The following is a 71680-nucleotide window of genomic DNA, read 5'->3' as shown; positions in this document are numbered from 1 at the left end:
AGTCACTACACAATAAGATTTTCCTAAGATAATGATTTATATTCTTCGGATGACAGAATCATCATTGATGACCGACTATATCAACAAACTAAATACTTTATTTGTCCATCTTAATCTATGGGGTATAAAATCGAGGAAAATGAACATGAGAGTTTCTACTTCAAACTCTATCATATTCATATGATCAACTTATCATCAACTTAACCAACAATAATCTTATGAGTTCTCTATTTTATGATGTCTTAATTGTGGTTCTCGGAGAAGAAAGCTGACACAAGAATAAGAAAGATAGTTTGGTAACTTTGAAGCAGACAGTGGCTTTACCGATAATAAGAGGATAATATATGGATTGTGACTCCAGTGGGAGCCAAATGCGAGGTAGATCAAAGTCGAAAATTAAGAAGAAAAATATCTATTCCTTTAAATGTAGCGGTAAATGGCACTTCAACAAAGATTGTACGAGTATCAAGAAGGGTTCTCAAGAAAATGTGGTTAGTGCTTCAGGCAGTGATGAAATATTATTCAGCGATAGTTGCAAAATGCAGACACAAATTTTGTTACACATGAATTGTGGATTTAGGACAGATGTAGCACATAACGCCTCAGACAGAATTGTTTGATCAATATGAATCAGTTTCGGGAGGAACTGATTCATGAGAATGATCATACCTTGTAATTTTTTGGGATCGGTACTATCAAAATAAAAATGTTTAAAGGTATCATTCGTACCATAGAATAGGTATGAAATGTGACGAGGCTGATGGATAATCTTTAGTTCTTGGGTAAATTGGATGATATTGGGTGCAAAACCCGTATCAAGAACAATATCACAAAATTGCGAAGGGCACACTTGTGGTTATGAAGGCAGAGAATCTTGTTATAAATATGTATGAACTTTTGGGATAAACAACCAAAGGGGCAGAACCAACAATTGCGTCGATTGGTTCAGAAGAATAATTAATAGTGTTGTGGCATAGGAAGCTCGGGCATATGTAATAACGAGGGTTTAAAATTATCTCAGAACGTGAACTGCCGATGGAGATTAAAAGAATGACTACATCCTTTTGTTAGTAATGTGTTATCAGTAAACAACACAAATTAAAATTTGACACTTCCACTATCAATTCAAAAGCATATTGGAGCATATTCATTATGATGTTTGGCAAGCATCGGTTGTATCCCTAGAAGAAGTAAGATACTTATTCTCGTTCATTAATGATTTCTCTAGGAGATATTGAATATATCCTATCAAGAAGAAATCAGATGTTTTTCCAGTCATTAAAGATTTCAAAGCACTGGTTGAACTTGATTCTGAAAAGAAAATCATGTGTTTGAGGACTGACAGTGAAAGAGAATATACCAGTGACAAATTGAATGCATTTTATCAACATGAAGGCATCAAAAGACACTTCATGATGGCTTACACACCTCAAAAAAATGGATTTGCGGAGCAGATGAACACAACTTTTTTTGACATAACAAGAGTCATGTTGAGGATTGTGGGTCTAGCCAAGTCATTTTGGGTAGAAGCAGTCAAATCGCTAGTTATATCATCAATCGTTCTCTTTCAATGGTGATTGATATGAAGACTCCGATGGAGATATAGACTGGGAATCCGGCTGATTATTCTCATTTGTTTACATTTGGAAGTAATGTGTGCGTTCTGTATAATGATCAACGAATATCGAAGTTAGATTCAAAATCCAGAAAGTGCATATTCTTGTTGATGGAATAGAGGGGTTTCGCTTGTGGGATCCTACTGTCTACAAACTTGTCATCAGGATAGATGTTATCTTCTAAGAAGATAAAGTAAATGGAGACAAAAGCATATTGAATTCAGGAACCACTATAATTCAGATGGAAATAAGACAGACGAAGATAAAATTTCTTGTGAAGAACTGAAGCAGTATCAGAGCATGAAGAACAATAATGTAATAGCCAAGCCTGGTGAACGGTATGGTTTAAGATTTCGTATGATTATTGGCTATATGGTTAAGTTTAAGTATAGTTTTGATGTTAAGGATGGCGATTTATGATTTATAGTATTATTGATGATAGATGTTGTGTAGTTTGATTGTAGCGTCATTACGATTAAATTCATGATAATTCGTATGTTGAGCCAATTGGTATGAGGCCAATTGGAGTGGTTAGATAAGACATAGAGGTGTAACTTTATTATTTTGAGTTTTGTTCAAATCATTGTGGAAGGTAAGCCAAAAGTGCCCCGAAGTGTGTCGTGTGTTCCGACGTTCCTCCAGTGACACATGTTGGGAGATTTATCATAACTTTTTACTCATACCTCCAAATGATCTGAAATTTTGGGAGGTTCAAGAAAAGAAATAGAGCTACAACTTTGTAGTTTACCATTTTTCCAAATTATGACGGGAAGAGGCGTTTCAGAGACGATATTTGAAGAAGCTGTGCGCAGAGTGGAGAGCGCACCCGCGCTCTAAAAGATGACCGCACCCGCGGTCTACTGTTTCAAATTTTTGGATGAGTTGCCGAAGGCATAGCGCACCCGCGGTGCATGGGCTAGCGCACCCGCGGTCTGTGAACAGTAAAGTCGTGTTTTTGGTGTTTTAAGGTATAAAATATGTGGAGACTTCACTTTTCTCTCATTTCTTTCCCATTCTCTCGATTTCTTCAGAGCAAGGAAGCTAGGGTTCCTTTTTCTTTCATTTCCTTCCTTTGATTCAAGCATTTTGTTGGATTATTGAAGTGAGATCAAGATAGTTTTGGGTTCAAGGAAGCTAAGGTAAGCTTTTGGTCTAGTTTATTCTTAGTTTTTGGTGTTGGAGATGATATGGGTTTGTTGATGGTGTTGGTTTATGGATTAATTGATATGGGTTTTTGATTATTGAGATATTGATGGTATTATATATGGTTTATTGTTGTAGGAATTCAACCAAGGGTTTCGATTGAAGGTATTCTTGTTGGTTGTAAGTGGAATTTCATTCTTGTGCTCACATGATAATATATGTATGGTATTTCAATGGTTTTAATGTGCTATTCCCTTCATTTGATTCATGATTATGTATTGATACACTTGTTATATATATTGGAGGCATTTTATGTCTCAATTGTGAAAAAGAGAATACAAGAGAAAGAGTATGCAAAGTGTTTGATAAAATGCCCAAGAGAGAGTTCAAATGTTTTATGGATTGATAGATACATAGTCAGAGATTGCATCCAATTAGTTGATCAATGACTATAGGCTTATATCCCTCAGAGTTGTCGATTTATATCGATGGGATATAGGTACAGATATAGAGATACTATATAGATATCAATCCAACAGAGAAAAGAGAAATACCATCTTATTGTTATGTTATTGCTATGTTATTCATGTTTCTAGAGTTGATGGTATTTATTGATTTCAAAGTCATGTTTTTCAGAGTATGCTATGTATCATTGCTATGTAAGAGCTCCACTTGCTGAGTTTTATACTCATTTCAGTTATTTCATGTGATGCAGATAAGAGCGACGGGCCGGGACGTTGATTGTGGGCCGGAGTCATATGCATACCAAAGATGGAAGGAAGAAGATATTTTGATGGCATTTTGGACATGATCATAAAAATGATATTTTGGATTTTGGTTTTATCATTTCATTGATCATGTATTTACTTTGTTTGTAAAGATTTTTATGTCAAGAACTTTTACCCTTCCTTCTTCAAGAAAATTTTAAATTCCGCTGTTATTTTATTAAAACCGGTCAGAGGTGTCACATTTAGTGGTATCAGAGCACCGTTCTTCGGACCAATGCATATGACTTCGTCTACTTTCAACGGTCCGGGTATGTCTTCTTGTTCATCTATTCATTGTTATTGGTTGATATTTATTATGTGAGCACATTGTAGAGTATGCTTCCTAAGAGGAAAGCCATAGAGGGTGAGGATAGTTCTTCTTCTAGAGTTGTCGATGAGTTCGGCAAGTTGTTGAAAGAGCAAGCCAAGGTCCATAGTGAGCAAATCCAGCAGTTGCTACGTATGCAAGGTACAGGCCAAGGTAGAGGACAGGGTATAGGCCAAGTGGCTCAGGCAGTGGGAACTGATGGCATCTTTACTGCTTTCAAGAGGATGGATCCGCCAGAATTTGCAGGAAGCACTGATCCGTTAGTGGCCGTAGAGTGGATCAAGGCACTTGAGGCTATTTTCGATCATCTCAACTACGAAGACAAGGACAGAATCAGTTGTGCAGTGTTCATGTTAGTCAAAGCTGCACGTATTTAGTGGAATGCTACCAAGGTTAGTGTGGATGTTTCGACGTTGAAGTGGCAAGAGTTCACTGATCTCTTCTATGACAAGTACTTCCCAGATGCACTTCGAGCTAGGAAGGTGACTGAGTTCTTGGAGCTTCGACAGGGAGGTATGAATGTTGATGAGTATATTCTGAAGTTTGAGGAGGGCTGTCTGTTTGCCCCGTATATTGCTTCCAATGACAAAGATAAGGGTGCTCATTTCATTCGAGGCCTTCGAGCAGAAATCAGAAGGGATATCAACATGTCGAAAGCCGTGACATTCAAGGAGATTGTGGCTAAGGCCTTGTTGGCCGAGCAAGATGAGAAAGACATTGCAAGAGAGAGACAGGAGAGACAGCAGGCCATTGCTCAGAGAGGCCAGGGTTCGAATCAAAGAGGAAAGGATCGATTCAAGGGGAAGGATAAGTTAGAGCCGAGTCCTAAACCACCGGCAGTCCCATTTGATCCCGAGAAGCCACTGTGTCCCAAGTGCGGGAGACATCATCGGGGAGAGTGCAGATTTGGTACTAATACTTGTTACCGATGTGGCACTGCAGGCCATATTGCCAAGGATTGTCCGAGAGGATCGGGTAAAGAGAAAGTGCAGGGTCGCATCTTCACCATGACGAAGGAATGTATAAATCTTGATTCTTCTGTGATCTTTAGTACTATTTTAATTTCAGGCAGAGTAGCTACGACATTGATAGATACAGGTGCTACTCATTCTTTTATGTCTGAATTATTTTTGAGATATTTGGGTATAGTTCCTTCTGTTATTCCCCTCCATTTTAATGTTGTATTGCCTTCGGGAGATGTGCTGTGCCCGACGTCTATTGTGTATTCATGTTCTGTTCAAATCGATGAGCGGGTGGTTTATGCTGATTTGATTGTTATTCCGATGGTTGCGTTTGATATTGTACTTGGCATGGATTGGCTATCAACTTATCGTGCAGTGATTGATTGCGTTGCCAAGACGGTAAAATTTGCAGATGATGGTAATAAGGAAGGTATGCTTGCCAGTTCAGGTACTTCACTGGTTCTTCCTTTTATTTCGTGTCTTAAGGCTAAGAAGTTGTTGTTTAGAGATTGTGATGGGTTTTTGGCTTCGATTGTTGATATGGATGAAATTGTGAAATTGAATATTGATGATATTGATGTGGTGAGAGAGTTCTCTGATGTATTTGAGGATGATGTGCCGGGTTTGCCGCCGGACAGAGATGTGGAGTTTGTGATTGATCTAGTTCCAGGTACGGTTCCTATTTCTAAGGCTCCGTATAGAATGGCCCCTACAGAAATGAAAGAGTTGAAGACGCAGTTGCAAGATCTTTTGGATAAAGGTTTTATTCGGCCGAGTTCTTCGCCTTGGGGAGCTCCAGTTCTTTTTGTCAAGAAGAAAGATGGGTCTTTGCGGTTGTGCATTGACTACAGAGAAATCAACAAAGTGACGATTAAGAATAAGTATCTGTTGCCACGGATAGATGATCTTTTTGACCAATTGCAGGGGGCTACAGTGTTTTCAAAGATTGATCTACGATCTGGTTATTATCAGTTGAAAGTTAGGGAATCTGATATCCCTAAGACGGCATTTCGGACCAGGTATGGTCATTACGAATTTCTGGTTATGTCGTTTGGTCTGACTAATGCTCCTTCAGTCTTCATGGATCTTATGAACCGGGTGTTCAAGCTGTATTTGGATAGTTTTGTCATTGTTTTTATTGATGACATATTGATCTATTCCAAGACCAGAGAGTTTCACTCAGAACACCTCAAAGTTGTTCTTCAGTTGTTGAGAGAGAAGATGTTGTATGCTAAGTTGAAGAAGTGTGAGTTCTGGTTGGAGCAGATTTCTTTCTTAGGCCATGTTGTTTCGAAAGATGGTATAGCGGTTGATCCAGTAAAGATTGAGGCGATACAGAAGTGGCCTATTCCTACCACTGTATCAGAGGTACGCAGTTTTCTTGGTTTGGCGGGTTATTATCGTCGTTTTATTTCAGATTTTTCCAAGATTGCCCTGCCGTTAACCAATCTGACGAGGAAGACTGTGAAGTTTGAGTGGTCCAATGAATGTCAGAGTGGATTTCAAGAGTTAAAAGATAAGTTGACGACAGCTCCTGTTCTTGCATTGCCCAGTGGTTCAGAGGATTTTGTTGTTTTTGCTGATGCGTCGAAGAAAGGTCTTGGTGCAGTGCTGATGTAGCGTGGAAAGATTATAGCTTATGCTTCTCGCCAGTTGAAGGACTACGAGAAGAATTATGCTACGCATGATTTGGAGCTGGCAGCTGTGGTTTTCGCCCTGAAGATTTGGAGACATTATTTGTATGGCGAAAAGTGTGAAATCTTCACGGACCATAAGAGTTTGAAGTATTTGTTTTCTCAGAAAGAACTCAATATGCGACAGAGACGGTGGTTAGAGCTTGTCAAAGACTATGATGTGACTATTAGTTACCACCCAGGGAAAGCGAATGTTGTAGCGGATGCTTTGAGCCGTAAGTCGAGTTCTTCTTTGAGTTCTATGATTCAGCAGCCGTTGTTGTTAGACTTGCAGAGAGAGGAGATAGCTTTGGTGGTTCCGGGGACCATTGCTAGTTTTTCAGCATTGGTTATTCGGGCTACATTGATGGACAGGATCCGTAGAGAGCAGGCCAGTGATTTACAGTTGACAGAGATGAGAGCCAGAGCAGAGGAGAGAGATAATTCAGAGTTTGGATTGAATGGAGATGGTTTGGTGACTTTCAGAGGCCGTATTTGCATTCCTGTTGGTGATGATATTCGGCGAGACGTCTTGACAGAGGCACATACCGCGCCATACTCGATACATCCAGGTGGTACCAAGATGTATCAGGATCTTCGTAGACTCTATTGGTGGTCAGGTATGAAGAAAGATATTGCCATGTTTATTTCTCAGTGCCTAACTTGTCAGCAGGTGAAGATCGAGCACCAGAGACCTGCTGGGACATTGTTGTCATTGCCGATTTCTCAATGGAAATGGGAGCATATACGATGGACTTTGTGACTGGTCTTCCAAGGACGCAGAAAGGTTATAACTCTATTTGGGTTATCGTTGATCGGTTGACCAAGTCAGCGCATTTTCTTCCAGTTAAGACAACGTATTCCATGAACCAGTATTCCGAAGAGTATATAGCAGAGATTGTTAGACTTCATGGTGTTCCTGTGTCGATTGTGTCTGATCGTGACCCTAAATTTACTTCAGAGTTTTGGAAGAGTTTACACAGAGCATTGGGTACACGGTTAGCATTTAGTACAGCATATCATCCCCAGAGCGACGGTCAATCAGAGAGAGTTATTCAGATTTTAGAGGATATGCTCAGAGCTTGTACTATAGACTATCCAGGTAGTTGGGATTCCAAATTGTCTTTAGTTGAGTTCACGTACAATAACAGTTACCAAGCGACGATCGGCATGGCACCATATGAAGCGCTTTATGGCCGAAAATGTAGACCTCCCTTGTATTGGGATGAGATTGGTGAGAGGAAGATGTTGGGTCCAGAGTTGGTCCAACAGACAGCTGATGTTGTTGCTGTTATTCGGGAGAGGATGAAGACAGCGCAGTCGAGACAGAAGAGTTATGCTGATGTGCGTCGTAGGCCGTTGCAGTTTGAGGTTGGCGACCATGTGTTCTTGAAGATTGCACCTCTCAAGGGTGTGATGCGGTTTGGCAAGAAGGGAAAGTTGAGTCCGAGATTTATTGGCCCATTTGAGATCTTGGATAGAGTTGGTGATCGAGCTTACAGGTTAGCCCTACCGCCAGATCTTGACAGAGTTCACAATGTTTTTCATGTATCTATGCCCAGGAAATATATTGCGAATCCTTCCCATGTTCTTCACCACGAGCCATTGGATTTGACGTCGAATTTGACTTACCAAGAGATTCCGGTCCAGATTCTAGATCGCAAAGTTAAAGTATTGAGAAACAAAGCAATCGGCATTGTTAAAGTCCTTTGGAGGAATCATTTGATTGAAGAGGCCACGTGGAAACCAGTGGACGAGATGAAAGAGAAGTACCCTGAGTTGTTTGCGCAGTGACGTCAATTTCGAGGACGAAATTCCTCTAAGGAGGGGAGATTGTAATAGCCAAGCCTGGTGAACGGTATGGTTTAAGATTTCGTATGATTATTGGCTATATGGTTAAGTTTAAGTATAGTTTTGATGTTAAGGATGGCGATTTATGATTTATAGTATTGTTGATGATAGATGTTGTGTAGTTTGATTGTAGCGTCATTACGATTAAATTCATGATAATTCGTATGTTGAGCCAATTGGTATGAGGCCAATTGGAGTGGTTAGATAAGACATAGAGGTGTAACTTTATTATTTTGAGTTTTGTTCAAATCATTGTGGAAGGTAAGCCAAAAGTGCCCCGAAGTGTGTCGTGTGTTCCGACGTTCCTCCAGTGACACATGTTGGGAGATTTATCATAACTTTTTACTCATACCTCCAAATGATCTGAAATTTTGGGAGGTTCAAGAAAAGACATAGAGCTACAACTTTGTAGTTTACCATTTTTCCAAATTATGAGGGAAGAGGCATTTCGGAGACGATCTTTGGAGAAGCTGTGCGCAGAGTGGAGAGCGCACCCGCGCTCTAAAAGATGACCGCACCCGCGGTCTACTGTTTCAAATTTTTGGATGAGTTGCCGAAGGCATAGCGCACCCGCGGTGCATGGGCTAGCGCACCCGCGGTCTGTGAACAGTAAAGTCGTGTTTTTGGTGTTTTAAGGTATAAAATATGTGGAGACTTCACTTTTCTCTCATTTCTTTCCCATTCTCTCGGTTTCTTCAGAGCAAGGAAGATAGGGTTCATTTTCCTTTCATTTCCTTCTTTGATTCAAGCATTTTGTTGGATTATTGAAGTAAGATCAAGATAGTTTTGGGTTCAAGGAAGCTAAGGTAAGCTTTTAGTCTAGTTTATTCTTAGTTTTTGGTGTTGGAGATGATATGGGTTTGTTGATGGTGTTGGTTTATGGATTAATTGATATGTGTTTTTGATTATTGAGATATTGATGGTATTATATATGGTTTATTGTTGTAGGAATTCAACCAAGGGTTTAGATTGAAGGTATTCTTGTTGGTTGTAAGTGGAATTTCATTCTTGTGCTCACATGATAATATATGTATGGTATTTCAATGGTTTTAATGTGCTATTCCCTTCATTTGATTCATGATTATGTATTGATACACTTGTTATATATATTGGAGGCATTTTATGTCTCAATTGTGAAAAAGAGAATACAAGAGAAAGAGTATGCAAATTGTTTGATAAAATGCCCAAGAGAGAGTTCAAATGTTTTATGGATTGATAGATACATAGTCAGAGGTTGCATGCAATTAGTTGATCAACGACCATAGGCTTATATCCCTCAGAGTTGTCGATTTATATCGATGGGATATAGGTACAGATATAGAGATGCTATATAGATATCAATCCAACAGAGAAAAGAGAAATACCATCTTATTGTTATGTTATTGCTATTTTATTCATGTTTCTAGAGTTGATGGTATTTATTGATTTCAAAGTCATGTTTTTCAGAGTATGCTATGTATCATTGCTATGTAAGAGTTCCACTTGCTGAGTTTTATACTCATTTCAGTTATTTCATGTGATGCAGATAAGAGCGACGGGCCGGGACGTTGATTGTGGGCCGGAGTCATATGCATACCAAAGATGGAAGGAAGAAGATATTTTGATGGCATTTTGGACATGATCATAAAAATGATATTTTGGATTTTGGTTTTATCATTTCATTGATCATGTATTTACTTTGTTTGTAAAGATTTTTATGTCAAGAACTTTTACCCTTCCTTCTTCAAGAAAATTTTAAATTCCGCTGTTATTTTATTAAAACCGGTCAGAGGTGTCACAAATAACATGTTGAGTCTGAGATTTTCAAAGTGAAGCAGTCAAATAGAGAGAGAATACCATCAGGTTGACCTTCAAATTAGTAATTAAAATCAATATTGCTTATTTTCTGTTGATAGAGTGTGTCCATACGGATGACAGCAATATAGAAAGAATTGGAGGCATTAGACATGAATAAAACTTGAGATTTTGTTACACTACTACGAGGGTGGAAATTCATTGGTAACATATAGGTCTGTAAGATCAAATGTGCTGACAATAACCAAGTTGAGTGGTGTCATGCTGGATTGGTGATAAAATGGAATGCTCAGAAAGAAGTCATTGAGTTCAATGAGATATTTTTCCATGTGGTTTGGCTTACAACAGTTAGAGTAGTGCTGAAAATTGTGTGTGGTATTTGACCTACATCTAGAACAACTAAATGTAAAACAACATTTTTTCATGGAGATCTTGAAGAATAAATCTATATGATCTGACTAAAAGGTTTTGCGGAAAAATGAAAAGAAAACTTGGTTTTCGGGTTGAACTATCTGTAGGGTTTCAAACAGGATCCGATGTGTTGGTACAAGAGATTTGATCCTATTTAATGAGCCTTGGATACAACAGACACCCGTGTACATATTTCAAGAGGTTTGATCATGATTATATCATTTTGTTGTTATATGTGAATGACATGTTGGTAGCACACCCCAACAAAGATCAGGTCCCATGGAGAATCCTAAATGAGAGCATTGGACAAGATCAAACATTACACAAGCATGAGAACAGTTAGTCGGTACATAGAGAATCCTAAATGATAGCATTCGATTACAGTTAAGAAGATCCTTAGATACATTATGGCTATCTCAGATGTTGCATTATATTTTGGAGAATCGGATTTTACACTTAGGAGCTATGTAGATTCAGATTATGTAGACGATCATAATAAGAGAAAATGTACTACTGTTATGCGTATACTCTTGCAGGGAAAAGAGAAAGCTGAGTTTCAAAACTGCAAATAGTTGTGGTGTTATCCACAACAAAAGTGGATATAAAGTAGCTACACAAGCTTGCAAGGAAGGCAATATGAATTAAAATGTTATTGGAGGAGATCAAACACAAAAAAGATAATGTTCTTTTCTCCGGTGACAGTCAAAGTATCTTGTACATTGCAAGGAATCCAGCATTTCATTTTAGGACGAAACACATTAGAGTCCAGTTTCTTTTTTATGCGAAATAGTAGAAGAAGAAAGTGTAGATACGTATAAGATCCATACAAAGGATAATATAGATGATGTTTCCAACCAAATCATGGAAACTAACAAGTTTGACTGATCTAGATCTTCTAGCAGAGAATGACAATATTGAAAGGATGTGTATAGATGTATTTGTCTCTCAATCAAATCTCCAAGTGGGAGAATGTGAATGATTGATGGCCGTGGGTAAAGAGCACATGCATTTTTTCTGCATCATTTATAAGGGCAGGTGGCATGTTTTATTTTTCAGAATTGGGCAGCCAAGAAGTCGAAAATTTGACAATATGTTGTGAAGAAAATTCGCATGCAACTTCAATGTTCACACCAGAAAATACATTTATAAATAGATGTATCATTCAATATTACAAGAATATCGTTTTCAATTCTTCTCCATCTCATAACATTCTTATTTGATGGTCTTACTCAATAATATTTGTGATGTATTTGTTATCATGTATTACGAGTGTATGTTTTATTTGGAAATACAGTGAAATATTGTATCCTAAAAAATATTATAGTGAAATTCTTTTCATTTTGCCCATAATTTTAACAATAATAATTTTTAAAAGTTTTTTTTTTTACATAAATCTTTTTATCCAATTTTATTCTTTATTTTTATTTTTATATCTCAATATGTCGAACTTGAGTCCAACAATTATATAAGCTTGAATGGGTTCCACGCTGATTGGTTTGAAGTCCAATAAGCTCAGTCTGGTTTAGTTTAATTGGGTCAACTCATTTGCTTTGTCCAAATCAGTTAGATAGATTTTGTTATCAACAAAATCTGAAGCCCAAAATTTATCTTTTAACACTCTTTTCATTGAAACCATTTCCCACTTTCCTTTGAGTGGGTATCATGTGAGCCCGTCTCACGGATCATAATCTGTGAGACGGGTTAACCATACTCATATTCACAATAAAAAGTAATACTCTAAGCATAAAAAGTAATATTTTTTCATAGGTGACCCAAATAAGAGATCCGTCTCACAAATACGACCCGTAAGACCGTCTCACACAAGTTTTTGCCCTTTCCTTTTGCTGATCCCACCAATTTTAGCTATGTTTTTTTTTCTTCAAAACAAAAATTCAAAAACTAATTAATTATTTTTGTTTGTCATTTTAACAGTTTAATTAAATATTTAACATATAAATTATGGTTATATTTATATTATAAAATTCATTTCACAAAATTATAAAAAAACCAAACACAAAATTAATTTTACTTTTATAAATCGAAAATGAAATGAAAACACAAAAGAGCCCCTTTCCTTATCTCCCATCATCATCATCATCCTCCTCCTCCTCGCGGCGATGCTGACCGCAACAGCCACCGTTTCTCCCTCCGCCATTGTACCTTTCTCGTATTCCTCTACAAGGAGTCTGAGCTTTCCCTTCGTGCCGAGATTCAATATCAGGCCCAGATTTAGCTCGCTGCAACTCTGCGCTTCATCTTCATCCTCCCCGATGATCGAGAAGGAAACCATGGAAGCCGAAAGGCCCCACACTTTCCTCCGAGAGGCGGACGAGAATAGCTTCAACTCTTCCAATTCGGTTCGGCTCAGGTTCGAGAGGATGATAAGGGAGGCTCAAGACAGCGTCTGTTCAGCCATTGAGGCCTTGGATGGAGATGGCAAGTTCAAGGAAGATGTCTGGTCCAGGCCAGGCGGCGGCGGCGGAATCAGCCGGGTCTTGCAGGATGGCGCTGTATGGGAGAAGGCAGGAGTCAATGTTTCCGTTGTTTATGGTGTCATGCCTCCCGAGGCTTATAGAGCAGCCAAGCCCTCCGATAATGGCGACGTCAAGCCAGGCCCCGTTCCATTTTTTGCTGCCGGCATCAGCTCCGTAAATTCCCCATTTCCTTTATAAAATCCGCTTCTTTACTATTTTCCTTTCGATTTTCTCAGTTTTGGTGATGCTTTATAAATATGGGCTGCAAACTACATACTACCCTACGTCCCTTCCATGGACGTACTTTTTAACTCACCAAAAATGTTAGTATGATTAAATTAGTGCTCTTGTAAAAGATCATCAAGAGGCTGCAGCAGAGGTGTATGTTCTGTTTTGCTTCTTCCTCTGTGCTGCTACTGTTTGCAAGTAAAACGTTTTCTTGCCTCGCTGCTCTGTTTGCTTGACTTCATGCCGGGGTAAAGTAAAGTGCTTAATGAGGCCTTTTGGTTTCTTGTTCTTCAGGTTCTTCATCCAAAGAATCCTTTTGCGCCAACCTTGCATTTTAATTATCGGTATTTTGAGACAGATTCTCCAAAAGGTATCTCATCATTTTACATTCTCCTATTTTGTGAATTGATTTCTGACATGGAATTATTAACTTCATTGGAGTTGCACAACATTTTGAGAAATGCGTGGTATCATAATATATCAATAACTTTGAATCAAATGTTATTGTTTGCAATTGACCTTGAATGAACGGATAAATTTGAAATAAGAGTGATGGTGGGCCATTTATATTTTTGTTGTTAAGAAAAGGAGAATGTCACAATCGTGGCTTTGACGATGATTTTATTGAAAGCGCATAGGTTTTGAAGGAAATTTGGAGCTATCATTTTCTTCATCAAGAGTTCTTATTGTAATGATGATGCTTGAAAATGCTTCATGGTGTATACTGATACACTATTGTACTTATTAGAAAATGTATATCATATCGATGAGCATAGTATGATTTAGGAGTTGGCCGACCATCTTTTAGCTTGAGATATGCATACAGTGTCATGCTTATAACATTCTATGAAATAGTAGTATTGTTGTCGTTTTTGAGGATCGAGCTTGAGAGAAAACAAACATTTTCCATTGTATTCCTCAAAGCTGTTCTGTACATGTTATTTAAAGAAGAAGTAATCATAAGCTATCCTAATCTAGAAGAATTCAAAACGTCCTAATCTAAAAGAGTTTAAAATACAAACAAAGATAAATCACCATCTTATCTACTTAGTAAATAATAATTCAATATATTATTCAACACTCCCCCTCAAGTTGGATCATTTAAATTGATCATGCCAAGCTTGAAACTCAAATCTTCATAAACGGGCCTGTGAAGTGCTTTCGCAAGTATATCTGCAACCTGCAACTGGGTAGGAGTGTATCATCCCCTTTTTTATCTTCTCACTAATGAAATGTTCATCAACCTCAACGTGTTTTGTTCTGTCATGATGGACTTAATTTTTTGAGATGCTAATGGCAGCTTGATTATCCCATAGTAATTTTATAGGATGACCATCTTCCACCTTTAATTCATCAAGTAGTCTCTTGAGCCACATTCCTTCACAAATTCCGTTAGACAATGCACGGAACTGTGTTTCAGCACTACTACGAGCTATCACGGGTTGCTTATTGCTCCGCCATGTCACCAAGTTCCCCCGTACAAATGCACAATATCTTGACGTGGAACGTCTCTCTGCAGGAGAACCAGTCCAATCAACATCACCATACACTTTGATTTTTCGGACAGATGATTTCCTAAATAGTAGTCCTTTGCCAGGTGTCCCTCTTTTAGATATCCCAACACCCGATATACAACATCCAAGCGTTCTTTTATAACAGTATTCATGAATTGACTGATAACACTAACCCCAAATGGTCATGTATATGCTATGTATATAAGTTTGCCTATTAATCTATGATATCTCCCCTTACCAACAGGAGGACTGTCCTTTTTAATTCCTTTCTTGATGTTTGGATCCATCGGAATACCCACAGGTTTTCACCCTAACATACCAGTTTCTTTCAGTAAGTCAAGAACATTTTTTTGTTGTGAAATTGAGATACCTAGAGATTATCTTGCCACTTCCATTCCCAAAAAATACTTTAGAGGGCCAAGGTCTTCCATTTCAAATTCTTTCGAGAGAATCAGTTTCACGCGGGCCATTTCGTCTATATGATTTCCTTAAGTACAACGTCATCCACATACACTATTATGGTAGCAATCTTACCTTCTTTAGAGTGTTTCACAAATAACGTGTGATCAGATTGACATTGAGTGTAGCCATATTTCTTCAACACATTGGTAAATCGATGGAACTAGGCTCTAGGTGATTGTTTAAGCCTATATAGTGATTTTCTCAATCTGCACACCTTATTTTTCGTATCTGTTGATTCAAATCCTCAGAAGAATGTTCATGTGCACTTCTTCTTCAAGGTCATCATTGAGAAATGCATTCTTAACATCAGGCTGATACAAAGGCCAGTCTAGTTTGGTTGCAATGGACAATTGAACTCGAACACTGTTGAGCCGGGAAACAGGAGCGAAAGTTTCTTGGTAGTCAGTACCATAAGTTTGTGTATACCCTTTAACCACAAGTCTTGCTTTGAACCGCTCTATACTTCTATCGGACTTATATTTGATTGTGAAGATCCATTTTTATCCAACAGGTTTCTTTCCAGCTGGGAGATCAGTGATGTGCCATGTATTATTCTTGTCCAGTGCTCTACTTTCATCATAAACAACAGTCTTCCAGTTCGGATGTCCGAGAGCTTCATCAATGTCCCTTGGAACCTGAATCTGATCTATAGTGGAAAGTAAAGCACGATATACAGGAGAAAGACGTTTAAGTGATACAAAATCACCTGTAGGATGCATTGTACATGTTCGGACGCCCTTCCCCATAGCAATTGGTCTATCATCAGGTTCAATGTACTCAGTCACCGGGGTATCGGGATTAGATGTATCTTGTGTGGTTTTTTCTGAATTTGACATGGGAGAGTAGTCATGGACAAGTTGATTTTGTACAGGCTGTACATTCTTTTGATGAGGTATCCTTCGGGAATAGACATGAGGTAGTGGGCTGATTATATTTTTTTCAGCTTGCTCATTGATGGAGGGATAAGATGGCTCGGGGATCGGTTCAATGAATGGTGTTGGTGTAATGGGTTCCCAATGTAGTGGTTCATTGTTTGACGACTCCCCTTGAACCGATGTATTGGGATAGAATGATGTAGACTCAAAAAAGGTAACATCCATGGAAGAGTAATTTTTTTTTGGCGACGGGAGGATAGCACTTGTACCCTTTCTAGTTAGGAGAATAACCAAGAAATATGCATTTGACAGCACATGGTTCGAGTTTGTTGCGATTATGGGAGTGGATGTGTAGAAAGCATGAGCAACCAAAAACCTTTAGGGGAATCTCGTGAAGAAGGTGTGAGTTGGGGAAAATTTTCTGGAAGCATCGGATTGGGGTTTGAATTTTAGGACTCGAAAGGGCATCTGATTAATGAGGTAAGTGGCTGAGAGGATGGCATTACCCTAGTGGGACTTTGGGACATTCATAATGAAAAGAAGTGATCGAGCAACTTAAAGGAGGTGACATTTTTTTCACTTATTTCAGTCGTCATGGAGTTGATCAACCAAGACATTACCATATAATTTTCGGAATTCCAGGCCCTAAACTTGGAGTCCGATTTTTCAGGGACATTCGACGTACCCGTGATGAATTCATATTTTCCTCTTCCACAGATGAACATCATTATAGATTGTGACCATTGTAGGTAGTTTTGACCATTTAATTTGTGGCAAGTGATCGGGATGGAGGAAGTATCGTCGACTGCCAGAGTGATGGGCACTAATCGAGCTTGAGAGAAAACAAACGTTTTCCATTGTATTCCTCAACGTTGTTTTGTACATGATATTTAAAGAAGAAGTAATCATAAGCTATCCTAATCTAGAAGAATTCAAAATATCCTAATCTAAAAGAGTTTAAAATACAAAGATAAATCACTATCTTATCTACTTAGTAGATAATAATCCATTATCTACTTATTAGATAATAATTCAATATATTATTCAACAATTAGTATGGACTTGTAGATTATAATGATGAAGGAGATGTATGCCCGGTCCTGGATTTGTCTTTTAACAAGATATATGTTAGAATATTTTGGGTTAATGATGTTTTGTGCATATTAATTTTTTTAGGGGTATGTTGTGTCTTTTAAAATTTTGAAATATTATTTATTGGTAGAATAAAATATAACAGTAAAGTATGATGGAAGTGTTGGAAGGTGAAATGATGCTAATGGTTGTGTTGAGGATATGAAATAAGCTAGAAAATATTTTTTTAAAAAAATGAAATGAAAATGAGATGGTAATGTTTGGTTTTGTTTCCGGAGCTGTTTTGAATTGAAACATAGCCAATATTTCTTGTAGCAAATGCATTTTCATAATGTCAGTGGGAAACGAATGAAGCGATCATAGAGGTGTTCAAGATCCTCCTTTGTATGGTATGTGGGATCGAAGAGTCTCTTTTGTCCTATTTTGACATTGTTTCCTATTACTCAAGTTTCTTGTAACTATAGAGTATTAGTTTTTATTTTTTGGGACCACTCTTCTTTGCGATGTCAGATATGCTATTTGTACCCAATATTTTACCTGGATTAAAGACCAATACAGACTTTGTTCTTTCATCTTGCTGTTTATTTTTTTTTCTGGGTTCTGCATAAATCTATAAAATGTTTTGACAAAATGTTATTTATTTAACCTATGCAGATGCCCCAGGAGCACCAAGACAGTGGTGGTTTGGTGGGGGTACAGATCTGACTCCTGCTTACATTTTTGAAGAGGACGTCAAGCATTTCCATTCGGTATTAACACACTGACCAACAATATCTGCACTACATCATTGTTATCATATTTAAGCTTTACTAATTAAATATGTGTGCATGTTATGTTATAGGTCCAAAAGAGTGCTTGTGACAAGTTCAATAGCGATTTCTATCCAAAATTCAAGAAATGGTGTGATGATTATTTCTATATCAAGGTACAACATAAAACCATAATTTGTGCTGTACAATATTTAAGCAAATTTGGTTTGTTTCTTCTATTCTACTTCTAATTTACGTATTTAGGCGAACATTCACAACTGACACTATCCTGGAGCATTGACCTTGAGGTCAAGTCTGTCCTATGAAATTTGTATGATTCTTCTCTGTACTCTCACACAATCAATAGAGGTCTTAATACAATAACTTATCTCTTGTTCTTACCATCTGAAACAAGTCATAATCAAAATGAAATTATTTCTATAATATGTTGGGGATTTGTGATAGTGCTGAACCTCTGGTCACCCCTGATTGTTCGCTAATTCCGAGTGGCATTATTGCCCTTTCACTAGAGCGATGTTAACTAACAACCTTTAGATGTGGAATCGTTCGGTGAAAAATTGTTGAGTTAAAGCTCATCCGACTTCATATCACCAAATGTGATGGATTCAGGTGCTCTTTCACTCTATTAAGGGCTAAGATCTACATATTTTGTTGCTACTTACAGCATTTAAACATAGGAAAGTCTTTTTGTCCTTTCGCGTTGTTTGTTTTCTCATTTTATTTGCCTGGACCCCTACTTCCTATCATGTGCTTGTTACCGCCAAAGGGAGCAAGTGATTGATTATGTATTGCAGCATTTCAAAAATGAGCAATTAAATTTAATTATCTTAATATTTATGCAGCATCGAGGGGAAAGGCGAGGTCTTGGGGGTATATTTTTTGATGATTTGAATACATACGATCAAGAGATGCTTCTTTCCTTTGCTACTGGTAATTCTCTAGAAGAGCTGTGTATACTGCTTACAAAAGCAATTAGTGGTTTCAATGTCTTTGCTTATTCGATCAAAGACCAACACTTTCAATTCACTTTTTGTTAAATGATTGCAGAGTGTACAAATTCTGTGATTCCGGCTTATATTCCCATCATGGAGAGGAGAAAGGACATGCCATTCACAGAGTCTCACAAGTCATGGCAGCAACTGCGCAGAGGACGCTACGTAGAGTTCAACCTGGTATTGATCCATAACCAATCTTTGAAGCACAAAACATTCAAGAATATATATTCTAAATTTTTGTTTCAACGATTGAAGGTTTATGATCGTGGAACCACATTTGGTCTCAAAACCGGTGGTAGGATCGAGAGTATTCTTGTATCACTTCCATTAACTGCACGATGGGAATATGACCACGTGAGATTTCTTTCACCTTGTCTTTTGTTGCAATAAATGGGTCTGTGTGCGTGTATAGATGCAAAATGCTGGATAAACTTACTGCAATCATTTATATATTCAGCAACCAGAAGAGGGAAGCGAAGAATGGAAACTGTTGGATGCCTGTATTAATCCCAAGGAATGGATCTGAGTTTCTCTTTTTGTAATTGTCATAGAGCTGTGTTGCTTGTTGAGCTAGCGCGGATTCGGCATTGTTTAAAATTACAGTATGTATTTTTAGTCTGCTCAAGTGTGATCTGTCTGCATAGCTTTGTTTTGTGACGCATGAAGTGTATCTACTTGTGATGGATTGAATAACAATCAACGCTAGAGTACTATCTGACTATTTATAAACCATGAGGGTAAATGCAGCATCTTTTTTGAACAATCAATTATTTATTCATTTATATGATATGATGAAAATTACATATTCCTCTTCTTTCTATATTATTTTTACTTAGCGGGGTGGGACACCATCATATGATAAACAATATTATCATGCATTCTATTTTATAATATATGTTTAGCTTTTTAAATTTACTAAACAAACATTATATGACATAGTTTATACGGAGGACATAAAACACTTAGAATATAAAAAAACATTATCAAATCTTTCTTGCTTAATTTTCAGTTTTTGTTTCATCTCTGTGTGATTATATTGTTTAAGTTTCTATCATTTTAATGAAATCAACTATTTTTTCATTATCTTAAATTTGTATGGTTTCTCTTTTTGAACATGATGAACTTTATTTCTTTTTCCGTAGTTTTGTCATTTCCTTAGTGTTTGTTATCTTCTTATCTTCATGTTGTACTTGCTTTGCCCTTTCTTTTGTCCCATTTTCGCTCGTTCTTTTTTTGTTTTCGTTTTGTATTTAATTGATGTTTCAGTTTTTTTTTTTATCGGCATTTCTCTTGAGTTGTGGTTTCTCCAATTCATCCATAATAACTGATGTTATTCTATTTTTAAAAAATTTGTGCTCTTCTTTGCTTTGTTGCTCAAGTGTTACATGCTCCACATTACTTTTTTCTGCAATATAAATTTTGTAGTTATTAGCAATATGTATTAGACTATTATAATATTATTCAAATAAATGTTTTAATTCACCTTAATATACATGTCAATTATTTTTTGATAGAGCAACCAATAAACATCTCAGCAACTACTTCGAATAACGTCACCCTAGCTATTTCATTTTCATCTTAGACCAACATTGCTATCTGCTATCTGAAAAATTAATTGTGAGAAAGTATACACAATAATTAAATATTTTTAAGCATGTAAAGTTAATTATAATTGCAATACTTTGGGACGATCTCGATATTCAGCTTCACACAATTAGTGGAATCAAACCCTTTGGTAGTTTTGGTACAATATTTGAAACAGTAACAACATGTCTCGTACCATGAGGTTGATTTATTTTCAATTTTCTTAATGGCTTTGATGTAGTAATACTTATTCTACATTTAATCTATATACCTATAAAAGTGTGAGTCACCATTTGTTTTCCAATTGTGAAAAGACACAAATGTCTTCTTTGTTAATATGAATTCAAAAAATCATATAAAGATATATATGTCAAATTGTAACAAAGGCTAATAAATTGTCATTACAACATACATTGATTGTAGTAATTTATACCATTTCAATAATAAAATGTAATTCTTATATTAATTTTATCAAATAATTGATCTTTATACTACATTTAAATGTTTTATTCTTTTAATTTTCTCTCTACGTTTTTTTAATGATTTTATTATAATAATTATATTTTTAGTGTAATTTCTAATTAAGTAATAAATAAATTATAATATTACAAGAAGATATATAAAAAAAATTAACTATATGTCCAATAGTAGAATAACATGATAAATATAAAATAATATGATAATTTGAGGTTTAATACTAACATATTTTATGGGTTTTCAAACAAAATATTTAACTATTATACTTATAAAATGTTAAAAGAATAAAATAGTTTTTCATTGTAAATTTTCTACTATTCTCATCAATTGTGTGTTTTTAGATTAATTGCATGAAAAATTTTCTACACAATCATTAAATACATGAAGATCATAATAATGTTTTATTTTTTAATAGAAAATTGCAACATAAGAAAATTTTGAAAATAATATTACATAAAAATTGGATTGATATTTGATAATAAAAATACATTAGAGAAATAACAATTCTTGATACATAATTCTTAGAAGAAATATTAAAAGAATAGATTTTTTAATTTAAAAAAATCATTAAAATATTAAAAGAATATATATTTAACTATTATACTTATAAAAGTGTAAAAATGATAACAAAGTTTTTCATTGTCTACTATCCCTTTAAATTGTGTGTTTTAGATTAATTGCATGGAAATTTTCTACACAATTTATGGGAAATCTATGCATTAAGAATGAATTTATGTCTGATAATAAAAATATTTTTTTTTTCTATATACCTACAAAAGTGTAGATCATTGGTCATGTTTTCCAATTGTCAAAAGATAAAAATGACCTCCTCATCAATACAAATCCTAGATTCAATAAAGATATATTTGTAAATTTCTTATTGTTGTAAGTGTAAAAATGAAATATCAGAATTTTTTATTTATTCAACCTAATATATCATTAATTAGTAGCCTAATTATTCCATATAATATATAATTAATAGCCCAACAAATGCTAATGAATTATCGCTGCAATATACATTGATTGTAATAATTTATATCACTTCAAGAATATAATGTAACTCCTATATTAATTTTCTCAAATATTTCAACTTTATATCAACTTTAAATATTTTATCCTTTTAATTTTCTTTCTACATGTTATTTTATGATTTTAATGCAATTTTGTAATTATATTTTAGTGTAGTTTCTAATTAATAATAAATCATTGTATCACAAGAAGATATAAGAAAAAAATAATTATATATAAAATAGTACAATAACATGATAAGTATATAATAATATTAAATTTAATAATAATATATTTTATGATTTTTAAACTAAGAATTGAAAAATAAATTATTTAGTATAATTTATATCAATAATCATGAATGTTAATATACTAATAATATCATAAATATGAATCTGATAGAAAAATTAAGAGAGTTAGCTATATAATAAGATATTTAAATATTTTAGTAGTAATTTTTTTAAAAAAATTATATATCAGACAATTCTTTTAGTGGAATCCTTCCTACAGAGGAACAAAGGAGTATGAGTGTTTTTCTCCGAACATCCATAAAATTCCAGTGTCTTTACTTTTCACAAGTTTTTATATTTCAAACTATATCTTGTTGTTTAGATTGTCAACCGCATTGGAAGATCTTATCAGTTCATTACGTACCTTCGAGATGAATCTGGACATGCAGAAGAAGAATAAAGGGAAGACAATCGCACTCCAAGCTTCAAATGACTCTTACAATGAACTCCTTCAAATATCTCAAGAAGTCAATGATTCTGATCTCTGCGAGGATTCTATCTCCTTTATCACAAAAAAATTCGGTGACTACTTGAAAAGAATCCGAGATAAAAAGAAGGATACGCAACCATCTAAATTTCCTAGCCCTTCTACACCTGAAAAATCACAAAAATATCCTGTCAAGCAACAATTTCAACCAAGAAATGAAGGTAAGGGACAATACAATTCAAAAAGGTATGATTCTGTGCAGTGTAGAGAATGTAAGGGATTTGGACATTATGCTAATGAATTTGCTAACCGATTGCGAAAGAACAAGGGCTACAATGTGTCACTAAGCGATGAAGAATCCGATGCTGAAGAGAAATCCACTGATGAAGAAAATCAAACCTCCTTGACTGCACTATTGACAGAAAATCGCAGACTGCAAGTGAATCCTTTAGGTGTTGCCCTAGGTGCTGCTACACCTGACCGCAACATTTGTGAAAAATCTGTCTGCTTCAATTCTACAATTTCTGGAAACTCGAGTGAAGATGATCTGGAGGTTGATAGTGAAGAACTTACTCTTGAAAGTGTTCAAAAGCTTTATGAAGAACTGTTTGAAGATTGGACCAAAAGGAACAAGCTTAATGCAAATCTTATGAAAGAAAATACCGAACTGAAATCGGTGGTGAAAGAAAATGCCGAACTGAAATCGGTGGTGGCGAAGCTTGAAGTCATTCTTTGCAAAAAGGATGTGGAACTAGGCAAGACCAAGGATGAACTTCAAAAGGCTACCGAAACCTTATCCAAGTTTAATTCAAGCACCTCCAAGCTTGAAACCATTCTTTCAATGGGAAGAGATGACAAGAAGGGTTTAGGGTTTAAAGACAGTGTGTACGAAACTGGTGAATCTTAAAAATCCAATGTCTTTGTGAAAGGAAAAACTGAAACACTCACACCGACACAATCTACGTCTCCGATCAAAAGCATCCCACCAAAAGGACAACCCACTGCATCTGTTACTAAGAAGCGAAAACGAAGGTATGTATGTCATTACTGTTTTAAGCCCGGTCATATCAGGCCCTACTGTTTTAGACTCAGGGACGATCGCTTGAACTAAAAATCAAGATGAATGTTGCCTCAAATGTTGCACAAAACCTTCCGCAACACCTCCTACTATCAACCTACAGTAAGACAAATTTGGGTACCAAAGGTAAAAACTCACTGTAAAGTTGTCTATACTTCGTTGAAAACTAACACTACAGGTCACTGGTACTTTGATAGTGGTAGCTCACGTCACATGACGGGCTCAAGAGAACATCTGATCGATTAAGTTGAACAAAAGTGTGGTAGAGTGACCTATGGAGGGGGAGCAAAAGGAAAAATTGTAGGAAAGGGTACACTGAATGTTGAAAGACTACCAAGGCTCCACAATGTGCTCCATGTTGAAGGATTGAATTCAAATTTGATAAGCATAAGTCAATTATGTGATGATAATTTGTTTGTTAAATTTGATAAACATAACTGTGAAGTCTTTGATGAATCTAATGTGTGTATTATGACAGGTACAAGGTCCTCAGATAATTGCTATCAAATAGGTGAGGAACTTTCGTGCAAGCATGTGCAAATCACCGATCTTGACCTTTGGCACAGAAAACTCGGTCATGCAAATTTTAAAACCTTGAAGAACTTGAGTAAGTACGATGCAGTAAGAGGTATGTCTAATCTCTCTTCTGGTATACCATATGTTTGCGGGGATTGTCAAAAGGGTAAACAGACCCGCGTGTCGCATCCAGTGTTGCCAACATCTGGGACAACACGCTGTCTAGAATTACTACACATGGACCTTATGGGTCCTATGGAAGTTGAGAGCCTCGGAGGTAAGAAATACTCTTTTGTGTGTGTTGATGATTTCTCACGCTTTTCATGGATTAATTTTATTAGAGAGAAGTCAGATACTTTCGATGTTTTCAAAAATTTGATCACAAGAATCACCAACTTCCATAGCCTGAAGGTAAGAAGGATCAGAACTGATCACGGTAAGGAATTTGAAAATCTTTCATTCTCATCCTTCTGTGACAGGAAAGGTATCTCTCATGAATTTTCAGCACCAAAAACACCACAACAAAATGGCATTGCCGAACGTAAGAACAGAACTCTGCAAGAAATGGCGAGAGTACTGCTAACTTCAAAGAACATTGCAAAGCGTTTTTGGGCAGAGGCCCTTAACACGGCATGTCATATTTAAAATAGGGTGTATTTAAGGAGTGGTTCAACCATGACCTCTTATGAAATAATTATGGGAAAGAAGCCTAACCTTAGATATTTTCATGTTTTTGGCTGTGTGTGTTACGCTTTAAATGACAGGGATCAACTTGCTAAGTTTGATTCCAAGAGTGATAAGTGTTTGTTCCTCGATTATGCCACCAATAGCCGTGCTTATCGTATGTTTAATCTAAGAACAAGGACTATTATGGAATCAATTAATGTTGTTTTTTATGACTGTGCAGATCTTAAGAATAAAACTGCTGAAGATGACGTTGAAGACCTTTTGGAAATTCAAACACCACTGGAAAAGACAGATGTTGCTCCAGATGTTGCAGCATCTGGCACAACACGTGCCACTGAAGTCACCGACTCACAAGAAGTTGGTCACAACGATGATGAGGTAGTAGATGATGGACCGTGTATTCCAAGCAAAATCCAAAAGAACCATACATCATCTCAAATCATCGGAGGAATGAGTGAAGATGTTCAAACAAGGAAGAAGGATAGAGTCGAATACCGGAAAATGGTTGGACTTGTGTGCATGAGTACCATGTACTCACAGGTTAGATTTTCATGTTTTGTATCTCAGATTAAGCCTAAAAATGTTATGGAAGCATTAAAAGATGAATTCTGGACTAATGCTATGCATGATGAGCTTGAAGAGTTTGTTCGAAATGATGTGTGATATTTAGTTCCACCCCCTGACCATGGCAATGTTATTGGAACAAAGTGGGTCTTTAAAAACAAAACTGACGAGTCAGGAAACATCATTCGAAATAAAGGAAGGTTGGTTGCTCAAGGGTACACACAGGTTGAGGGGGTTGATTTCGATGAGACCTTTTCTCCTGTTGCCCGCATTGAGTCAATCCGACTCCTGCTTGCCATTGCATGCTACATGAAAATAAAACTGTTTCAAATGGACGTCAAAAGTGCTTTCTGGAACGGGTTCTTGAGTGAAGAAGTGCATGTTAGACAGCCTAAAGGATTTGAAGATTCACATAATCCGAATCATGTGTACAAACTAAAAAATGCTCTCTATGGCTTGAAGCAAGCACCCCGTGCATGGTATGGGAGATTGACTGAATATCTTCTTGACATTGGATTTACACGAGGTGAGGTAGATAAAACACTTTTCATTTAAAAGGCCCAAGGTGAGATTCTTATCTGTCAGATCTATGTCAATGATATGATCTTTGGTTCTTCATCACAAAAGCATGCCAATGACTTTGTTGAGTGCATGTCATCTACGTTCGAAATGAGCATGGTTGGTGAGCTAAATTTCTTTCTTGGTTTGCAAATAAAACAAATGCATGATGGCATCTTTTTGTGCCAAAGCAAGTATGAAAAAAATTTGATTAAGAAATTTGCAAATGAAAACACTACACACATGAAAACACCTTTGGGATCAAATGAGAAATTATCCAAAGATGTTGCGCCCGAAGATGTTGACAACACCCTTTACCGTAGCATCATAGGAAGTCTTCTATACTTGACGGCTAGCCGCCCTGACATCATGTTTAGTGTGTGCTTATGTGCTAGGTATCAATCCAATCCTAAAACTTCTCATTTGAAAGCTGTTAAACGTATTTTACGTTACATAGCAGGAACAATTGAATTAGGATTATGGTATACACACGAAACCAACTCAAACCTGGTAGGTTTTTCCGATGCTGATTGGGCTGGGGACTTAGATGATAGAAAAAGCACTTCTGGGGGCTGTTTTTACCTTGGCAATAATCTAATTTCTTGGCATAGTCGAAAACAGAATTGTGTCTCACTCTCGACTGCTGAATCAGAATATGTAGCAGCTGGAAATGCATGCACCCAACTCTTGTGGATGAATCAAATGATAGAAGACTATGGGCTTAAAAGTGAATCCTTAGTAGTGTATTGTGATAACTCTAGTGCAATTAACATTTCAAAAAATCCAGTACAACACTCTCGAACAAAGCACATTGACATAAGACATCATTTTATTCGAGATCTTGTAGAGAAAGGATTGATCCGAATGGAGTTTGTTGATACACATAATCAACTGGCCGACATATTCACCAAAGCATTGGACTTTGAGAGATTTTCCAACCTTCGGAAATCTCTCAACATGTGTTCTGTTTGATCATTCATAGATGTTGTCCCAGATGTTACAACATCTCGGACAACACCTAACTTGCATGTGCATTTTTAGGACTTAGGCATATTACATTGCATTCATACTGTGATATGTTGTGTTGAAACAAGTAGCATAGTTTTCTGATGCACTTACAATTCCGTGTTATCTTTTATACCTTCACATCCATACATTTGAACTCTGTCACAAAGAATTTAAAGATTGGTCACTTGACTCTAACCAATGTTACGAGTCACCCAAGAAAAATTGAAAAATAAATTGGTGGGTCTGTGATTAGAAAGAAAGATGGAAAAAGCTACCTAAAAGAGCCCAATGAAGGCTGTGCTTTTAGTGTGGGAGCTACCCCTTCTGAAAAATAACACAGAAATAGAAGAAAATGGAAAAAGCTACCTAGAAGAGTCCAATGAAGACTGTTCTTCTAGTGTGGGAGCTATCACTTCTAGGTTAAAAATGTTATTAAGTCACTGAGTGTGAAGATAATCAAATCTGTTTTCTGGAATTGTGCGTGTTGTCAGGAGATGCTGCCAACATTTGTGACAACACTTCATCTGTAAACATATCTCATTTTTGCTCTCATGTTTTTTACTTCTGTTACACTCTGTTTTAGGCATAATTAGGTCATGCATAAACATATCTCCGTGAATATTGCTGTGTCACAAGGATGTTGATGAGTCAACAAAAGAAAATTCAATGAAAATCCAGACTTTGCGAATATCTCGAATTTACGTGATCCTCGATGTCTAGTGGAGCGAAGGTCGATGTGGGTTACTTCTGGAAATGTTGAATCATTTTTGGGCGAAAATTAACTCAGTAATTAATTGATGGGGTTAACGGCTATTTTTTACCGTTAGACTTAAGGGCAGTTACATTGTACTGAGTTGTGATGATTATTTTCTACACCCCCACTCACACCACACTCATTCCAACTGTTCTAGAAACCCTAAAAAATTACACCAGCATTTTCTCATTTCTCTCTGTAATTTTCCTACTTTCTCGGCTTAACTTGTAATTCACCATCAATGGCAGGCAAAGGTTTTGACCCCCATGATATTCGAAGTGAAATGGGACACACAGACTGATGTTGCCCCCAAAACGACAACATCTGCTGCATCGTCTCTACCATTGGTCATTACTGTTGAAGAGCCAGTGCCGTTGGAGATTATCGAACCAGGTGAGCCCGGAAATCCTCAGGATGTTGATAACCCCCCGATTATTCCAGTGTTCAACCCTCCGCACCAGCAAGTTCGCCGCTCCAAAAGGCAAGCAGGGTATAACCCTGATTTGACCACCTCAAAGTGATTTCATCGTAAAGGGGAGGGGCCCAGCCGTCCATCTCTTGCTGATCCTGACAATACCTCAGGAGATGACTCAGAGGATGCAGACTACGAGTTTGTGGCCCGCAAGAAGCCTGCACCGCCGCCTAAGGTCAGTCGCTCTTCCTCCAGCACAGCCGCTGAGACTGATCCGGATACATCCCCTGCTCCTCCAAGGAAGCCCTCACTTTCTACTGCGGAAGAAATCACGTTGGCCCAATTTATGGCCAACTTGAAAAATCCGAAAACTGGTGCCTCTGCTGTTCCTATTTCTTCCCATCTACCTGCAGTTTCGACTGACTCCAGCAGTTCCACTGATATTGCTGCCGAAGAAGTTATGGTTTCTGAAGAAAGTGAGCATGATGCGCAGGATGTTGTCGAGGATGTTGCCAACACTGAGGACAACACTGACCTCGGTGACTATGATTTGGACTCTACCTTCGCCACTAAGTTTTACACTGAGCATGCCGCTGCCCAGTGGAATCTATATGCCCATAGAGAAGTCATTGAAGAACGCAACATCGACATTGTTGCCTTTGAGAAGCACAATCTGATTGCCTTCTTGAAACATTGCTCCCTGCTGTCTACTGTCTCTGCCGTCACACCGTTCAGTCGCTGGCCGGTGTTGGAATTTTATTCAAATCTGTCATCGGGTGTTGGTGATGAAAGATCTGCCAAGTATGGGAGAGTGTTCCTTCGCAACAAGCTTTTTGAGTTCAATCCTGCAATCATCAATGAACATTATCAGACTCCTGCCGATGATGAAGATGGCCTTGCATCAGACATTCACGTAGTCACTTCCACTCTCACCGGAGGCCTTGTCACTCAATTTCCAATCCATCCACAGAAGTTATCTGCAGCAAAGCTCACTTCTTTTTATTCAGTGCTTCACAAGCTGTCAGTCCGAAATTGGACCCCCTCTACAAACACCACTATTGTCACTAGACATCAAGCTTTGGTCTTATACTCCATTGGAACTAAAGGGGCCTTCAACTTTGGTAAGCTTGTCTTCCACACGGTCATGCAGTATGCTGATGGTGGACTGAAATCATCGAAGCTCCCATATCCAAGTTTGATCTATGGGATCATGATATCTCAAAGCTTTATAAGGGACCTCCCTGAGCAACTCTCGGAGCTTGGTGAACCTCTCAAGATAGCCCCTGCTTTCCTCAAAGGCTCAAGAAAGATAGACCTTCCCTGGTCTTCTTCACCTCCAGCACCTACCTCCGGGTTGTCTCCAACCGTCTCTGCCATGGTACCCCCTGCTACTGGTCCTTCTCAGCCTACCGACTCTACCACCTCACCTCCTGCTACTGGTCCTTCTCCACATTCCACCTTTTCTACATCCACCTCTGGGTATTTGAAGATTCCAGTTGCTGCTACTCATGCTCATCTCGATCATGCTCGTAAAAAGATTGCTCAGGCAAAGGCTGATTTGGCTTACTATGAGATTTTGGCCTCTACTATCGAGGTTTTGTTGGCAGTAGGTGTCTTTCATGGACAAAAAGGAGGAGATGATGCTGGTCCATCTGGCACTAAGGATGATAGTGATGAAGATGATGAGGATGATAGTGATGATGATGAGGATGATGAATGAGGGTTATACTTTGTACTAATGCACGAGGGTTATTCTGTTACTGTTTCTGCTCTTATAGTGCTAGTACTAGTGTTTATGCTTTTACTATGTCTGTAAGTCTGCTTCTCATGCATTACTGAAATATCAAGAGTTTGTGCAGGTGTTGCTCTGAATGTTGCCATCATTACTAACAACACTTCTACTAACAGTATCTTATTCAGGGGGAGACAAACGTTCTTGAATTCAGGGGGAGTTAAAGTGAGCTAATAAGGATAAATGGGTTTGATATCATTTTGTCAAGAAAGGCAAAAATGGGGAGATTGAAGGGAAATAATGACTTCCAAGTTTTCGATTGATATATTCAATTATTTCCCTAAATATAATTTTTCTTGTTGATTTGATTGTGCAAATATTTAATTTGATTTTGCCTTCCTTAGATGATGAGATATTAATATATTCAAAGATTTGTTATTTGTGATAGTAAATTGATAATATGTGATTTCAGTGTTTAAAAAGAGTTTATTTCTAATAAAACTCTTGCTTTCCTTGTGGAGATAGGGCTCTACACCTATAAATAAGAGGTCAAGCTCATTGATAAAGGCTGCTTCGAAATCAACCATAAAACACACACGTAGCAGAGATCGAATTATTCTCGAAGCCGTTGCTGTCTGAAGTTGTGATTCTCGTGTTGCGCTGAATGCTGCCAACATCTACAGACAACATCCGTAACGATGTTGACTGAAGATTACATCTAATTGATCGTGGTTTTCGGGATCAAGTTTTGCTTTCTTATTTACGTTTTAATATTGTTGGTAGTTTTTAGAAAGCTTTATTTTCTCAAAGTATTGAGAAAATTGATTTTTGTAGTAATCACTAGTGATAAGTTTTTGTGAAACATTGTGGTTTTCTAGTGATTAATTTTTTCCATAAGACACCGCACAAGTATTTATACTTGTGCATATTTAATATTTTCCATCTATTTATTACAAGTCAATTTGTGTTATAAAAGTTAATTTTTCCGCTGCATGAGATGTTGTCCGAGATGTTGTAACATCTGGCACAACATTTAACTCTGACAAAACACAAATTTACTATTTCTAATTTTATTCTGATATTTTCATTATTTTCGATATCTGTCGGACAAAATAATCCTTACAACTTATAAGTGGCAAACAAAACTACTTCCCTCCATGAACAACAATGTCATCTTGTTTTTGGAAATTGTTTAATGGTCGAACCTTCCTAATGATGCCAATGATATATGTGCATAATAACATTATTTGATTAAAAAAATATATGTAAATATCATAATAAATAAAATGAAAACTTACTTTGGTCATTAATTTCATTTGGATAACTTGCTAAATGATCAAATTCTATGAAGCGAAATTATGTCTATCTAAATTTGGCGCTTCTTGTAACTCAATGACTAAAGTTTCTTTTTACATTATCAACTCAATAATCGGGTTTACATTTGGATACCTTGAATTTATTTGCTTCGGGATTGATTTCGTATCAGATTATTTTTGTTATACTTTAATAGCTGCTCAAATTGTTGAATAATATTGACAAAAATCAAGTCATATACCATATTTCCTATAATATCATATTTATATTGTTAGTAAATAATTGGTGGTCCGAAAAAAATTATTATTTATTTTTAAAGAAATATAGCATTTGAAAAGTAGTCACTTGTGCATCCATGAAAGTTAATGTAAGAAATAATGTTCGATAGATGTGGATAAATATATCAACAGTACTGTAAAATTGTAAATTTGTGTTTTATCAGAATTGGGTGTTGTGTCAAATGTTACAACATTTAAGACAACATGCAACAGAATGTTATATTTTTTTAACACAAATTCACTTTAAATAAACAGTTGGACGAGATTAAATTTGCACAAGTATAAACACTTGTGTGGTGCCTCAGGGCAAAAATTAATCACTAGAAAACGTAACCGTTTACAAAAACCTATCACTAGTGATTCTCACAAAAATCAATTTCCTCAATACGTTGAGAAAATAAACGCCTTCTAAATCAACCAACAATATTAAAACATCAATTAAGAAAGCAAAAACGTGATGCCAAAAGATGAGCCACGAAAACAATCTTCAGCCAACTTTGTTACGGATGTTGTCTGCAGATGTCCTCAACATTCAAGGCAACACGCGATCACCACTCTTCAAACACAGCACGATCCTTGATGACTTATTTCTCTTATATTCACGGGCTGCACAAGTGCGTATATGTATGTTCGTGTGTCAAGCAACCTTTTACCAATATCCCGGATCTCTTATTTATAGGTATAGACTTTTTCTCTTCAAGGAAATCTATTGCACAAGAAAAGTAAGAGTTTAATTAGAAATAAACTCTTAATAACCATTAATATCATATCTCATTAAATCATTATCATAAATAGCATATCTAAAATATATTTGCTTAATTATCTCGTTATCTTAGAAAGACAAAATTCATATTAAATATTATACTCAATTTATTCAACAAAGGAAAGATATTGTTAGAGAAATAATTTAAATCAAAAAATATATCAATTAAATTCGAAAATAATATTTCCATTCAGTTAACATTCAGATAATCTTTGAGTTAATGTACTATTGAAATTGATATCCTTATTAAATAATAAATAGTTTGACCACTAAATTATTTTGATCATGTTGGAATGTATCAATCAACGTCACATCAATGTCTGCCATTGTTAGTATGCCTTTGATCACCTCACTAGTCACTAGTCATTTACGCTCAGTAGAATACATATATTGATATACATATAAATAATAATATATATATATATTTATTTATTTATATTTATATATTATTGAATTAATAATTAAAACTCATTAATTAATGAAATAATTAAATCTATTAATTAACTAATAAAGAAAATAAAAACTAAAATAAATAAATGATAATAATGAAAAGAATGAAATGAATTTATATTTCTAAATATATTTATATAATTTAGATTTGGTTTATATTTATATTTATATATTTTTGAATTAATTGAACGATAAAGATATATTTAGATTAGATTTATATTTTTATATATTATTGAATTAATTAAAGTCCATTAATATATAAGTAGTATAAACAAATAGATTATATATTCTCGAATTAATATTAATAATCAATTAAAATCCATTAGTTAATAATTAAAGTCCATTAATATTAGTTAATAATTAAAGTCCATTAATATATAGGTAATATAAACAAATAGATTATATATTCTTGAATTAATATTAATAATCAATTAAAATCCATTAATTAATGAACAACTTAAAAGACAATTCACCATTTTCGAACATTGACTCTTTTAAATAGTTTATTAAGTGGAGAGTTGAATAAATTTGGAGGCCAGAAAAATATATTTGAGTATTATGTTTTGTTTTGTATTTTTAATTTTTATTTTGGTTTTATGGGATTACCATAAACTTCTCTATTTTAATAATATATATACCTAAAAATCTGTATCTATATATATACTTCTTAAAAATACACGAGTTTATTTGTGAATTTATTATATTAATGTCATTTTGAACTTCTCTTTTGGTTTCTGTAGTCTGAAATTTTTTAAAAGATTTTATTCTCTTGTCGATTTTCCTCTTTAATCACCCATACAACGTCCCATCTCTATCTAACATGTCATAAGATCAATCCATCGCGAAACTGCGAAATCCGTCGTTACCGACGAGTGTGAAGGAGATGAGGGGTTCATGGTCGTATTTTGATTTGTAAGGGGGAGCTCATTGGAAATGATGGTCGAATAACTCAGCTTTGTTTTTGTTTGTGTTCGATGTCTAATTGCTTGCATTTCGTGGGCTGATGGATTCAACGAGCCGGCAAAGTAAAAGGTGGTACGAGGTAAAATGTTGGTCCGGAAAGCAAGTATTCGCTCATAAATTTGGTGACGATGTTACAAATAGATTTCATCACTTGTGTAGATTACATAATCTGCTCGAACAAAAGATTGAATAAACAACCGTACAAAATCAAAACCCACGATCCAAAAGCAAACTTCATCACAAAGGATTCTGGATTACACCTGCCTTCAATTCTTGTTGCGCTTCGTAATCGAGGCAAAGGCCTCTCCCCTTTGAACTTGCATAGTCTCCCGACGTCTATCGTAGCGTGGGCGAGGCCTAGTCCTTGAATTCTGCCTTTCAGTGAACCTATATTGTGGCCTATGAATGACCTTTCCATCAACAAAGAGATCTCCTGTAGATGAACCAGCCCACTACATATGAGTAAGAGAAGTAGAAGCCGGATGATGAATAAGTATTTAAACAGGCCAACCAACCTCCATAGTCCTTGTTGGGGACATCGAGATATGAATCGGGCAATACCCATAAAACACCGGGAAGTCCTATCAACACGAAGACCAAACACCATCACTCATGGATCTTGATTTACATGGGAAATGTTAGGCAAGTAGTAACTAGCTACCTTTGACCTTGTAGGAGAGCTCTTCCGAGATCAACGCGCCAAACCCAGTGTAAGTCGTAGTACAAACTGAATATATCTTTTTCTTTGCTTCATCTTCACTACATGTTTGTTACATGTTAAAAAACGAATTTCATCACATTCCTTTTCGCTCTACAAAGTAGAATTACATTATTTTTCAACAATTGAGGATGAGAAAGAGAATACCTCCCAACAACAGAGGCCAGGGTTTTAACATAAGAATCAATCATCTCATCTTCGGTGGGCTTAGGGTCGGAAGTGAACTCCATAACTATAAGCCAGTGCTCGTAATCACATCCATCCAGGAGTATTGTCTCCTTCGGAGGCCGGTTGCTCCAGTTTGGGGAAGGGTCATTCAGAGGAGAATAACCAGATCCTGACGTCCTCAATCGGATAGGTACAGCAATTGGGTCAGGTAGATAGGTCCAATGGTATGGGACCAGAGGCAAGGTGCGTCCACGGGAGCGTGAGAGAAAGGAGGCAAATGCACGCCGCGTGGCAAAAAGTCTTGCCGCCATAATGCTGACTACTGATCCCACTGTCACAAAGGCTGAAAAATAAAACAGGGAAATTTAGTCCGTTTCCTGATTAATATTTGTCATCAAACAATAAAAATTAATTAGTATAAACCGCGAAAATGAGTTAGAATTTTCCTTTTTAGGCTTACAGATATTTCGGCATAAACTGCTCGCAAATAAGACATACCGAAAAAATCACATTAGACAATAGTGTAAGCTCAAAAATAAAATACACAACGTCATACAACATGCATACGGTCGCACTTGCCAAGACTAATTCACACGAAGAGTCAACCCAGCTCAAACACACAATAATCAAGTCCAAAACAACATAAAACATCATAGTACAATTATATGGGGCATATCTCCGGTAAATGAATCAAAATCCCAATAATATAGTATATAAAAATATCTGAGAATACAACACCACAACTCGATTCACCATACATATTCACTAAGCGCCACTTCACCCGAAAACAGGGGTCGGAACCCAATATGACAAAGCAATAAAATCACGACGAAAAATAAATAACATGTAATTAAGTCAACTAAGAATGCAATGCGATGCATGAGCGGTGACAATGGAATAACCGATACCAAGTGAGTTCAAGAACTAAGAATCATCACGGTCGCCACTCGCGCAGCATGCAAGTATTTTCCCAAATTAATCTAACTCATTAATTTGAGTTACTTATTTTCCAATAATTTTAACTATTCAATCTAAAATTCTAGAAATACCAATTTAGGCTTTTAAATTCAACAAGTTTGCGACTTTTAAACAAAAATTCCCAAAACGACTAGAATTTAAATAACTAGTTATCCGAAATTCCCAAATAATCGAAACTACTTTTCAAAATTCAAACAAATATTTCCTCAAAACTATATAAATTTGGACTTCAACGGGAACAATTTTGTTCTCACAAATCAGTAATCACACAAAAAACAAGACTTAAGTAAATTAACCATGAAATGCTTCCCACGATCTCACGGATAGAGCTACAGGAGGAGAAATCACAATAATAACATATTTTGGAAAAGTAGAATGGTCAAATTGATTATGATAGAAGTTGAAATCCATCGAAAAATCATAACTAAAAGAAGGTAACATAGACTAAGCTTAGAAGTTTAAATCCGTCTAAAAATCATAATTTAAAGAAAGGAAAACAGAGAATCACCTCTCACAAGTATCGATTTTCCGCTGAAGATTCGAAAGTGAGGACGGGGAATAGAACTGAGAAGTAATAACGATGGCGGATGGTCTGTGAATGGATGAAAGCGAAGGGGTTTTTCGTTGTCTGACGTGTGAGCCCAATATAAAAAAGCCCAATACAAAAATAACAAAACATAAGGCCCGTCTAGTTTTTTTTATATATATAAATCTTTAATGGTTCAACCTATTTTTGAAAAAGTATATGTCTTTTGAGATAGTCTCACGAATCTTTATTTGTGAGACGGGTCAATTCCTATCGATATTCATAATAAAAAATAATACTCTTAGGCTACGTTTGGTAGTAGTGATTGGATAAATAAATGATTAATAATCAGAGTGATTAAAAAATGAGAGATATGGATTAATAGTATAGTTGGATAAATAATATGGTGTTTGGTATGATTTTAAAATGATTGATTATTTCTGTAAATTTTAATGTAATGACCTAAATGCCCCCAATGCTATTTAAATAAATATTGTTAAAATTAATTAGATATCTAATTAAATATTTAAATATAAATTTGAGTGTACGCATTTATTGTTCATATTAAAGTAATAGTCAATATTTTAATAGTTGGGAGCAATTGAGACCCACGAGAATTTCTTCCTCACCCTCAATCCAAACCCTTACGTCCTCTGTCGCTGGGGTAATTTCATTCCGATTTATGATTTCATCATCGTTGCTTCGCAAAGTTTGGTGGACGTAGGACGATTGAGAAGGTGAATTTCTTGCAGACTAACTGCTTAGATGTTTTGTGCAATACCTATATTTAATTTTTCTTCCACCAATTACAGGTCTCATACGATTTGAGGGTTTTTTTTTTAACAGAGTCCTTCTTGTGCATCCTAGTTTGTGTTCGTTCATCGGATTTTCCAAGGTTGTGACCGTGTTGTCCGGATTGAATACCGACGTCCGTGAAGAATACCAGCTACTTGTAAAACATATTTATCTGTAGAGATGGTGATGTTTTCTAATTCTATTTTCTTCAACAAATTTTTGTACATATATTATTTATTTGCGGATTCGCAAATGAGACCCTTTTATTTTTATATTTACAGTATTCTTTGTCGCTTATCCTTCTTATGATAATCTATTCCCGGGTTAGTGCTGAAAAATCTTTGAATGCAGCCTAAATACTATGTTGTTTTTGTTGGAAGAAAAGCTGGTGTGTATGACAAGTGGTCTGAAGCAAACTCCGAAGTAAATAGATTTCAAGGGGCTTGTTTCAAAGGGTACGAGAGTAGGAAAGAGGCCGAGGAAGCATTTGATAGTTTCCTGAAAAAAACGTCTGTTGAGACTTCATCCTCGCAGCCTAATATGTCCAATTCAAACACGAATGATACTGGTGACAATGAACGTAAGGCTTGTAAGAAACTTGGTGATTTACTGAAGGCTATATCAGATTTAAGTCGTGAAAATCACAATCTAGCGAAGAGAATGGAGAAGAACTCCCAAGAGATAGCTATGTTGTTGGAGAAAATGGAACTGAGGGAGGAGTAAAAGATGACTTCTGATTAGGAACTTTACTTTTATTATGGATACGTAAGTATGTGTGGTACAACTTTGTTTAATTTTCTTCAATGTGTGAAATATATCCTACAACTTTCTACTTAATTGTTCCGAAAATTAGAGAATGCATCATTTTAAGTGAACTTACTTGTTTTTTGCAGATTAGTGGTGAAAGTGTCTGTATTAAATCCCGTGTGCGCCAAGAGGTGTACCAGCATGTAGACTTTGACAAACAACTGCGAATATGGTTGGTTTGTAAACATTATTATTAAATGTAAATTTTTGCCAAAGTCATTTATGTCTAATATCTACCACCCTGGGACCCTTCATTAAAATGTGATTTGCATATATTCTTTGGAGTTGACCTACGTTTCTATACCATTTGAGGGAACAGGTTGAAAGACTAGTAATTACTACAAGTAGTTGGGTAAGTGTTTGGTACATTAAATGTCTCTATTTAAATAACTCATGCAACTGATGCTCGCATGTACATACCATCCAAAATCGTTTGTATGTGTGATAACTCTCGAAAACATGTCTGTTACTTATAACATTGGTTCTGAAGATACTGTCACAAGCCCATACGTTATACCGCTGATTGATCTGTGTTCCGACGATGAAAGCAAAAAGAATCAGAACGATGACAAGTGTGAAGGTACTTGCAAGGGTGTTAAAATGCTTGAACCTGGCTCTGATTTGCCCAAGAAGAGGAAGAAAAAGAAGTTATGTCACCCAACAATGGAGCTACAAAAGGCATGTAAAGAAGAAGATGACACCAACAAAGTCCAACTTCATCGTTGTAACACAGGTGAAGATTGCAAGATGAAAAAGGCCGGCCGTGGCGGAGCGGCAATCCTCGTAATTGACCTCACCACTGACTGAAGTGGGTAGCAGGATACAGTTATGAAAAAGTTTCGTTCTTTCCCCACTCTTTTGAATCCATTATGTAGTACTAACCCTTTTGACGCCATGTTAGTAGACTAGGCACGTTGGTAGTACAGTCTCCAACGGTGGGGAAAATCAGACTTCGTACCACATTTTGTAAATTAACGTTGCAAAGTAATCCGAAAGTATTGTTATTAGCCTACAAATTCTTTGAATTTTGTTGGGAGCTTGTTGTTAATTTTCTCTCCTTAACGTCATACTCGCAGAATCCACGTTAAACAATTGCATTTCCTTCATTCTATATTGTTTGCACGATTGCGTTAATGTTTAGGATAATAAAAAGTTAGCACAATTTCTTCACATACCAACATAGATAATTTCATCACTGAATAACATGTGTGAGAATGTACAACTACATATATAACTTCTAACAGCAGCAAAATGTACTCACACATGAGACATATTACATTTGAACAAAACCACATACCCGACAAAAGGACTCGTACAATGCCCTTGATACATAGCAAAAGCATAGAGGTGTTACATGTACGATTCACAATTAACCATGTTCGCAAAAAACACATATTCTTCCTCCATTACTGTCCGCCCAAAAGCCGATTCACCAAACAAATCTTGCCACGATGACCTAATCGTCGAAACAAAGCCAAGTCGTTGTGGTTGTTAAACAACAACTTAGCAGCAAGAACTTGCTCGTCCTCTCAAAGATGAGTCATCCCGTCCAACGCACTCAACACCTCATCTTGTGCATCTGAAAGCTTGTCCTCTGAATCAAGCTTCTTGATCAAATCTGTCATTGTGTTTCTCGTTATGTCGGCAAGGTTTTTGATGGCTTCAACTATGGTATGTTCGTCGTCAGTAGTCTTCTTCCTTTTCTTAGTCTTCGAAGTTACACATTCCTTAGGTTTTGATGATGGCGTATTCGTATCAGATTTAGAGTCTTCAGCATCGTCTACTGTGTTAAATGCAGGTGTGTCGGCAAGCCACGCAGCAGTAGGTAGTTCATTATCTATGTTGAGGACCTCATGAAGTGCATTCTCGAAATTGGTTGCGCGCTCACCAATAGCACGATCATTTCCAAATATCTCACACCAGTCATGGTAATGTGTCCACTGCTTATGTCTCATTGAACGTATTGTTGGGTCGGTCTACGACAAATACAAGAAGTACAGAAGAAAAATCAACAATGTAATCATTATTAACTAAACAATCAAAACAATACCTTCACGAGTGCCTCCCATGTTTCGTCTGTCACATCGACTGTGTTATTAGAATCATTCCAACCCACACCACTTTTGCTTAGTAAGGTAACTAAAGCACTATATGTTTTCTTCCACACGTGGATCTTCAAATTGATATGTGGATTTCCACGTAAGCTACTCCCGGGGATAGCTTCCTGCATTGCATTCTCCAACAGATTTAAATACCCAGCCTTAAATCCATTCTCACTTTTCCATCCCTTCGTTATGACATCTTTTAGTGCTTGGATTAGAACTTCTTCTCGAGCATTCCAACTACGTCGTGTCTTGTCTTGTTTGTTGCTTCTACCGACCACGCTCGCAGATGATGCTCCACTATCCATGTAGAGTTGATTGAGTTGTTTCTCTTCCTGTGTAAAAAAAATAAGCAACGTAATTCAACTGTGTCATACTATGTGACGAAGTAAAGACATATGGAAATATTGAAGCAAACTGTAGTGCCAAAAATTATATTGAACAATTATATCAAAACAAACATTGCATGCACAAAAGTGAAAAATGTCACAAACTTGTAAAAATTAAAATATGAAAATCAATACAAAGAAATTGAAAGTACACTTAGATAACTAATTCAAATGAAATACAAGCGAGTTAATTGTTCATGTTTCACATCGACATTGCAAACTCGTCTCTCCAAGCATCCCACCCAATTGAAGACTCCAAACTGTTAATGTAAGCATTTTGTGTGTCATTAACTGGCTCCCAACATACTCTTCTACATTTTCCAATGGATCTTCATCCATTTGAGCTCGTATGAAATTGTGTAATAGAATGCAAGCCAAAATTATATGGTTCTGAACTTTTAGTGGGTAAAAAGAAGGACTTCGAATGATGGCCCATCTTTTTTTCAACAAACCAAATGTTCTTTCAATTACGTTCCGAGCTTGAGAGTGTCTCCAATTGAACAACTCCTTGTAATCTTGTGGCCCGCAAGCACGATTTCCCCAAGCATCACGATGATACCTAACACGGCGATACGGAGTCAAGAAACCCTCAACATTTGCATATCCATTATCACATAGATAATAACAACCTGCGTTTTGGTAACATCTAACATTACGATTTTTACCAATCTTTGTAAGCGAATAAATTGTTTCAATTCTTGGTACAAAACGAAGAAAGAAAGCAAATGTTCAGAAATACAGAGCAAACCTCGTGGAACTCTCAATGAATCATCCCTACTTAGCGCATCCCTTAAAACTCGAGCATCTGCCGCGGATCCCTCCCAGCCCGTCAGAGCGTAGATGAAATTCATATTGCGGTCACATACACCCAATACATTCACTGCAATAGTACCTTTTCGATTTCTGTATCTTGCTTTTTCTCGGCAAGGTACATGTACACTTACATGGGTTCCATCCAATGCGCCGAGGAAACCCTGTAAGCAATGTGTAAATAACCTTTATATTATCGAACCACATATTACGGAAACAAAAATTCGATAAATAACAATGAAAATGAGGTATTACCTTAAAATACCTCCATGTTTCATTTCTACAATCATCATCGACAGGAGACGGCTTCACAAGGAGTAGTGGATGTAACTTTAACAACGCTTTAAGAACATCATGAAAATGAGCACTAACTGTTTGTCCACTACGTATGTAATCATGCCCAGCTACACGATTCTTTTTATGATGTGCCAATATAGACAAGAACATGGCCACTTTCTCCTCGACTCGTACGTATCTTGAGTCAGATAACCCGCCTACGTTTGTTAACAAATAACATAGTCGTGCAAACGCGCTACGATTCATCCTTAAGTTAGTCAGACATTGGATATCTCCGACTTCAATAATTCTATGCAAATTGGTCAATTGAGCATGGACCCTTTCGATCATGCTGTACGAAGCAGCTTGTCTTCGACGGAGACGACGGGTAATTGAGACCATTCGTGTATGCTCTCGTATTAGGAGACATAACATCACAAAAGATCGACACAACATATGGTAGACCAGCAGAAGGATTACAAGTTTACTACCGTGCTCCATGTAATCAGTAAAGGCAACAAAAAACTGGAAATTTAAGTCTGATTAACAAACAAATGACAGGAGCATTGTAAACTAACAAATGTGATTTCATGGATACGCGATTAGAGGACATGGATGTTAACCAAAATCAAAATACACTATGAAAATTTGTTTTTCTATTTTCAGTCAATAAAAAGTCAAAAAAAATTGGTTAAAAAATGTTAATTTAAAAATAAAATTCTACTTTAAAAAAACATACTTACGAACTCTTACTATTACTTACGAAAATAATGGAAAATGCTTTCTTTCACTCTCCCTAGCGAAATGCCCAAAACGGAGCTTCAAAAATTATGGGGGAAATTCACAACTACCCCAACCTCACTTCCGTAGCATAGCACAAGCTTCATTACGCTCACAGATAGAAAGAAATTAAACGAAAATTCAGCAGCAATCATTATCACAATAAGAAGCGGGAAAATGAAGTATTTCGCCCAAAAAAACCCATACAACATTTACCTCCACACACAGATGCTTAGAAAACTGCTACAGAAGTCAGAAATGTAATTCAACCTTCAACAGTTTGGCAGCCTGCACAAATACGAGAGGACGCCATTGAAGAGAGATGAGAAGAGTTCGGTCTTGTTGGTTGTTGAGATAAAGGTGTTGACAAGAGTTTGGTCTTTTTGGTTGGTGAGAGAAAGGGTAATTTCGGTAGGGGCTGCTGAAATAGGTACTCCTGTTCATTTTAGGATTGTTTATACCGCCAAAAAGTTGAGACTAATATCTCTTCTTTTCATGCCCCTACAGTGAGTCTATCACGGGCTGGAAGATATCCATGGTTCAATAAAAAACCAATCAAACAATGGATTATATATTAATCCTTCCTTAATCCTACAATAATCAATACTACCAAACGTTTCCTTAGGGTGTGTTTGGTTAAGTGGATTAAATAAAGATAGATTAATAGTCAAATATTTATCGTTAAAATTTTAAGACGTTTTAATAATCATTTTGACCCGGTTTAAGATCCAATTTTATTAATCAAATAGTTATCCATAAAATTGGATCTTAAAGCGGGTCAAAATGATTATTAAAACAACTTAAAATTTTAACGATAAATATTTGACTATTAATCTATCCTTATTTAATTCACTCAACCAAACACACCCTTAGTATAAAAAATAATATTTTTCATTGATTATCCAAATAAGATATTCGTCTCACAAAATACGACCTGTGAGATCGTCTCATACAAGTTTTTTTTTCTTTTTGAAATTCAAAATAAAAAATTAACCGATTAAATCGATCTAACTGATATTAAAAAATAATCGAACTAAAGATTTAACTGAATCGAATTTTCGATTTAGATCGATTATTTCAATTAAACTGATATTTTGCTTACTTTTAAGTTTCGATAGACGTGTCCAAAGGTCCAAAATCCAAATACATGAGAAATATATAATTTTAAAAATATTTATTATGTATATATAAAATATTAAATAAAGTTTCTAACAAAATAATTTCGACTCTATCAAAAAATAATTTTAGACATTCCGAACAAATAAAATAATATTTAAATTGAACCAAAAGATGCAAATCTGAAAAGAGAAGGATAAAACAAGTGTTTAAGAAGTAAAAATAAATGATAATAACCATATATTAAAGCATGACATAAAATTTTGTAATCAATCATTTTTTTTTTTTTTTGAAATGTGTAATCAATCATTAAACAACCAAAATTAATTATAACATGGACAACTACACCAACCATAAGAAAAAGATGAAAAAACATCAATATAAATTCACAAATAAACTCATATATTTATAAGAAATATGGATTGTTGGAAATCGGTTTTATCGTGTCTAAAATGCAGCGTAAGTTTTAAAATTTTTATTTTGACATTCAAATAATGTTTTAGGACATTCGTATGGTTGGAAAAAAAATAAACATTCATAAGGCATTTATGAATATACCTTGAGTGAATACATCACTTAACACAAAATATTCTGGGATTGGCGGAAATAAATCTTGTACTATTCCCTGCTAACGATTTTCTTGAAATCTTATTTCTTTAATCTCCCATCCGTTGAAATTCAACATATGGATAGAAATCGTGATTTTGCTTTCTATAAAATGATTATTAAGAAAATTATCACAGCTGCTAATTGGGGATTACCCCTTGGACAAGCAAGACAATTAAACACATTTCAGGCAATTACAAATATAGTTTAATTATCACGATTATATCACTGCATGAGGTACTGTTATTATATATGAGAATTCTCAAAGAAAACATTCATGATGGATAAAATTTCAACTTGATGATAATAATCAGTTTTTACCAACATGGTTTAAAAATTCTTCTTTTCATGGGGGTAATGCCATCTATTCTTCCTAGAAATGTTAAAAACATATGAAATAAGTTTCAACAGGCTAATAGCCAACTAGATGGATTAACTGTCATGCTCCATTTCACCATCAACTACAATGTTCCCTGGATCATAAGATGAGAATATGTGATACAAGACCAGAATAAAGAAAATTAGAAATAAAATATACTCTTACTATCTTAATAAGAAAATTTTTAATAAAATGGTGGGGTAAAGAGGACTTCTTTGCGGATGGAAAGGCTTATGACAGACACGGAGTAATAGCTGTTGGACCAGCTAAAGAAGCTATGAAAAATATGACCAAAGATACTCCAACTCATGCCACGTTGCTCAAAGAATTATTTCAACATATGAATAAAGATACTAAAACGAATAGCAGACGTTTCATATTAGATGAATGAATTTTGAAAAATTGGATATTATGATAATTTTTAATGTGTAATTAAAACGTAAATAGAAACTAAATTGACCGTGAATAATATATGTAATGTGAGAAAAATATTTTTCAAAGTATGAAAAACTTCATTAAGTACAACAATTTTTATTGAGTTTCCTTGATTATCGTCTAAATCACATGTTAAAATTTTGAGACTTTTAAGATTTGTAACTCGGAAAACAACGACGAACGATTAAATAACAAATAAACATTAGAGAGAGTATACGTCAAATAATAAATATTAGTGTATGCATAATTTAAGATATGTCAATTGTGTTATCAATTAACTCATATTGTTTGTTATATCACTTGAAGGAGATTATTTCGTCAGTAAAAGTGTGCTCATGTCAGTATCATATTTAGTTGAGAAATTTTGGACAAAATATTTGAATTTTTTGTTTAGCAATCACGACATAAAATATATTTTGTAAGCTCATAAATTAACAATATACTAAAAGATTAAAATTAGAAATTACAGAAAAAAATGAACACATTTTATTAGCATTTGTCCTAGCCTATTTTAAATTCATATCGTTAATTATTAAATCTTATATGATCTTAAATATTTTTATAACTTAAATATTCTTAATAACATTTCGTTTCTCTCTCCACGTATCCACCTCAAATAAATCATTACACTCTATGTTAGGACCACAACAACCACTCACATGCATTACAGGACACTAATATTCCAACTTTCTTTTTCTAACAAAAGTTAATATTTAATCATATATCACACTATCGATTAAATAATAAATATTTTAATTTTTTTCTCGAAAACAAAATTAACTACTTGGGAACAGAAGAAACAGGGGAGTAGCTATCTAATCTTTTAGTCGTGTAAGGAACAAAAAACGCGAGTCATGAGGATCCAGCAGACAAGTTGCAACCTTTCAAATTATTAGCACATCGATATTTTGCTGCTTCTTTTTTAATTTTCCCAACGAACTAAACAGGGGAGTGATAAAATTGCCATCAATCTATGTTAGGCACCCCCAACAAAGAAAAGGTGGTATCTTCACTTGAACAGTAGAAATAGCAAGTGTCAGAGAGGAAAGAATTGGTATATTCATTCTTTTACATGAAATTACAATAAAACATATAGGGGTAAACTAAATTCAAAATGCACTACAATAACATAGTAAGCATGTCTAATTGATTTACGACCATAGCCTGTTCTATTGTTTCATCTTTGTTGTTGTGCTTACTAGTTCTACTAATGGAAGAATTCATTGGTACAAGTAGTAACCCTTTTTCACTGGAAAACGGAATATTGTATGTATGTGATATTTATGAGATAATATACTGTAAATGACAAAAGCTTTCCTTTAACTATGCACCTGAAATCACGACACCTTGGAGCCATGGCTTCGGCTGGATAACAAGGTGGCGATGGTGACCGGGGCGTAGTCCGGAATTGGCCGAGACTTCTGTCTGGACTTGGCCAAAGCCGGCTGCAGAATTATAGCCGCGGCTCGGCGTGTCGACCGGTTACAATTAATCGTTGTGTACTGAGATCAATAATGGGCTCGGCTCGTCGAGCCGAGATCAACCCAGAGCGATTAAAGTTGATCTGCCGTCGGTGCAGATCGCTTGGGATGCATTTGGAAGAATGGACGTTTTGATCAACAATGCTGGAGTTAGAGGTCACATAAGTAACCATGGAAAAATATTTTTTATTTTTTTATCTGTCTTATATGGAAGTAGCATTATTATGAGTTAAAAGGCTCAGTTATATCAATAGTGCTGTTGATATAATGTAATTAGTTTGTCTTGCAGGGAATTTATCAGTTTTTCTTCATGCATTCAACTCTAAGTTTGGTTTAGTAGGTTCTTTGTATGGTTAATTGATAGGAAAAGATACCTCCATGAAGTTGGGGCAAACCAAACTTCTAGTGAAAATTCAGCCCATCACATTATTTGTTTTTTTATCAGTCAAGTTGATTGGTCAATTTTATTTATATTCCTTCAACATCTGTCTGTAGGTTAATATTGCTAGTCGCAACTCGTTATCAATCCGTATAATCTCAATAGCGCAAACTGAAAAAGATGATTTAGGTTGGGAAAAAAAAAAGGAATTAGATTACTCATATAAAACACACATGCACAGACTCACACAGACATGCGGGTGCATGATGCGCTGTTCTTGAGCATATGATTAGAAGGCATGATATTGATAATTGATTCTAAGATTCTTTGAGAAATATTTGTTCCAAAAGAAGAGGCATATATTGCAAAAAAAAAAAAAAAAAAAAGTGACTCAAGTTTCTTTCATTCTTCATAGACATATGAGCCTGAATCCAAAATAAAAGAGAGTAGATGATCACAAAATACGCAAGACAGCCGAATCATAATCCAGAATCTCATAGCAGATAAATAAAGGTACTGGAGCGTGAAGCTTGGCAATGTCTTTTGTATTTTCTCCATTGATTTCAGTAAGAACTCGAACTTCCTCATCTACATCTTCCTTTTCCCTAAAAAAAACTTGCTAGAAACAAATTAATATTTTTCGAAAAGTCAATTTCCAAATCTTTTTACCCAACAAGTAACTAGAAACCAAAAACTACAAATAATCCCATATATCTTTTTATTCAGAGATATCTATTTACCTCGCCTCCAATCGAAAAATTCCAATTTCGAAATCTTTTCGCCTAACACGTAACTAGAAACCAAAAACTTGGAAAAAAGATTTTTTCTTCGGAGATATCTATTTACCTTGCCTCGAACCCAAATTATTTTGGGTTCGAACTTTATTGAGAAACCATCTTTTTTCCACCTGTCGACCCCCTGGCCGAACTTCAAAGCTAAGTAAACAACCGTAGTGCAGTAAACTATTGCGACGATTCCATCCAATATATTCACCGCTGCTTCTCCAAAACCACCACCACCACTGGAGACACGGCTATTCTGGCCTCCAATCTGAATATTCTGGACTACCGAATTTACGGGGCAAGAATTCACATGATTAACGATCCGGATACCAGAATCTTGAGAATTAATCCGAATATTCTGGATCCGGATACCAGAGGCTTGAGAATTAATCCGAATATTCTGGACTACAGAATTCACGGGGCCAGAATTGACATGATTACCTCCAGAATTCTCCACATTTTCACCGGGGTTCTCAACCTTCCGTGGAATTTTGATTTCACAACCAGAGTTTTCAGATTTACTCATCACGAGATCATAGTATTTCTTCTTGGTTGAAGGGATTATTTCTTTATCCATCGTAAGAGTTTAGAGAGAGTGGGGAAAATATGAAATTAGGTTAACTCCCCTTTACTTTATATGCAGGGATTCAAAACCCATATCGGGAATCTTTTTTTGAGCAACATCAAAAAGTTTTTTATATTTTATTCTTTTTTTTTTTTCTCTTGCAACAATATGTATTTTTTTAATATGTAATATTACTTCTTTTTAAACAAATAGATGTCTTTTGCATTTTTCCGAACATTGGTTTTGTAAAGTCTAAAAATTTATCATGTATCTATAGCATTTAATAAATTTATTTTATATAATACGATAAATATAAGTTATCGTAACTTTTAATTTTCAAATTTCCATTTTAAAATTATTGATTTTAACAAAAGAATGAATGAATCAATATTGCTTTTTGAATAATGATAGCACTTGAAAATATTTTATTAATAATCATAAATTCCGTGTAATTTTTTATTTAGAATCAGTTCACACATTTGTGTAAATAATATAAATTTAAAAAATAGTAAGGTTAGTGAAAAATAAGAAAAAGACAAATGAATAAGTGAAAATGGGAAAAGATTAATAAAAGAGGAGAAAGAAAGAGAAGAAGAAAATAAGAATGGAAAATGATACATATATTACAAATTAGTTACAAAATACATTTGAAATTACAAAATTGAATTGATAGCAACAAACATTAGGAGCCAGGAAGAGCAATTAACAGAACTTGGGTTTCTAGATGGCGCACAAACTAGAAATTATGTGGATACCAAACCTGCTTGCGAATCTGCAGGCAGTGGAGGTTGTTGCGGCCACATTGGCTGACCCATTTAAGGAGAGCAGGATCCACAGGCTTCCCCAAGAACATCTCTGGAGTGCCAACTGGTGGTGCACCTGGTTGTGCCATATAAATAACAAGGAAGCTCTTGGTTTTATATGAACAATACATATATAGAATGACAAATTAAAAATGAGATCCCAATTATCACGACAATAAAAAATTATAAACATATTTTAGAATATATTTTTTAAGAAATTTTTTGAAAATAGCTTGCTTGTGCATATGAAGAAATGAAAACTTTGGCTTGTGGCTTTTATATTTTTACATTGTTATGCATTCGCATTCACATTCAATAAAAAATACGAAATCTGAATTTTTAATCATATGAGGTGGATTCATATGAGGTGGATGAAAGAATATGATATTTTTATGATTATATCGTGTTTCAACTTTTGTAATATGTTGTCTATCTTAAAAATCATTTTTATGGAAAATATTATGTAACAATATAAAAATAAGAATCCGCATAATTAATTATTAATTTCTCATTATGATAGATGAACATATACATTACATTCGATTATGTGGGTATGTCGTACCGTACCGAAAATTTTATACTGTATATCGTACCGAAGATTACGGTATAAGAAAAATTTTATATAGATATCGGTACATATAATTAACATATTGATTATATCGAAATTGTATAGTATACCGATATTTCTGTACCGTAACTTTATATATCATTTTATACTAAAAAAACTTTTTAAAATTTTTATAAATTTATTGTTTAAATATTATATATTTTATATATTATTTCGGTATTCCACTATATAGCGAAATTTTTAAATTTCATACCGTTGTCATACCGAAAACTGAAATCTTCATTACACTAAAAATTCGATATTTTCGATATGGTAATCTCGAAATACCGAAAAATTCGGTATTTTTATATCACTCCTACATTCGACAAGAGAATATTTTATGTACTTAAACATACAAAAACAACATTAAATAAATATATTTTTCGTGTATTTATAGAATTTAATAAAGTTTTTTTATATATACTATGAATATAAGATTATCATAACTTTTAATTTTAACATATCCTATTTAAAATTATTAATTTTAACAAAAAAATGAAAGAATCAATGAAACTTTTTGGATAATGATAGCATTTGAAAATATTTTATTAGTAATCATAAATTCCGTACAATTTTTTATTTAGAGTCAGTTCATACATTTGTGTAAATAATATAAATTTAAAAAATAGCATGGTTAGTGAAAAATAAGAAAAAGACAAATCAATAAGTGAAAATAGGAAAAGATTAATAAGAGACGAATTAGTTACAAAATACATTTGAAATTACGAAATTGAATTGATAACGACAAATATCAAGAGAATAAGCCAGGAAGAGCAATTAACAGAACTTGGGTTTCTAGATGGCTCAGAAACTAGAAATTATGTGGAGACCAAACCTGCTTAAGAATCTACGGGCTCGTGCAAAGATAACAAGTGCTTCAGCTGAGATCATTCTAACATCTTCATTAGCTTTCATTATCTTCTTGATTCTAGCCAGCGGCAGGCTATGGCTCTTAAAGTCGGTTACCTGATCAATGTCTTCATAACAGCTAGGCCAAAAAATTTGGAGTTGCTGTTGCAATTGTTGCTGCTGCTAATGATGTATGTGCTGGTAGGCGAGATGATGATGTGCCATCTGAGCTGGAGAGGCAGAAAGACCACCAGCTTGGGACGATTGAATCAATCCAACCGGTGCTGGAGAAGAGGTTCCAGCCATTTGGTTGGCCGGATATGACATCATGCCATATGGCATCTGAGCAAAGCTACCCAAGACCCCAATACCCGGCGACTGTCCATTTCCTTTCTGCTCCATTACAAATTATAATCTTCGGAAATCCTTTACTCTTCAAACTCCCTAAAATCACTCGTAACACATGATAAGCACGACACTCCAAATTTTTAAAAATTTAAGAATTGAATTTCTGATTGATGGCCTTTATAATCAAGGTTCAGCATCACTATACCTTCAGCAACACAGGACACGGGTGTTTCCAATATTGAATAATCAAGATTAGCCACAGAATAATTTTATAATGCTATCAAGAGACAAAACATGAAAAGTGCTTGAAACAAAGACAATGCCCCTGAAGCACAGCAATACGATAGAAACCAACATGAACCCTCAGCATGATAAAACATTATAAAGCTGCAAGACATGGATAAACAGTGTACTTTCGTGCGGCATAACTTTTAAACCAAACAACTAAAACGAAAAATTTGCTTGTGATGGAATCCAAATGTAGTGCCAAATCGTAATAGGAAAATGGAAACTAAACAGTTCTTTAAGGAATTTGATATTTTCAATTATAGCATCTGTGGTTATGTTTATGTATCTTATCTCATATACATTGGCAAATTCAAATGGGTAAAATAAAGTAGAATTATAAACATATATGCACACCCCCTCAAGAAAATAGACACATCTCTACAACCAAGGAAAAGATGTAGAATAAAACAGTGTTATGATTGCAAACTTGTGGAACATGCTCGCTTTTCTGGAAAACTAGAATGTAAACAACAAGAGACCTCAACATTTCTAAATCTCAGTTTGCATCTCATTCTTCACAGCAAATTACGTATTATAGAACTTAAAATCAAAGAAAAACTTACCACAAAGTTCATAAGGCCAGGCCAATGATGCTTCCGTAAATTCTCACTCCAAAGACAGATTGCTTCAGAGCTTCAAAATGGAAATAATGGATGGGAATAGAACTAAAGGTTACCCATTTTATCCTTCGTTTCCGAAACAAACTAACATACGAGTAATTTCATAATGCAGTCATGTCACTAAGAATACTTCAACCGTGTCTCGCATGCAACCACGGTCGTTAATTCACCACCTCATTTACGAGAAACTATTTGTTCGAAGTGTTAAATGCAAGCTAAACATTTAACTGCACGTTCCACTTATAAAGCACTCGAAACTGATCTCTTCGTCAAAATTTCTTCAAGAACCACGAAAGCAAATTTATTTTCTACAAGTAGGACAAATATTTGGAAACAACTATAAAAAAGCACAAAAATTGAAACTATAGTCAACCAAGTGAAAGAATAAAAAGGAGGAACTCTATCCCCAGGAACTAATCATGACAAAAAAGAGTGAATCTCATGCCCCAGGTCCAATCCTGTGCAAACCACGATTGTAGAAAACTAGTCAAACATATAGCAGCACGTTCCGATTTAAAAAAACTAGTTAAAATGGAATCAAATATGTGCATCTAAGTTCCAATTATCAAGTTAAGGAATCACACCTTATACCTATTAATAGTAAAAAATTTCTCCCAGGTGTAAATAACTAGGACTCCTCATTATCTTGCATAAATTAAAACTCATCTCCATGCTCCATGTCTCTTCTCGCATATAAATAATCATACCAAAAATTCAATTCACTGTATTTTGCAAGCATGTATAAGTACGTACTATCATAGAAAAATAACTTACAACGGGTAAACAAAAAAAACAGAATCAAAGTAGATAAAAATCGAAAAAAAAACCCACAAATACAAATATAAATATAGAAACAACCATACTTGAGCAAAAAATAAAAATCAAATCCGGACCTTTTCCAGCAATAAAAATATCTGAACGAGACATAAAACAATAACTTTCAAAAAAAATTTGTAGTTAATCCAAAGTCAAGCAAAAGGTTAGGGCTTGTACCAATCAGTTGAAGCTGGAATCTGTGATTGAATTGGGGCCTCTGGAATTAATACCCGATTTGAATCCAGCTGCATTTATTATTTTTTGTTTTAATTGAAGCACCTTCGGATGTCGAATTTTGATTTATCAAACTAGATGCTTTGTGAATTACTCAGAATAACCCTACTCATATGCATTTTTAAATCAAATTCAAAATATATATGTACCAATATTATGTGTTAAAGATATCACTAGAACACTATCGTTAGAGAGCAATAAAGATATCACTAGAACACTATATTAATTTTAATTTATGTGAAGCTTATGGATGAGACGACGAAGAACTAATCAATTGAAAGATAAAGATAACATAATTAATTTTGATTGTTAACTCATTTTGATACGATTATGTCATTTCTCGGAGTCAGGTCCGTGCTTGCACTATTACACAATGAACTTTTATAGAAACTAACTCGTATCCGTATTTTCTTTACGAAAATGATTAACACAAGTTACTTTAGGAGTCCATTGAAATCGCTAGAAACTGTTTAAAAGTTTCATTTTTAATCAATATAATGTGAGACGACGATAATATATTTTATAATGGCCCGAAAATTCGTGTTTGAAAATTTGCGGAAAAATTTAAAATTTTCTTTTTTAAAATAATTAAAATGCCTCATTCATAAAATAAACTGATAAATCAAGTTTAATGTTCATAAAACTGAAATGTTCCTTTTTTAGAAACGATATTTTATTGATTAATAAAATTAGTTACAAAAAACGAACCAGAGATCCACATAAGACAAAATGAGATTCATATTCAAAATAGAATAACATAATATACTACAACATAAATGACTTTTTGCAGCGTACATTGCATGTTGCACAATTAAAAGTTGTTGAAAGTCGTAGGTATTGACAGCGCACAATGCATGCTGGGGAAAATAGCGTCGACAACGCGCACTGCACGCTGTGGATACAAGAATCGACAACACATAACACATGTTGCGGATAACGGTATCTACACCGCGCATTATATGTCCCGGATACAAGAATCTATAGCGCACACTGCACGTTGTAGCAAATATCATCGACAGCGCTACACTGCATGTTGTGGATAAGCACATCAACAGTGTACATTTGCATACCGTTGAAATCAAATTTGTACAAAAAAATTCAATGTCATTCACAAAAACGAAAATGAAAATTTTACAATAAATTTATTGCAAATTTAAGTCTAATCCACAAGCCAAATTAATAAAAGTCATTATTTTTCATCATAATACCAAAACAGAATGTCTCAAGATCTAAATCAAGATACAAAATCTATTACAAAACAATGCTACAAATTTAGATAACCATGTGCATTGCTTCCTATTGCATCACCGAGAAACTGCATTTCATCATTTGGTCGAATTAGATCCACCTTCTCTACCAAAACCTTATCAACCCAAACTTTCTAATAAGGTCCACCAAGAACAATGTGATGCACTTTTGTGTTTGTATCTGTAGATGTCATTCTACCTTCTGCAACAATTAATCTATCAACACACCAATGAAGCAGCTTACATTTAATAATAGGACATATATCTCCACGACTCATATTCTTCAAATTTGACTGTAAATAAACAATACAAAATTATTTACTCTTCGATGATTACTTTGTAAAAAAATTGTAGTTTAGAAATGCATAATTTTAAGATAGTTTCTGAACTGTAGCAAGATATTTGTTAACATTATCAGAATCACAACTTTTTTGGCACCTCTATTGAGATCACTATTGCAACCAACTTCATTCTCAATACCACTACCAATACCACCACTAACAAACTAAGTTTACAAATAAATTGTGTCAAGCAATGTCATCATGATAATCCAAAAGCATTTAAGTGTACAATATATCAAACTTATTTTATATATGTTGTTTAATTACTATGTTCTTGTTGATTTTGTCGTCTCATACTATTAAAAGCATAGACCTCATTTCTAGCATTTCTTGTTGAAGGTTATGCACCATTGAACAGTGCCATTTTGTTTCACATAAGCTTCAACTTTCGATGATGTAACTCCAAAGCCCATCTCACGCACTCTACCCTAAGCTTCATTACCAAGCACAAGGCTAATTGTTTGTTGTATTCTGAGATCAAGTAGACATAATTTCTGAGAAAATAACAAATTTAGGTTGCCCATTTTTTCTTATGAACTTTTGCAAATAAAAAGGAGATAATTCTATTAAAATTTTCTCTCCGACAAATTGAGTACTAGATTCCAAATTTTTTTTCCTTGTGCCCTTCAATACAAACTTGCGATCTTGTAACTTTTGTATCTACCGGAGTTGTCTTTTTCTTAATTATAGAAATATATAAATTCAAAAAGATGTATATACATCATTACTTATTAATTAAATTAGAAAATATCAAAAAATAATATTTATCATAATGTGAGTCAAACAAGCATAACCTCTACGGCTCACTATGTGAATGTGGTCTTGTTTTATCCTCGTTGCTCTAAATCTTGCACTCTTTTCCTGAGATATAACAAAACCAAGACATTAATTACAACAAAAGGAAAACACATTAATACATTGTTGAACCAACACCAATGCTGAAAAAGCATCAGCTACTAAACCGACACTAATTCTAGGTCTATCGCAATGTTTCACCTGAAGTTCATGTTTGGAAGGAATATACTTTATTGTATCTATTGAAATATTTTATAGTTGACTATTATTTTTCAAATTCTAAGTTGCCAACTATTTAATTTTGCAGCCAACTGGTGAAGGTGGTGCCACATGTGCTCCAATATGTGTTGATTTAACAAGGGATGGCTCTAAGGGTAGTAAATCAATTATTTTTTCCATAAAGAGCTAGCTTATAATATTCTGGTCAAATCCAATGTAGAGCAGTGCAACAGTAGCTTTCTTGGTTCAGATCATAATGTGAAAAACACATTCAAATGCAACATGATTATTAATTTTTCATGCTCAATAAATTCAGCTTCTAGTTGTATGAAGAGAATATCACCAACTCTTTAATAATCAATTTAGTTATTGTTTCACCTATAAATACTTACTTGAAAAGTAGGTGATAGTGTCCTCTTTACAAACAAGTCCCACTGATTTTGGCCAATAAATTCGGGCTTCAAAAGACTGAGATTTTGTGAAGCCACTTGACTTATATTAGCTTTTCGTACAAATATTTGCAGTTAAGATTTTCTATCGTGCCACAATTTAGCTAACTTTTAAAAAATTGATTTCTTTTCTCAATCCTCAACTTTATAAGTCTTATGTACATAGAAACACGAAAATATGTCAACAATTTATTATAAAAATGGAAATGAAATATTTAGTGGCTGAAGATACCAGAAGACAACTCCACATCCTATCCTTCAATTCTTCGTCTATATCATTCCATCCATCCAACGTATATAGCACAAATTCCTTTATCGTGCAACCTAGAAAAGAAGCATACTTAAATGAATTATCTTCAATCGGCTGTCCTAACTCATTACGCTCCACCTCTTTGCGCTTGTCTTAGCCACTAATCATTTTCAACTTTGATGCACCCCGTCCTTTTTTCTTATTAGTTTTTTTGTCATTAATCATTTCTTTACCATGCAAATCTTGTGATGAATTAGCTGAATTGTTAGAATTCATTCTTTATAAACTACTAGCTATATTTTCCTGTAAAATAGCAAAAAGATATATTGAAATGTACAAGTGTACTTTATTAAAATAAACAAAGATTTAAAATATAAACAATATAATATAACCTGAATTTCATCTCCAGAAGCTTTGTTACAAATTTTTCTCATTTTAGTCATGTCTTCAGTGCTATGTAATGGCTTGATCAAATATGACATTATACATCGCTGAAAATAAACTGACAAATTTATTGCAACAATAAATAAAGATTTATGTAACTTGCAAAGAACATTTATCAATCAAAATAAATAACTATAAAATCTACAAATGAAAATTTCAGTCATGTCTCAGTCACATCAATTCTGTCAAACTCATTCCTTGCATACGGTTCTTTATAAGTATTGTTAATCTCAAGTCGGAACACATCCAGAGGTGTTGATGACATATAGGAATCATCTTCAACCATATTCATGTTATGAATACCTCGAGATGGCGCTTTTAGCAACACATAACAATTTGACTCATCATTTTCCTAGAATAGAATACTTGTTTTGCTTGTGATGCAAAAATGGAAGGACCACTTTCAAAAGTTATAATTCTTTGGTGTAAGTTGACGAGTGTAAAACCATCTTCAACTTTGATACACGTTCCATGATTGGCCCAATTGCACCTAAAAACCGGAACTTTGAAAGATAGAAGTCTAGCAAAACAATATCCCATATAATCCTATAGTATGATATAGTTTTCTTACTGTATGTGAATAATCATTAGCATTAGATTGATAAACAATACCGGCTTCAATGGAAACACCATTATCTTAGGTCGACCTTCCAACATCAATTGTGTAACCAATGTCCATTTATAATATAATCTGCATAACTTGTAACTTGCTTTCTCGAACCATGAGCTAGCTATTGAATTCGTCTTGAAGAGTTAACATGGGCATGTTTTGATAGCCATTCAGCAAATGTTTTCTTATGTTACTTTTGTAACAACATTTCATTACTTAAGAAACAACGATCCTGAAGCATGTTAGCTAATATCTTAAAGAGCTCATTGAAACTATTGCCAGTGTAACCATTAATAAACTTGTGATTATATAATGTGATGATTGCTTACAACTTTGTGTAAGTAGTACAACCAGATAAAAGAGGAGTTTTTGCATCTTCTAATAAATCAGCAAAGACATAATCTTTTGCTTCAGACATATTGTGTCGAGCCATTTCTTCCGGCACAAAGACATTCTTATATAAGTGATATATCTTTCTACTTTTATTCTCTTTCTTAATAGTTTAATAAAGTACGTGTATATTTGATCAATCAATAATTTTATGTATTTTGCTAGTTAATTAACTAAATTAAATAAGAATGAATCCGTTAAATTGTTACAAAATCAGCAACAATAATTACGAACAAATTGATTAATAGAGTAATAAAAAATATATGATTGGATAATTTTCATAAATAAAAAACATATAATAATCAAAGACGTACATATTGTGATAAATATAAATAAATTGAAGAGATCTTTTTCAAATTACAAACGATATATTCAGCGAAAAAAATATTCATGATCGCCGGCACATCAATTGAGGAGTCCAGCCCAAATTTTTTTGCTTGGAACAAGAAAAATTACGGATGAACACATACTTGACACATGATATATGTCATGTGTGAAGGAGAAATCAATTTCTCCAAGTGTAGTTAGTTGTCAGTGTGTTATTTATCAGTTTAATGCTACCTGGTCTCTAGTTTAGCTGTTTGAAGGAGAAATACCTGTAGAAATGTTTAACTTGACTTCTAAATTATAAATGGATTTGCTATGGTTTCTTACACGATATTAATCTCAACATCCTTAGAAATGATCTCTCTTTGCAACCGCTCGCGAACAATTCTTCGTATCTTCTTGTAATCCAATTGACTACAATGTGTAGTACGATGCCATCCTTCGAGATTTACATGGTAGTATATAGCATCCACAGAGACTGACAATCGTTCGAGGAAGACCGCATTTTTAAGGATATACAACATAAGATTATACTCATTCTGTGTCCCTCGAAATCCACTAAAATCCACCTCTTTCAACTGAGTGTGGGGCCTGACAACTCTCTTCTCTACTGGTTTTGCGTTAAATGTTGATGGCAGTAGCTGCATTCATAAAGCCATGTTAGCAATTCATTATAAAAAATTATCACTGTGATGTAACGAGTAACGTGAATATGTGATGAATACCATCGATATATGAAACTTGTGTAAAAGAGGGCACAAATCCAGGATTGTAGCAAGTGCAAGCAGATCGATATTGTTCTGGTGTTCTAAAAATAAAGCCAATTGTCTGAGGTGGATTAGCTTGTTAACTCCACCTATTTCAAATGCCTGAGACAAAATCCAGAAACTACTCCATAAGTATCTCTTCACTCCTAAGGAAATGAAGAATGGTTAAATGGTGAAAAGAGAGTCACTGCACCTCAAAGAATCTGGCATCGGTCCAAAAATACATGCATCTAAGATGAGGTAGATCTTTGGCGACATTTCCAAATATATAAGGAGCCACTTTGTGGTCGCAAATGTCGACGCGTATATTTTGTAGCAACGGTACGTTAGAAAACGACAACGTCATCATTCTATGGGTAAATAACTCAAAAGTAGTTAGATTTATAGCAGACAAGTCTATCTCTACAACCTTCGAACAATTAAACAGCCTCAGATTCTTCAATTGGAGATCAGGACCATGAATATGTAATTTGGAAGGGAGCGTACAAGACTTAAATTTTAATGACTGGAGGCTGCAAAAGTTCAATAAAATGCGCTCTACGGCCTCAGAAGTGAAAGCCACATCAGTCAAATCAAGATCTTTGAGAGCTTTTTGGCTTGATATTTGGAAAGAACCACCCACCAAATATATACTCTCCAACGACGATGTTTGAGGAAGAAAATCGGAAGGTAAAACAAGAGGGTAGTTTCTCTTTAGATCATGGCTATAACAACAATATCGAATGACAAGTCTTTTCACTCCCAATCTGCCAACATAATTCATCCATCTTCTAAAACTGCCCAATATGCATCCACGGAAACAACAAATCAATTCAAAGTACATTATTCTAGGACCAGAATGATGTTGCAAAAAGGCATCCACTGCATGGACAAACTTCCTTTGTAATTGGCTCAGCTTTTCGCCCTCGAGTAAGTGACAAGGAGTAGAATCAGTGGACATACTAGAACAACCAAATCTGACTTCTGAGATAAAGGTGTAAACATGCTTCCATCTCCTTGACACCACGCTTGTCCTAACAACATCTCTCGTATCTAATCGAGATATAATCAATGAGATCACATCATCTGGTAATTGACTAATCCTATCTTCTCTCCCCTCTACGAACGTATCAGCATCAATACCATGCTTGTGATGAGTAACTACACGAAACACCTTTAGAGCACATATAGTAAGAGGTTTGATCGATCAAGAAACAAGAACTTCAACAGCAACTGAAGATAGCAACATCGTACCTTCACCCGACGACGCCTCGTTCCGTACTCCAAAACCCTGAATCTGCCGCATAAAAACACCAAACAAGCAATTCCTGAAAGAACCCACAGAAAGAAACTTCCCAGAAACACAAGAATCGAAATTTCGTACAAAAAAATCACCAAAATCACATCACAATCTACTACCAGAAGTACATAACACCCAGCAAAGGAATGTCAAAAAACAAAAACGAGAGAATCATAACAGAACCAACTGGGCAAGAAAAGATTTGACGCATATACAAACAGAGTGGTTAACATATTTCCACCAAAGAAACCAGAAAAGCATCAAAGGAAGTAAAACTCACCGGTTATACAAGCGCGCAACATTAAAAACAAAAATCCTAAACCAAACCGAGATTTTAATGAATAAAACGCAAACGGGAAGATGCAGATTCACGATATTCTGCTAACTCCTACGGTCGGCTAAGAGGCATGTCAGCATAACCCATCTGTTGTTATATCAATATCATTAGGGTTGTTTGACATTAATTTTGTTCGTAAATATTCCATAAATTAATAAGTTTTTTATATAATATTTTTTTTGACCTGATATATTAATATTCGATTTAATATCAACAAATTAATAATTTTGTAAGAAAATATTTTTTATGATCTGTCTTATCAATGTGTTAAATTAATTCGATAACTTAAATAATAATTTTTCGAAATACCTCCGTCTCCAAATACATAACTAGTACAATTTAGTAAAATATATATATTTTTATTTTTTCATGAAATTTAACTATTTTTTTATTTTTGTTTACTAGTATATCGATCGTCTGATGTACAAAGTGTTATTTTATATGATTAATTATTAAATTTAGTACGTATGTGCTCGAATAATTTTTAAAAAAATTTGATATAATGTAATCTATATTATTATAATATTAAGTTTGAGACGTTTACAGTAATTAATTTGTCGTGTCACGATCTGTTTTAATAATTATATATATATATATATATATATATATATATATATATATATATATATATATAGTGCTATATTTTTAAAGCAAGTTTTTGTAGCCAAGTGTTTAAAGTTTTTATTCTCTAAGCATCAAATTGCAGGTTCAATTCTTATTAGAATATTTTTTCCTCTCTTTTTCTATTTATTTTTTTTAAAATCATATATCAAAATGACAATGTTGACCCATTATTTTTTATAATAACATTTTGATTCACATTTAAATATAAATCAAATGAATTATAAAAAATATTGTATAAGCACGCAACGCGTACTTCGATGCACTAGTTGTTATAATATTTCTATTATCCTTAGGTTTTTGTAATTCACAAAATAAATAACATCGAACTGTTTCAGGATCCAATCACTCTCTTTTATGTAAAACAATTTTTTAGACCGCTGAATCAATTCAGGAGTTCAAGTCGTTACATCAAGAATTCAAATCGCTGTATTTATGAAATCTAGTTGCAAAAGATCATCTAACAAAACTGACCAATCCTAAAATTCAATGTTGTGCAAATATTCAAACCGTCTCATTCCAATCGCATTACAAATAGATAGTTTGAGCATTTGTAGGAAGATGTTTCAAATCAAGCCGTTTAGAAGAATGCTGCAAATGGAAAGATCACACACTATCATACCAACCCTCGAATTGGCAGAAAGTTACATATTTGGTCTACGGTCTATTAGCTTTTCAATTAGCATGGACTTAAAGTCACAAAAACAAAAAGAATATTAAAGAGCATTTAATAATATATACAAAGATTGAAAAAGACTTGTCCATGTTGTTGGGAAATAGTGCAGATGATCATTGAAAAACAAATCCGACCGTTAGAGCTATTCAACTATAAATATGCAGAACATTCAAAATGTAGAATGCCGGAAACTCTAAAATCAAGTTTTCCAGCCGTTGAATTAAATAATTATACAGTCTGTATGTTTTCAGATAGTTTGAGCACACTTAACAATTCACATTGCACACTGCTCAATCAAAGCACAAGCTTACCAGATTGATTCAGATCTTCAAGGATTAAATTGTGCTATCTCAACCAAGTCAAGCCGTTACAAAGCTGGTCGTTGGATCATTGTTATTTATTGCGTTGTCTGATGAACCAGGGTTTCTTAAACGTCAAGACCTTGTAAAGTGGTCACAAAGAGTTTCAATTTAGGCAGTTTAATAAGTCCTAACTGAAGCGGGCTATAACAAGACGATGTAAAGCCAAAGTATTTTAATGGAAAATTTTCTAAGTGGAAGAATGGGTGACGTAAAATTTTTGTCTTCAAACATCCTTAAAAACCTTGCACTTTACATTTCTTCGCATTATAGTTTTTCGACCGTTTCTTGTTAAAATGTCAACCATTTATTTATCACTAGTCAAACCGAACAGTTTCTGCACTTACTCTCTTTTAAAGTGGTTCACTAAAGCTAGTTGTTCGAGGATAGTTTTTACAGATTAAAAATATTAAAAACAATTTAAAGAATTTGTAAATAGTTTATTCACCCCCTCATAAACTCTATATCGATCCTAATAAGTGGTATCAGAACGGGTTTTTCTTGAACTCTGATAACTACACTTTCAAATGACATCATTTAACAAAATTCTCATGTTTTCAAAGGAATATTACGATGATTGAAAAATCCGAATGCAGAAACATTAGCAGCCTAAGATGATGACATGTGGTATGTCATCATAAACGATCCAATGAAGATTTTAAAAGCAAATCCTGCTGTTCCATTATCTGATGGTGCTCCACATATGGTGGAGAAGAACAGGTTCGAGTGGATGGTTGAGGACAAGAAGAAGGCCAACCTCGAAAACGTGGCCAAGGATATCCTTTACAAAACTTTAGATAAAAATATATTTAGCGAAATCAAAACTTGTTGTGCAACTAAAGAGATCTGGGGGAAATTGACTCAACTTTATGAGAGTAATGACCAGATTAATGAGAACAAGCTAACAGTTGCCATACAGTAGTTTGATAATGCAAAATTAAGCCCGATGAAACTTCAAATGGGTTTGATGAACGGTTTAGTACTATCATTATTGAACTTGCATCTCTCGGTAAAAATATTCTAACCGTGAAATTTCTTTGAAGTTAATGAGAGCACTTCCGAGAGAATAACATGTAATGACAGAGGCCATGAGGGAATCCAAAGACCTCAACAAACTAGAGCTATATGATTTGTTTGTTGACCTTAAAGCTTACAAATTTGAGATAAGAATCAGGACAGAAGAGGAGCCATCCACTGCCCAACTCACAAAAGTTCTGGCCGCCACAACATCAACTCCAACCATTAATGAAGAAGCCTCTAGCATAAATTCTACTGACCATTTCATTTTAGATTATAATAGGCCAAAGAGGGATGAAAAGAAACTTTTTAAAAGACGAAGGTCCAAAGATGAAAGAAGATCTTTCAAAAAGGAGAAAGTCAAAAAGTGCTTGTTGTTGGGAGAGCAAAAGCAAATGGGCCGATTCAAATTCAGAGAAGCCTAGTTTGAAGATCTCATCAAATAAAATGATGATGAGAAGGTTTAGTGTCTCATGGAAGATGTTGAGACAGAGATTTCTGAAGCTGAGCTAGAAACTGTTGATGACATGATATTTAATTTTGACTAAATTGAATTTATTGCTTTTCGATTCGTACACATGAATATCTGTCGATGGGACTTCATCATTCTTATTGACTTCAGTACTTTCGTCTCCAGTTCCAATGCTTGACTTGTCCTTGTAAAATACTTTCTCATTGAAGATTACATATCTGCTCCGAATGATCTTCCGATTTTGGTCATTCCAAAAATGATAACCAAACTCTTTATCATTATAACCAATGAAGAAACACTTCTTTGATTTCGGATCAAGCTTTGTTCTACTAGCCGAGTCAATATGAACATAGGATAAATATCCAAATACTTTCAAGAAAGAAAGGTTTACTTCTTTGCCGTTCCATACCTCTTCAGGTATTTTGTAGTCAAGCGGTACAGAATATCCTTCGTTGATCAGATATGTTGCAGTGTTAATAGCATCAGCATAGAATGATTTCGGTAATCCAGAGTTAAATCTCATACTCGTAGCACGTTCATTCAGGGTCATATTCATCCTTTCAGCTACGCCATTTTGTTGAGGTGTAATAGGAATAACTTTCTCCATCTTGATCTCATTATATGCAAAATATTTCTTGAACTCATCATTTTTGTATTCATCATGTTGGAATTAGAATTTCAAAATTTGACAAATTGAGCGTTTGAAGATTACAAAACTGATTGACTCAACTGAACGTAACTGAACTAAATTTAACTATATTGTTATTATTTTTGTTTACTAGTATATCAATCATGTGATGTACAAAATGTTATTTTATATAATTAATTATTAAATTTACTATGTATGAGCTCGAAATTTTTTTAAAAAATTTTGATATAATGTAGTTGTTATAATATTTCTATTATCCTTAAGTTTTTGTAATTCACAAAATAAATAGCACCGGATTGTTTCAGGATCCAACCACTCTCTTTTATGTAAAACATTTTTTCAGACCACTTAATCAATTCAGGAGTTCAAGTTGTTACATCAAGATGTCAAATCGTTGTATTTATTGAAATCCAGTTGCAAGAGATCATCTAACAAAACTGATCGGTTCGAAAATTCAATGTAGCGCAAAGATTCAAATCGTCTTATTCCAACCGCATTACAAACAGATTGTTTTGAGCATTTGTAGGAGGATATTGCAAGTCAAGCCGTTCAGACAAATGCTGCAAATGGAAACATCACACAGTATCATATCAACCCCCAAATTGGTTGAAAGTTACGTATTTGGTCTGTGTTTTGTCAGCTTTTCAAATAGCATGGACTTAAAGTCGCAAAAGTAAAAACAATATTAAAGAGCATTTAATGATACATCCAAAGATTGAAAATGACTTGTCCATGTTGTTGGGAAACAGTATAGATGATCATTGAAAAGAAAATCCGACAGTTAGAGCTTTTCAACTATAAATATGGAAAACATTCAAAGTGTAGAATATCGGAAACTCTAAAAGCAAGTATTCCAGCCGTTGAATTAAATAATTCTACAGTCTATATTTTCAGATAGTTTGAGCATACTTAACAGTTTACATTTCAGATTGCTCAATCAAAGCACAAACTTACCAGCTTTATTCAGATCTTCAAGGATCAAATTGTGCGATCTCAACCAAGTCAAGCCGTTACAAAGCTGGTCGTTTGATCATTGTTATTTATTGTGTTGTATGATGAACCAAGGGTTCTTAAAAATCAAGATTCAAGGCTTTGTAAAGTGATCACTAAGAGTTTCAATTTAGATAGTGTTATACGTCCTAACTGAAACGAGCTATTACAAGATGATATAAGCCAAAGTCTTTTAGTGGAGAAATTTCTAAGGGGAAGAATGGGTAATGTAGGAGTTTTTCTCCAGAAATCTATAAAAACCTTATGTCATTTACTTACTCACTTTACATTTATTCATTTATAGTTTTTTCCTACCATTTCTTGTTAAAATGTCGACCGTTTATTTATCATTAGTCAAACCGAACCGTTTCATCACTTACTCAATTTTAAGTGTTTCACTAAAACTAGTTGTTAAGAATAGTTCTTAACAGCTTAAAAATGTTAATAACAGTTTAAAATTTTGTAAAGAATTTATTCATCCCCTCTTTAAACTCTAAATCGATCCTAATAAGTGGCATCAGAGCGTGTTTTTCTTGAAATCTGATAACTACACAATCAAATGACATCATTTAACAAAATTCATATGTTTTAAATGGGATATTACGATGATTAAAAAATCTAAATACAAGCACATTTAGCAATCCAAGATGATGATATGTGGTATGTCATCATAAATGATCCAATGAAGATTTTAAAAGATTATCTGATGGTTCTCCACAGATGGTGGAGAAGCACCAGTACGAGTGGATGGTTGAGCACAAGAAGAAGGCCAACCTCAAAAACGTGGTCAATGATATCTTTTACAAAACTTTAGATAAAAATATGTTTAGCGAAATCAAAACTTGTTCCATAACTAAAGAGATCTGGGAGAAACTGACTCAACTATATGAGAATAATGACCAGATTAATGAGAACAAGCTAATAGTTGCCATATAGAAGTTCGATAATGCAAAATTAAGCCCGACGAAACTTTAAATGAGTTTGATGAATGGTTTAGCACTATCATTATTGAATTTGCATCTCTCGGTAGAAATTATTTTAACCGTGATTTATGAATTTTAGCATTTTAAAGTCAAATTTAAATTTTTAGGTGTATTTAAAGATTTTAAACATCTTATTAGAAAATTTCCAAAATTAGGATATTTAACTCTTGGGAATGATGGTTAATATTTTATTAATTATTTGAGTGGTTCTCATGTGAGACCGTCTCACGGATCCTAATCTGTGAGACGGGTCAACTCTACCGAAATTCACAATAAAATGTAATACTCTTAGCATAAAAAGTAATATTTTTTCATGGGTGACCCAAATAAGAGATCCGTCTCACAAATACAACCCGTGAGACCGTCTCATTCAAGTTTTTGCCTAATTACTTTATGTCTTAATTAAATTGTTTAGTTAGAGTTTAATTAAATTTGCAAAATTTTAAAAATAAGAAAAAAAGATAAAAACACACGCGCGCGCGCACACAAGAAAACCTAGGGTTCTTGGTTCCCAAGCAACCACTACCCTTTCTCCACTCCTACCTACAATATTTTGGTGATTTCTCGCAAGTTCTGTAAAAAAAAACGTTTAGCAATCATTCTCCGTTCATCCTCCACGTTCTCCCGTGCCGGTATTCATTTATTCAAGCGTTTATATACAAGGCACGTTCTAAACCATTCTTGTCGCAGCAATCTTGTTATATATTATTATTTGATGATGAATATGTATGAAAAACATGTATCTGCATGCTGAAATTTTTCTGCTCGTAATCCTTCAAGTTTTCACGAGTTTTTGATGCGTATGCTTTGTGTGGATTGTCTGGGATATTGCTGTTGTGTATGGGTATTTATTAGGATGTGTCTAGATATTATTTATCCGTCTTCGAAAGGTCGGAATTTGTCTAGTTGCGCATAGAATAGGTGGAGCACAAGTTGCCGCATCGCCGTGCATGGGGGCTGTTTTATGGGTTCGGTCGGTTGGGGCAGGTTTTGGGCTAGGTTAGAACTTGTGGCTAGGGTCTGGACCGTGTCTTAGGGTGTTAAGATGGGTCTGGTCTTGGTCGTTTATGGGCTAGTTGGGTAGTAAAGTCTCTGGAGGCAAGAAGGGATAGCACGCGCGCATGAAGGCGCGAAAGGCGCTATCATGACCGGCTTGCTATACGATGTCAACGTGTGACCTGGGTTTGTAAAGGCTGTATCAGTTGCTTCGTTAGTATTTAAGGTCATGGTATAGGACTTGGTTAAGGGCTGGTTCGAGCCGTGGTATGTTTGGAGCCATATGTAACCCGAACGTGTCAAAAAGGGGCCGAATAGAGTCTAGAATGGCCTAGAGTTGCTTGTCTTGTTTCGGGATGGCTTGGAGCTATTCCATAGATTATTCTAGGGGTATGGACAATGAGTTAGGTTGTTGGTCAAAGTTGAGACGAGTCCCGAGTCGTGGGGTAAGTTGTAAGTCGTTTTATTTAATTCGGGAGTCGTACAGGTAGGATGCAAGCTTATGGGCAGTTTGGAGTTGTAATTTATAGCAGTGGCAGCTGGTCCAGGGGGTCGATTCAATGAGGTCCACGACGTTCTTAAATAAATATAACGTGAAAAAATATTATTTTTTAGGTATGTAAATTGTCTTGTGGCCAAATTATGCATGTACGGGTCTGGAAGGCAGAAAACGTGTTCGAGGATCTTAGCAACTTATCTCATGATTGGTAGTGAATATCCAGTCCAAAGGCTGTGGTGATCCTTGCTGGCCAAGTGTTGTGGTGTTAGTTTGATCAAACGAATTATGTTATGGTGCCACATTTTAATGAGCAGAACTCTACGCAAAATGATCAAATTTATGTAATGTCAAGTAAGAAGCACGTTTTATGGTATTATTTATGCAGGAAAGTCAGTTCATATTTATTTATGCCTAATTTATTTTACGTATAAATTATGTTTAATTTTCATGATTTTCTTTATTATGTAGTATTTGCTACTCACATTTTATGCATGTTGAGTCTTTAGACTTACTAGACTTAATTGATGTAGATGATAACGTTGAGGAGGCTGGAGGCGATGACAAGTGAGCAAGCTAGGACAGTAGGCAGTGCACGCCCGATGGCCTTGCATTTTATGAGTCTTTATGCATGTTAAAGTTTCTTTAAACTCTAATTTATTTTATTTTACTTATAGTTGGGAAAAAAATTATTTTTAGTTTCGCTTTGACATATTTTATGGATGTTTGACACGAATAATTTTTATGCCTTAAAATAATCAGTATTTGAATTTTTAAATCCGCAGTTTTTGAATTTTTTGAGTTTATTTATTGTAATTTTTGAAAATATTAATTAGGTAATTATTAAGTTTTAAAGTTAAGAATTATGAAATTAAATAAATAGAAAAATTTTATTTTTTGCATACTTTAAGTAGTAAAGAAAGACGGTTGGTATCAGAGCAAGGTCCTGATAAAAGGTTGTGCCTACTGCTGTTTGCGAGGAGCTCAAGAAGTCACGCCTCAAGTCTGTAAGTTTTTTCGGTTTTAAATTTAATAAGTATTAAGTGAGAGTTTTTTAATTGCGTGTCTAAGGTTTGAATCACATTTAGCATGTTATATGAATATTATTGTTATGCATGTTGGTTACTTGTTGGGTTGGATTGTAGAACAGTATGCCTCCAAGACGTGTAGTTGATCGTGGGGCTAGTGAGGAGGAGAGGGCTTCCTCTCCACATCCGCCACCAGATCTTCAGGCACAGATGCTTGCTGGCTTGACCTAGTTCTTTGTACAGTTCGCTAGGAACAATGCATAAGGGAAAGGAGGAAGAAGTTTATGAGCGTTTTCACAAGATGGGCCCCAAGGATTTTGCAGGGACGACAAATCCTATGGTGGCAGAGGGATGGATTAAGTCCATAGTTGCGATCTTTACCTTTATGGAATTGCAAGATGTTGATATAGTCAGATGTTCCATCTACTTGCTGAAAGAGGATGCGAGACTGTGGTGGTAAGGAGTGTCAGTGACGGTGAACCTTGCGACACTTACTTGGGAGGGCTTCAAGGAAGTGTTCTACTCGAAGTATTTCATAGATGATGTCCACTCTCGACTGACTAGGGAGTTTATGACGGTAAGGCAGAAAGACCGCACTGTGGCGGATTTTGTGAGAAATTTGAGCAAGGTTGTCACTTTGTTCCCATGATTACTAATAATCTAGGAGAGAAGTTGAGACATTTTCTAGATGGTTTGCGGTCGATCGTGCGCCGTGATGTACGTGTGGCTGGTCCTACGACTTTCTCTGTTGTTGTGACTAGAGCCTTAGCGGCGGAGCAGGATCAGAGGGACATTAAGAATGATAGGTAGGGCAAGAGGCCTTATCAGGCGCCTCGACATCACCCTCAACAGTAGAATAAGAAGTCATTTCAGGGACCATTCAAAGTCAAGGGACAGCAACCCCAGAGAAAAGGCTACTCAGAAGCCTAATGACTATCATGAGTGCCCGAAGTGCCATCGCCAGCATGAAGGAGTTTGCTTATCGAGGACAGATGCATGAAGAGGAGGCATATCCAGACACTACTATCCTTACAAGTATTATATTTAATTCAGCACATTATAGTTTATTGAAATTTGGGATGCATGGTTCGAAATTTTTGGGATATTAGCAAGCTGATTTTCGAATTTAAAAAAAAAAATTATGGAGAGTGGATTCAATCTGTACACGTAAGTAAGTCTAGTCCTTTTGAGAATTGTTGAGTTTAGTGTTATGTTAATGTTATCTCAGGAATTATCTTTATAGCGAGAGTAGCCATGAATGCTCTGTTAGATTTCGGGGCTACTCATTCTTTTATATCAGACAGTTTTGTGAATTATTTGGGCGTCAAGCCCACCAGACTAGAAATAAGTTATTTAGTGATAGTCCCATCTGGGGAAGAATTGTCAGCCTTGAGTGTGGTCAGAGACGTGTATCTCAAGCTACAGGGCCACTCAGTCCATGACGATCTTATTATATTGCCAATGCCATAATTTGTCATTATTTTGGGAATGGATTGGTTGTCGAAGAATGGGTATTAATTGACTTTCAGCGAAGGTCGGTATTGGTTAGACCATTGGGTATGAAGAAATTTGTATTTTAGCCAAATGGATGTAGACATCTGCCTCGAATGATATCATGCATTCGACCAAGGAAGATTATTTGTAAGGGATGTCAGACATTCTTAGCTAGCATTATTTCAGCCCCTGTTACAACCAGTCAGTCAATATCAGATATCCCAGTTGTCAGAGACTTTCCTGACATGTTTCTTGACAACGTTGTGTGTTTTCCTCCCAAGCATGAGGTGGAGTTTTCTATTGACCTTATGCCAAGTACCATGCCAATCTCTAAGGCAACATATAAGTTAGAAACTGCAGAAATGAAAGAGCTCAAACAGCAGCTACATGAGCTACTAGATATAAGATTCATACGCCCTAGTTGCTCACCTTGGGGCGCATCGGTGCCTTTTGAAGAAGAATGATGGAAGCATGAGACTTTGTCTTGATTACTGTGAATTGAATAGAGTTATGGTAAAGAACAAGTACCCATTATCGAGGATCAAGAACTTATTCGATCGGTTATAGGGAGCAGTTTTGTTCTCCAAAATAGATCTCCACCCTGGGTATCATCAGATGAAGGTGAAAGATGCAGATGTGCATAAGACATATTTCAGAACTCGCTATGGGCATTACGAGTTTTTAGTAATGTCGTTCGGGTTGACAATTGCTCCAGCGATTTTCATGGATCTCATGAATTGTGTATTTCAGCCTTACTTGGATCAATTTGTCATTGTATTCATAGATGACATCCTCATCTATTCAAAGAACCATGAGGAGCATAGTCAACATTTACATACAGCGTTGCAGGTAATGCAGAGCCGAAAGCTGTATGCAAAATTAAGCAAGTGTAAGTTTTGGTTAGAAGTAGCATTCTTGGGTCACATTATCTCTAGCAGTGGTATTGAGGTTGATCCGTCCAAAGTAGAAGCTGTGAAGGAATGGAATGTACCCAAGAACGCATATGAGATTCGCAGTTTCCTCGGCTTGGCGGGTTATTAAAGAAAGTTCATTGAGGGATTCTCTTCTATTGCGGTGGCACTTACCTCGTTGACGAAGAAGAATGCTAAATTTGTTTGGAGTGTTGAATGCATGAAGAGTTTAGATATTATGAAGCAAGCTCTTATAACATCGCCAGTTTTAGCCATGCCACCAGGGCATGGTAACTTTGCGTTATATGTCGATGCTTCCAAGCTCGGTTAAGGCTCCGTTCTGATGCAGCATAACCGACTAATTTCATATGCCTCTAGACAGTTGAAGGTGTATGAAAAGAATTATACTACCCATGATCTTGGGTTAGCCGCCATTGTCATTGCTTTGAAATTATGGAGAGACTACTTGTACGATGAGAAATGCAAGATATTTACTGATCACAAGAGTCTCAAATACCTTTTCACGTAGAAAGAGTTAAACATGTGACAGAGACAGTGGTTAGAGTTGGTGAAGAACTACAATTGTGACATTAACTATCATTCGAGAAAGCTAACGTTGGTGTAGATGTCTTGACTAGAAAAGTAGCAGTCGCAGCACAACTGTCAGTGCAGAGACCTCTACAGTTAGATATTTAGAGGTTTGATCTTGAGATTTATTCTAGGGGCAGAGCTCCTAGGTTATCCACCCTGACAGTATAGTCTTCCTCAATAGACTGTATCCATAGTGGATAGGCGTCTGATGAGCAGATGCATAAATGGAGACTGAGAGATGAATCTAAAGGCAGTAAGCTTTATACAGTGGTCGATGAAGTTGTAAGGTACAGAGAGAGAATGTGGGTGCCTAGTGATGATTCAATTAGAGGAGATATTTTGTCATAGGTGCATACATCACCATATTACATTTATCCAAGGAGTACTAAAATGTATAGGGACTTGCATATGCTTTATTGGTGGCCAGGAATGAAGCGAGACATTCGACATTCGAAATTTTGTATATG

General features: G+C 35.1%; 6 protein-coding genes and 1 long non-coding RNA gene across 16 annotated transcripts; 1 reads left to right on the top strand and 6 right to left on the bottom strand.

Annotated features, from left to right (window-relative positions):
* Positions 1-12599: 12599 nt before the first annotated feature.
* LOC142551120 (oxygen-dependent coproporphyrinogen-III oxidase, chloroplastic-like) lies at positions 12600-19718 on the top strand. The gene is made up of 8 exons (XM_075660174.1): positions 12600-13193; positions 13542-13617; positions 17845-17939; positions 18032-18115; positions 18803-18890; positions 19008-19132; positions 19211-19309; positions 19413-19718. The coding sequence occupies exons 1-8, from the start codon at positions 12663-12665 to the stop codon at positions 19479-19481; spliced, it is 1167 nt and encodes a 388-aa protein (XP_075516289.1). The 5' UTR covers positions 12600-12662; the 3' UTR covers positions 19482-19718.
* Positions 19719-33903: 14185 nt separating this feature from the next.
* LOC142551118 (multiple organellar RNA editing factor 3, mitochondrial-like) lies at positions 33904-43984 on the bottom strand. 3 transcript variants are annotated; one of them, XM_075660171.1, is made up of 5 exons: positions 43842-43984; positions 34684-35047; positions 34480-34577; positions 34334-34399; positions 33904-34251 (listed from the first exon to the last, which is right to left on the bottom strand). In XM_075660171.1, exons 2-5 carry the CDS (start codon positions 35013-35015, stop codon positions 34085-34087), a joined length of 663 nt encoding a protein of 220 aa, XP_075516286.1. In that variant the 5' UTR covers positions 35016-35047; positions 43842-43984; the 3' UTR covers positions 33904-34084. The 3 variants fall into 3 exon arrangements, with proteins under 3 accessions (XP_075516286.1, XP_075516287.1, XP_075516288.1); XM_075660172.1 differs by lacking the exon at positions 43842-43984 and adding an exon at positions 36191-36322; XM_075660173.1 differs by lacking the exon at positions 43842-43984 and adding an exon at positions 36191-36310 and having other exon boundaries at positions 34684-35035.
* On the bottom strand, positions 39100-40220 carry LOC142550546 (uncharacterized). Its single transcript, XM_075659620.1, has 2 exons — positions 39861-40220; positions 39100-39786 (listed from the first exon to the last, which is right to left on the bottom strand). The coding sequence occupies exons 1-2, from the start codon at positions 40218-40220 to the stop codon at positions 39340-39342; spliced, it is 807 nt and encodes a 268-aa protein (XP_075515735.1). The 3' UTR covers positions 39100-39339.
* Positions 40497-41993, bottom strand: LOC142550545 (uncharacterized). The gene is made up of 3 exons (XM_075659619.1): positions 41367-41993; positions 41050-41275; positions 40497-40930 (listed from the first exon to the last, which is right to left on the bottom strand). The coding sequence occupies exons 1-3, from the start codon at positions 41886-41888 to the stop codon at positions 40497-40499; spliced, it is 1182 nt and encodes a 393-aa protein (XP_075515734.1). The 5' UTR covers positions 41889-41993.
* A 2883-nt stretch (positions 43985-46867) lies between the features above and the next one.
* On the bottom strand, positions 46868-48001 carry LOC142550494 (uncharacterized). Of its 2 annotated transcripts, none has more exons than XR_012821396.1 (2): positions 47410-48001; positions 46868-47168 (listed from the first exon to the last, which is right to left on the bottom strand). XR_012821396.1 is itself a non-coding variant. In XM_075659574.1 (2 exons), exons 1-2 carry the CDS (start codon positions 47920-47922, stop codon positions 47018-47020), a joined length of 678 nt encoding a protein of 225 aa, XP_075515689.1. In that variant the 5' UTR covers positions 47923-48001; the 3' UTR covers positions 46868-47017. The 2 variants fall into 2 exon arrangements, 1 of the variants encoding a protein (XP_075515689.1); XM_075659574.1 differs by having other exon boundaries at positions 46868-47182.
* A 2440-nt stretch (positions 48002-50441) lies between these two features.
* LOC142551119 (uncharacterized) lies at positions 50442-52412 on the bottom strand. Of its 2 annotated transcripts, none has more exons than XR_012821498.1 (2): positions 51369-52412; positions 50442-50842 (listed from the first exon to the last, which is right to left on the bottom strand). It is a non-coding gene; the product is annotated as an uncharacterized LOC142551119 (long non-coding RNA). The 2 variants fall into 2 exon arrangements; XR_012821497.1 differs by having other exon boundaries at positions 50442-50613.
* A 5192-nt stretch (positions 52413-57604) lies between these two features.
* LOC142551115 (F-box/FBD/LRR-repeat protein At5g53840-like) lies at positions 57605-60043 on the bottom strand. 6 transcript variants are annotated; one of them, XM_075660168.1, is made up of 5 exons: positions 59874-60039; positions 59548-59621; positions 58508-59410; positions 58273-58416; positions 57605-58188 (listed from the first exon to the last, which is right to left on the bottom strand). In XM_075660168.1, exons 1-5 carry the CDS (start codon positions 59893-59895, stop codon positions 57871-57873), a joined length of 1461 nt encoding a protein of 486 aa, XP_075516283.1. In that variant the 5' UTR covers positions 59896-60039; the 3' UTR covers positions 57605-57870. The 6 variants fall into 6 exon arrangements, with proteins under 6 accessions (XP_075516283.1, XP_075516285.1, XP_075516281.1 ...); XM_075660170.1 differs by having other exon boundaries at positions 58508-59346; XM_075660165.1 differs by having other exon boundaries at positions 57606-58188; positions 58508-59467.
* Between the last annotated feature and the right edge of the window lie 11637 nt (positions 60044-71680).

The sequence above is a fragment of the Primulina tabacum genome, chromosome 7 (assembly GCF_025594145.1).
Source record: "Primulina tabacum isolate GXHZ01 chromosome 7, ASM2559414v2, whole genome shotgun sequence".
Classification (NCBI taxonomy): domain Eukaryota; kingdom Viridiplantae; phylum Streptophyta; class Magnoliopsida; order Lamiales; family Gesneriaceae; genus Primulina; species Primulina tabacum.
The sequence above is the reverse complement of the archived record's forward strand: the minus strand, read 5'-3'. Positions and strand labels throughout refer to the sequence as shown.

Coding starts and splice junctions, on each gene's coding strand:
- LOC142550545 (XM_075659619.1), bottom strand. CDS start 41,888: ATGGAGCACGGTAGTAAACTTGTAATCCTTCTGCTGGTCTACCATATG. Junction 41,276..41,366: donor AAACATGGAGGTATTTTAAG/GTAATACCTCAT, acceptor CATTGCTTACAG/GGTTTCCTCGGCGCATTGGA. Junction 40,931..41,049: donor TTCATTGAGAGTTCCACGAG/GTTTGCTCTGTA, acceptor ACCAAAACGCAG/GTTGTTATTATCTATGTGAT.
- LOC142551118 (XM_075660171.1), bottom strand. CDS start 35,015: ATGGCGGCAAGACTTTTTGCCACGCGGCGTGCATTTGCCTCCTTTCTC. Junction 34,400..34,479: donor GCTCTCCTACAAGGTCAAAG/GTAGCTAGTTAC, acceptor TCGTGTTGATAG/GACTTCCCGGTGTTTTATGG. Junction 34,252..34,333: donor CCCCAACAAGGACTATGGAG/GTTGGTTGGCCT, acceptor GTTCATCTACAG/GAGATCTCTTTGTTGATGGA.
- LOC142550494 (XM_075659574.1), bottom strand. CDS start 47,922: ATGGATAAAGAAATAATCCCTTCAACCAAGAAGAAATACTATGATCTC. Junction 47,183..47,409: donor TAATTTGGGTTCGAGGCAAG/GTAAATAGATAT, acceptor ATTTGTTTCTAG/CAAGTTTTTTTTAGGGAAAA.
- LOC142550546 (XM_075659620.1), bottom strand. CDS start 40,220: ATGGATAGTGGAGCATCATCTGCGAGCGTGGTCGGTAGAAGCAACAAA. Junction 39,787..39,860: donor CATGGGAGGCACTCGTGAAG/GTATTGTTTTGA, acceptor TATTTGTCGTAG/ACCGACCCAACAATACGTTC.
- LOC142551115 (XM_075660165.1), bottom strand. CDS start 59,895: ATGTTGCGCGCTTGTATAACCG. Junction 59,622..59,873: donor GTTGCGCGCTTGTATAACCG/GTGAGTTTTACT, acceptor GGGTTCTTTCAG/GAATTGCTTGTTTGGTGTTT. Junction 58,189..58,272: donor ACAAGTTTCATATATCGATG/GTATTCATCACA, acceptor TTATGAATGCAG/CTACTGCCATCAACATTTAA.
- LOC142551120 (XM_075660174.1), top strand. CDS start 12,663: ATGCTGACCGCAACAGCCACCGTTTCTCCCTCCGCCATTGTACCTTTC. Junction 13,618..17,844: donor TGAGACAGATTCTCCAAAAG/GTATCTCATCAT, acceptor TAACCTATGCAG/ATGCCCCAGGAGCACCAAGA. Junction 19,133..19,210: donor GCTACGTAGAGTTCAACCTG/GTATTGATCCAT, acceptor CAACGATTGAAG/GTTTATGATCGTGGAACCAC.